This window comes from Ptychodera flava, chromosome 9, assembly GCF_041260155.1.
Source record: "Ptychodera flava strain L36383 chromosome 9, AS_Pfla_20210202, whole genome shotgun sequence".
In the NCBI taxonomy this organism is placed as follows: Eukaryota; Metazoa; Hemichordata; class Enteropneusta; family Ptychoderidae; genus Ptychodera; species Ptychodera flava.
Genome location: NC_091936.1, coordinates 37115381 through 37176530, shown reverse-complemented (window position 1 = coordinate 37176530; position 61150 = coordinate 37115381). Strand labels below are relative to the sequence as shown.

Sequence of the window (61150 nt, the reverse complement as noted above, 5' to 3'; positions counted from 1 at the left end):
TAGAGAAAACTGGAAAACAGTGATGGAGAAATTTACTAACTGCCTTAAGATCTGGAATACTAGAAATCTGTCCTATAAAGGCAGGGCAATAGTAGCTAATATGCTGCATCAAAATTGGTACATAAGGAAATTATTAATGAAGCAAATAATAAATTATGGAATTTTATTTGGAGAGGCAAACGAGAAGTTATAAAAAGGGGCATTTTCATTCAACGATATAATGACTGTGGCAAAAATGTTGTCGACATTGAAGAAAAAAATAATGCACTCAAATTAAGGTGGCTTATGAAATTATTTGAGAAAAATACAGATAAAAGGACCCCTAAATGGGCCAGCTTATCAAAGTATTTCATTGGGAATTTTGACAATAAACTGAAAAGTGACTATCACCATGTCCATCTCAATTTCAAAGTCAACAACAACTGAATCCCAATGGTGTATGGGAATATATTGACAATATTAAGATTGAAAGAAGTGTCCTCTTTCATGAAAAAAAAGTCAAAGAGTGGAATTCCAACAATGGGAAATAATGGCAAAAATTAGAGGAGGTACAAATAGACATGTGCAAGAGGAAATTAATACAGAGTATGAAACACTCCTCAATGCTATTCCAGATTCCTTGAAACAAATCATCACTTCAAACATCCAAAATGAAGAACACTGTGATATTTTAGACTTAGAGAATTATAGTCTGACAAATAGCGATGTCAAAACCAAGTCACCTTATTGGAAATTAGTTGATAAGAAATGGTATACAGTCAAAGGTCAAATTAATGAAAAATGGGCTGAGAATCTAAGTCTCACTGACAGTTACAAATGTACTTTATTCAGTCGTCTTAATTCAACAGGAATTGTCAGCTATTCAGTAAATGATTTAAATTGGAAGATTTTCACAGAGACCTAGTCACAGGAAGCTTGGCAAAAACTTTTAATTTAAGTGATGGGAAATGCCATGTTTGTGGCCGAGAAGAAACACTGGAACACATCTTATTTGAGTGTAAATATGTAAAAGAAATCTGGCAGAAATGTATTTCTTTCTTTGTCAGAAAACACAACTTTGATAACAATATCAATATCAAACATGTCAAAAGATTAGCAATTGCTGGAATCGAAAATGATAATAACGCAACATCTGACATTATTTACTGTATTACTTCCTTTGTAAAATACACAGTTTGGAATATTCTAAATTCTGTTACTCTTGATGGGATTATACTTTCCCTTCAATCCTGTTATACAATTAAAATGCTATCTTTCCTCACGGATGAATACATTATCTTTCACTTATAAGATGATGAACAAAGCTGAGGATTATATCACAAAGTTTTAAAGCCCTGTAAGACTTGAAGGAGAAGAATGCATCCTGAATGCATTTACATGATGATCTTTGTAGTTAAATGACTTAGTTTTTTATTTGTTTAGACAAGTTGCATTTTAATTTTAACGCATTCACAGTTATGTAGATCTGTTTTATTTGCGACTTTGTTGAAATAAATTTATCTTTTCCAAAAAAAAATAACCGGAGCCAGCTTGGCGGTGGTGAACTTTTTTCGACATATGTACAATATTAATATTTCATACCAGTTTTATTGTATAGAATTTATAGAACTTTCTGATATCTCCTTTTTGGATATCTTCTTTTCCCCCATTTTTAAGTCTCTAACAAAAAAGAAAAGACCAAGGTTCATTGACTGTGAGTGCTTTTATCGCACGATTTAAGAACAGACGAATTAGTATGTAATGGTTTTTTTAATGAAATGTGAAAAATGAATAATTTATATCGATGATTATTTTGCTTACCACGTGACCTGCCTCGACAGCTGCCATCAACATCTCGACGGCGAGCACACTCGAGGTACCCGTTTGGATTCCTGTCATGCTCTTCTATGTTAGAACGGTATAAAAACAACAAATTATTTTTCTCTTAAGCATGTGCAGCATATTATCATTCTGAATTCAATAAATTTCATTTTTACAGTTTTACATTAATTATTCTGAGTTCAATTTTATAGCTCTACAGTTCTCTCGACTTTCTGTATTACTTTTCCAGATTCAATTTCACAACTTAACTTTCGGTTTCTCTCGTAACATTCTATTCACACCATTGGAACTAATTTGTGATAATGGGATGGTGAAGTAATATCGGTTTAATCTGCAAATGAAAGCTCATCTCTTTTTCTTTTTAAGTTATACACTTGTTTTTATGAGTAAGTTGTAATATCGCAACATTCAGCTATAGGACACCTAAAACTTTTGAGAAATTTTAAAACTATGAAGATCCAATCATCCCAAATTAGTTCCAACCGTGTTTATTTTACATTCTCCCAGTCAACCTGCTATTTCATCATTTCACATTTCCACAATTAAACATTATATTTCAGAGTTCAACGTTATGGCTCTCCCGTTTCTTCTTCTAAATTTCATTTTACAATTTAGCATAAAAATTCCCATGTTGCTTTTCGAAATGCCGTGATAGACTTGTCATGATGGGTGAATCTGAGGAATGTTGTTGGTTGGTATACAGGAAAAAACCCGAATGTTACTGTTTCTTTGACATCTCCGGTGGATTACACATACCACCAAAGGTCTTAATAAATTTCCATCGCTAAGGAGTCGAAGCTGTCCAGTCACCGCAAGTGAAATGCACACCAAACACAAGTAGGCCTAAACACATAAATCAGGAGAGAATGATTTTCCAGTTCTGCGGCAGGAACATCATTGTCTGTGTCCGTCGACTTTTAAAGCTCTAAACTTTGGGTAAATGAAGATGGCGGTCGCAGTGCACACTTTCAGGCTTCTCTCCAAAATATTTTTGTTCACAGCGCTTCAACATTATTACGGAGTGAGCGTCGTCAACGCCGGATACAGCAATGCTTACGGCCCCCTCACATGCCTTTGTGCGGATCGTAACTTTTACACTTTCGATAGCAGTGTTGTAGTCCGGCAGTTTGGATGTTCCCTGTTTGATTATTGCGAGAAATGCACCGACAACGAACACCAGCCGTGTGTAAGTTGTCCTCCAAATCGTTATGGTCCTAAGTGTGAAAAAGGTAAGTTTAAGTTCCATAGCTCCACGCTTCGGATTTGCTGCGAATACCTCCAATTTCGATAGTCGTAGTCAGAGGACGAAGTCGTAATCAGAAGACACAAGGGACATTAGAGTTTCTTCTTTCAGCAAAGTTGAAGCAATCGGCTCGGCATAGACCCTAAAGTACATTTTCTGTAGTCAATGTTGCCTGCTGAGCTAGGAAAACAGATGATTATAAAATACGCCAATTTGCGTTAATTCTAACATGATATTGTTTGGTAATTTATTTGGCATGAACAGTTTACATTCATCGAAAACTGCTACCTCCATTCTTGTGTTTACAGTGTTCAGTCCGCACTTTATACTAAGTCTTGTAAGGTTGCCGTACTTCATTGCTAGATTGAAGATAAATTGCGGCGAATCTTTAAAACGTTCATTTTGTCGCTTCCAGAATGTGACTGTGGATATCAGCCATGCGATGACGGTATCTATGGTGACGGAGAGTGTCTCTGTTCGACGGAGGACCTAAGGGAAGGAGGTAGATGCGAACAACTTGGTAAGTGTTTGGCACACAGAAAAAATTAAGTTGGATGGATAAACACAGTCTGGTTCTGCTGTGGAATATTATGCTGAATTTTTCTTTATTGATTTACTGTCCCATACGAAAGTTTACAAACAAACAAACAGACAACACATATAAATAAACACGAAAAGTGTACAACGTTAATTCAAATATACATAGGAAACTTAGTAGCAACACTTTCAAAGCTCTGTTAGAAAACGCTTTACGCTTTATGTCTTCGCTCATTGAAATAGCTAATTGTTTCAATGACGCGTATTGTATTGTATATAGACAATTTTCCACTGGCAAGACCAGATTTTTAGCATTCGTGTTTCTGATTTTGATTCCTCCAACAAATAATTCTGACATTCATAAATAATGCAAAATAAAACCAAATACTCTATTCATATTTTCCACATACTCCTAAATATTAATAATACCTATATACACAGTCTCAATATCTGTGTTTGTACGTGCCACATTGTATACATGAATTACACACAGGAGAATGTCTTTTCTTCCATTGATACAGTTTCAAAGCATTTGGTAATCTGTCATTTGGAAATAATAAATTTCCAATAAAATTAATGCAGTTTTGTCTCCGATATCACTCGTATGAGGCATGAGATATAGTCTATGAATGCGTTAGAGGAAATTTACAAGCAGATACCTGAGTATGCATGTATGTGTTCTTGTATTCTGGTTATTTGCAATGTGTTTAAAGGTATACAGTCACCTGTAATCTAAATATGCCCATATATGGTCAAAGGGGCGTTCCTTGGTATTCAAAATATCCATGCGAGGGCCCTGTTTAAAGCGGCCACCCGCTTAAAATCAATGATTGGTTAGATTTCTCTTTCAATGGTAACTGTTGCAAAATTGGAACAGGTGACAGTATACCTTTAATGCATTACTGCTAATCGCGGTGTCAGTGTTTGTCAAATATCATGATCAGTTTAATACATATATGTATGCGAAAGTTTAACATTTTCTCTTGAACCGATTTTATTGCAAAAGAAAGTACTGGTATTATGTCAATGACATATAAGCTTATGTTGTATGTCATTTCGTAACATATTAACGCAGCTGCAACTCAAATCTTGGTAAATAATTTTGTTTAGTTATATCTATTGCACATATGATTGCATTCAGTCTAGTCTTCTGGCACATATGTCGATATTGACTTGGTTTTCAAACAATGGTGGAAATTGTAAAAGATATGACCTCTAACTACTTTTTAACACCCCGACAGGTTAAAAAAATTGCGTATTACTCAATTCAATTCAAATTACTTTATTGTCCATTAATGAAAACACGCACATCCACAATGGAAAATTTTCTTTCGACACCACAAATCTCCTGACTTACAATAAAAACACACACACATATATACACAGTCTTGGGAAAAAACAATGAGTTTAAAACTGCCACAGCTGAAGGTATAAAAGACTTTTTGTACAAGTTTTTACGCGCAAAAGGTACCTTAAGTCGTCGACCTGACGGGAGGATTTTAAATTCAGTGCTGAGTGGGTGTGTTTGATCCTGATGGATCTGAATGGCTTTCCTCTTCAAAGATTGGTAATATATTACTGAAAGTTGCCGTTGTTTTATACCAACAATCTTTCCTGCCAGATTGACAACTTGTGTTAATCTCATTTTGTCCTTAACTGAGAGGTTCCCGTACCAGGATACAATATTAAACGTTAAAATGCTCTCAACAAGCGAACGATACACAGTTACTAAAATATTCTTACTGACATTAAAGCCTCTCAGTTTCCTGAGGAGGAATAAGCGCTGCTGTGCTTTTTTACAAATAAATTCAATGTTGTCTGTAAAACGACATTTCGAATCTAAAATTGTACCAAGATATTTGAAAAGAGACACTCTTTCAATTTGTTTTCCATCTATATTTATCGGTCGAAGTAATATATCATAATCAATGACCATGAAGTAGAACTTTATATTAAAGCAAATCTTTGCTGAATTTAAGAACATCTTACAAAATTTCGCTAATAAATATTTGGATAAATACACACTTTATAATTTTTTTTAAACCTACCGTACTCCAGGGAAAAAGGTAATAAGGCGACTTTGTCCCAATAAAAGCTTCTTCTTTTCAACAATTTTCAATAAATTATAAAACAGCAAATTTCGTGGTACACCAAAGTTTGAACTTTAAGCATTGCCAAGCAGAAAAGCATTTCCTACAGAATATCTTTTTGTGTTTCTGAAAAGCTAAGCTATCCTTAAATCAACACAGCTAATTTTGTCACAACTTACTAGTTGAAGTATTTGAATGTGAACATCTGTCGGAACCAGCAAAGCGAATTTCAAAAGAACCACACTAGGAAGATTTATTACTTACGATTAAGGCAAAATATCATAGGATATTGCAGATAGGCAGAGGTAATATTTGTCATGATTTGTATATAATGAATAATTGAAAAGTGTCAGGATCTGTTTCGTGTAGGCCTGCATGGTGCACCCACATGCTATACACCAGTCCTGGTCATTTCCAAATTTAGTCGGATGTTACACAGTACTGGAGATATCCCATGATTCATTATGATTTATATGTACCACTGGTGATTCCTCAGAGAATTCGAAAATGTCTCCCTTGTGCAGACAGATTCATAGACTAGTTTAAACAATTTTGGAAACATGCTTTTAAGCACACCATTCTTCTCTATTCCTTTTTTGGCATGAATTATGCTTAATTGAGAGTCTCAGAAGAGTGAGTATTTTTGTAAAAATTTTTCACTGACTGTGTCCTCAGCCATACAAAATAATGTGATGGAAAATAGGGAGACTTGGTTGTACCTGCTTTATGACACAAAAGCACATTAATATTTTCAAGGGAAATAACAAAACAAAGTTACTTGATGACTTTTCTGAGAGAATGACCCTCCATTTGTCATAACTTGCTTCCCAAAGGTACCTACAGAATATGTGACCGTGACTGTAATTTAAGGTAGAGACACACGTTAGATGATACTTATTTTAAACTCACTTTTTCACAATAAATTTCACTTTTAGACCCCACAAATTATATATTTTCTGTTAGCCCTATATCTCAACATTATGAAAAATATGTTTATTTTCCGAAATCACAGTGTTTGTGACCATTTCTCTCAAAAATATGCGTTTTTGAGTTTTTTTACCTAAAAAAAATTAGGTGTTACAGGACTATGGCGACTTGAGATCTTTTAACAGAAATCAACAATGGAGTAGTCTGGGGAAAAAACGGTGTCCCAGATTTTTGGTAAAATTGATAGAACAAGAGAAATTCTTGCTGAAGTGAATGAAACCCGGTAATTTATTCAAAAACCCAGAGTTGTTACTTTCACACCTTATTGTGCTGAAACAAAAGGGAATAGAAAAAATCTGGGACACGGTTTTTTCCCCAGACTACTCTATTGTTGATTTCTGTTAAAAGATCTCAAGTCGCCATAGTCCTGTAACACCTAATTTTTTTTAGGTAAAAAAACTCAAAAACGCATATTTTTGAGAGAAATGGTCACAAACACTGTGATTTCGGAAAATAAACATATTTTTCATAATGTTGAGATATAGGGCTAACAGAAAATATATAATGTGTGGGGTCTAAAAGTGAAATTTATTGAGAAAAAGTGAGTTTAAAATAAGTATCATCAAACGTGTGTCTCTACCTTAATGATTACTTTGAATTTTTTACTGAGATATCTAGGCGGACAATTACTAAATATTGTTAAACAAATTTTATATGCTTTCCGTTACTACTTATACGTAGAGTAGGAAAAGTTAAAAGAAAAGCAACCTGCGTTGGTACAAATCAAATAGAATTGTGGGTAATTTATTATGATGCGCGCGTGATAAAATAGTTTGCCAATCAGCGATTTTGTTTTTTAAATTGCTTTCACTCTACTGGACAAAAGATTGTTTCCAAGGTAACCTTTCGGAAAAGGTAACTGTAATTTAAGGATATGTGAAAATATAGGATAGGTGAAAAAATTGTTGTTATACCCATTTCCTCAAGGCTCCAGCTCCCCCAGAAATCAAATGGTCCACCCCTAAACTAGAACATCTGGTACAAACTCTTTATGAAAAAAGCCAGATATATCAAAGCAAGTCTAAACTGAAAATGCCAGTAGCTTCCACAAACATTCTTCGTACAAAGTAAACACGCTTTTGGTAGCAATGTTGAAATGAAAACATCGACATGAAATGACAAGTTGTGTACACTTCCTCAAAAGGGTGAAGTAAACTTCTTCCTCCTGTTTATTGAACAATGATGGATGTTTTTCACTGTGTCTAGGCTTCTAAACACAACAAGCTGATGCTTACATTTAATGGTCAACTTGGTTTAGTTACTTCAAGCAGAGAGTGGCTGGTAATGACAGATTCATTAGTGTTTGCATTATGCAAATAAATTTTAACATCTTGTCATCAATTAAGGTAGAAGGTGCCTCCGGGACAGATAGTCAGACTCTCAAAATTTCTACAATTCTTTTCTGATCTATCACTTGTGGGGGCTCATTTTAAAGCTCTTGGGGAAAGAAAAACTTTCACCGTCTTAGTATTTCGAAAATCCAAAATTTAATTTTCCCACCATAGAGTTAACACAGGAATGGCGGCCATTTTGAATTTCAAATATCGCTAAATGTTGGGTAATTTTTTTTCCCTAGTTCCAAACTTTGCCCTATTTTTATTGTTTTGATAAGAGAATGGTTGGAAGTTTCATTCAGGAAAGTTTGAGCAAATGTTTAAGTCTCTCACTTTCGAGGCGCATACTACCTTAATATATTAATTCAGGAAATACTTTCCAACAGATACCTTTCAGATTGGACAAATTCTAGCAGCAGCTTCTACCATGTCCGTAGTTGAGCTCACAGACATTTTTCCCAGTCAAGCTTCACGACGTTTGAACTGGAAGTGCTTTAACAATCAGAGATGAGCGCAACGATTTTACTGCATTGCTTATGATTATGATAACTTGTTCAAGGGCAGGGGATTTCGGAAGCCATTGAATAAAACACAATTGAACTTTCTAAAATTATGATCCGCTTGCAGAATTGGTTTAAATTTGAAAATGCCAGGTCTCATAATTTGCATCGTAATTTGATTATTTTCGCATGAGTCTGAGAAAGCACGTCAGAATCAGTGTGAAGTTACTGAAACCGGGGGGGGGGGGGGTTAAAAATACATTGCTGAAACTAAGAACAAGATTGATGCTGCCAGCTTAATTTGAATTCTGACTTTGTATTTATGAAAAACGATTCTTTTGCTGGAGTATCAACATAGTGTGAATCTGCTTCTAACTTTAAATTTGTAAAGTTATCTTATAGCATAGTAACCGATGACGTTGTATGAATCCCTAGTGTCCAATCAAAATTTTCTATCTATTGTTATCGGGATGCATAGAAATGATTGGTCACTACATTGTGTTGATATTGACTTCTTAAAATATTCTAACTTTTTGTCCACAAAGTATCTCTCCCGCCTTTTGCCGTTCCAAAATTTGTCCTCTCAAAAATGTATGTTCGAAAACGTGACCACCTCTACACACACGTCTGAAATTTTTTATCAACCCCTCACACCGCCTCTTGGTATTATAAATACGGTCCCCTGCAAATATTGGACTAGTTTGAACTCTGAGGGTCACCACAATCTGAAAACACATGCAGAAATTAGGGACATCGCAATGAGCGGCATAATTTCGGTTCCGACTCTCTGATATCGAGGAAAGGAAACAGCTCAAGTGCAAAGTTTCTGTAGACATGTTTTTACCTTTAATATATGAGATTAGTCTTGTCAGTTTGAGTCAGAAACATTGCATAATATCAAAGATTAGGGGCCTATATCATGTAAACATCTCACTCACCTCTCACAAATAAGTTTACTACGGAGATCAGGCAAGGGTGTGAAGTGATCACTGTGCGTCTGATACGTCTGATAAACATTTACTCTTTAGAGCAAAAGGTGAGAGGAAACAAACAGAAATAAACGAACTCAAAAAATAATAGAAGACATTTAACTTACATTTCCACTTTTACCTCCCTGTTCTCAAAGTCTCATCACAGAGGAAACTGAAAGAAGATGAATATTTTCCCGCACCTCAAGTAAGCGTCGACTCATCGAAAATACTTCTGTCATGGCAACTGTTGTGGTTCCAGTCGAACCCCATAGTGCGTTACGAAGTGCAGTATAAATTTGCTGACAGAGTATCATCGCGGTACGGTAAATGGACACAGCACCAATCAACATCGAGCGCCAACCAAACCTATGAAATCTTTCAATACCAACCAACTGAGACTGACGGATACTACAAGTTTCGAATCAACGGGGTACACAGAAGTGATTATGTCAGGAAAGGGGTCGCAACAAGTGCCGTGAAAGTGCCAGGTGAGACTACAGAATTTGACCAACTTTCATGACTTGTATCCACTGCTTCCGTGAGATACGCACACTCACGCTCTGGAACAAATGACAAAACTAATCCTAACATTACAATAAACAACCCATTTTTTAAATCTTCGCCTTCTGTGCGACCCTAAATTTGGTTTCAACATCACAAAAGAGACATTTTCATGGTTAACATGCGATCGTAATTTGCATAGCGGTTCCTGTATGATTGGCTGATGAGGCGAATTTTACGGAATAATATAGTTGCTGAAGGTAAATCTTCCTGAGCTTGACATAGTTTGTTTGCTCGATTAGGCGATATCATTGTTTTATTTCCCGACGGAGCTGCCATTCTCAATGTATGATCATAGACAGTAGAGGGGGGGGGGGGGGGGCTCTACTGTCAATGGTACGACTACTTAAAGTGTGAAGCCCCTGCCTATCAACCACAAATTCTTCGTCTTTAACATGAAACACGTTTCATGTAATCCAGATTCATCCTGTGTGCATATATCCCTTTTCTTACTATATACATATGTGTGACGTACTTTCCCCTATTCAATCAACGGAGGACGTTTTTTTCGCTGAACTTGTTGTGTCCGCTATGCCACATGTATAAGTTTCAGCAAACCACAATAACACGATAACAACATAGGCGTAACAACATAAGTTAACATGCTTCATTGGTGCCTCACCATGCAGGCACACCTGAGGCTCCCGAGGCAGTGCAAATTGACTCAATAGAGGGCAACACTGTGACAATCAAATGGTCTGATCCCCCTGAAGACTTCGTCCACGGCAACGAAATCACCGGATATATTGTCCAGTACCAACTGTATGGCTTTCTCAGTAGCTGGGTCACCGTCGCCGATGCCAAATTCGAGGAGAACGCCGTCACGATACACGACTTGCAACCTCTCAAAATCTACAGGTTCAGGGTGGCCGCCAGGAATAAGCTGGGGATCGGCAGATGGTCTTCTGAACAGACAATGATGTTACCAAAGTTGGAAGGTAAGTACATTTCTATAAAAATTCATTTTGTACTATATGTGCCTTAGCGGTCTCGCAACGAAGTATGAGTAAGACATAATTTTGTTAAGCGAAGAAATGCGAACAATAATGAACAACGCCCACACCACATTTGTTGGCTTTCGGAACTAACTACTGTTGGGTTGATGAAACTGCGCTAAAACGAGACTGTACCTCTCGTTCCACAAGTTCAAAAAGTCTTTTTGTTCGCGCAATCTTTCAGACCTTCGTGAGTGTTACACCCGTGAGGATGGATCAGACTACCGCGGAAGGATTTCCAAGAGCAAGAGCGGGAACACATGCCTAAGTTGGTCAACTTCGAGATGGACAATTCCGTTCTTCGCGTATGGAAGGCCGTCATATTCTTGGAACCACACTTACTGCCGAAATCCCGAGAGTATGTGGGGTTCTGCCCGGTGTTGGACCGGAAGATACTTTCCAGAAGACTGCAACATTGGGGAACCTCAAGAGCACTGTCCAAAAGGTTGGTCGTATGTATGAGGTGATGTGCGTTATCCGGTTCAGTTTTTTTTTCAAATTGGCTTTCTAATTTTAAATAATGCTATTGAAATCTGATTGGTCGAGACCTAAAAAATGGCACAGTTATATTTGCACTACAAACACACAGATTTGTCTATTTTTGTATTTCAAAGAAATTATTCATAGTTTCCTCATAGACTACAATGTATGGTAGACCAAGCAACATCTCGGTGAAATTCCACAGTCAATTTTTTCCATAACTCCATTCAAGCCTTCGTAAAATTTGACCCCTTCCAATCATTGATTTTAAAATTTGACCCCCTCCAAAAGACGGTTTCGTAAAAGTCGACCCCCTCCCTGTAAAAAACGAATGCTCTCTTACGCGATGAAGTGATACGCGCAGAAACGACGCACGATATTCCAGAACGCGGTAGCGCAATGACAGTGCACGCGACAGAGTAATATGGCCGTTCACAGTTTACGTCACTGTTCTCTAATTAATATGCAAAAATAAATATTTGTCCGCATTTTCAGATAACGCTTTTGAAAATTACGCATGCAAGAACGACGAAAATACATCTCAGTGGGTGACTGCTAGTGTAACAATGAATACTAAAAAACATATTCACGACTCTGAGTATTAGCTGCAAAAACGGCCATGTATGCAACATTGATAAAATTTGTCCGCATTTCAAGCTGCGTGTGCGATGTCGCGCGCGTACAGCTATATTTAGAAACAAACCTGTAACCGTGACAGCGCTATATCAACGTACGTTCGCATGTATGTTAAGGATGTACGATCGGTAAAATTAAAAGTAATGTTATTTCTTTAAATTGTCGATTTTTGGATTCTCCTTTCTAAGTATTATCAAAATGTATGATAAAATATAGGGGTCACCGCGCTCGTTTTTGAGATACATGACCATCAAATTTGCCATTTATGAGAAAAAATGCTGAGTCAGCATTTTTTTACCAATGCATTTTCTATGGACGAAATAATCCAATGCTGTTTATCTCAAAAGTTAGCGCGGTGACCATATCATTTTATTTGATCACTATTATTTGTTTCTCTAGACTGAGCTTTGTGCAAATTCTCATGAAAATGACAATAGTAGAAATTGATTTTCCAGCAAATTTCAATGTAATCCTATGGGAAGTGACAAATTCCACGCGCGCGTACCGTTCGTACATCCTTAAGGCCTGGGTCTGAGACTTAAAATGTTAGAGTAGGCAAGGATCAAGTTAGAGAAAGTTCTAATGGAAATGATTTGAAAGTTGGCAACAACATATTTCTTAGTATGTACAAACGAACGTTTTGCAAATCTTTAGATTTTCAAAGAGTCACGTGACTAACAGCCCATATTTTCCGGCCAAAATCATATATTGGAAATAATGCCATATTTGAACTTCAGACAAAAAATTTATTCAAACCATATTGTAAGTAGGTATGGGGTTGCATGAAAATTCATGTAAGAACTACTTACTAATTCGACACCTAAAAACATCGAGCAATATTTTACATTTCAAGGAAATTTTTAAATATTTATTAGATGTGTAAAATTATTTCATCAGGGTATGGTGTCTGTTGTGTCGCATGATAATTGCTCTTTCAGAATATGCAGAAAAACAGACAAAACTTTTGAGTCTACAAGTTGAAATTTTATCTTTTTTATAATGTATGAATTTTGAAGGGAAAATAGCAATTTTCAGTCATGTGACTATATCTACCAACATTTATCATATGCTGTCTGTTAAAATGTAACAAAACAAAGAAGTTAACCAAATTTCAGTCAATTCTGACAGCATCCCTTGAAATAATACAGCCCGATGTGTATTCTACAGTGACCCCTGCCTTAACGTACTTGCGTGAGTCAGACTCATCGAATCACAGTACCTAAATAATACGTGAGGTGTAATAATTAAGCAATAAAGCACACCCAACGACTGTACACCACTCGATTTTGGCCAGTTCACGGCATTGCTCGTGCATATATGAAGTGAACTGGTCAAAATCGAGTGGTATACCGTCGCTGGGTGTGATTTATTACTATTATATCATAACGGTATATTGAAATTCTAGCGTGGAACGTCAAAAACGGATTTTTGCCAAAGCTGAGAGCTTGCGCGTATGCCAGCCGTGATATCACGAATATACCACTGTTCTTTTCGCGTCTAAACTGATCAGACTGCTGTATTTGCGCCATTAATATACTGGTATGATAAAAACTAATCTAATCTAATCTAATCTAATCTAATCTAATCTAATCTAATCTAATCTAATCTAATCTAATCTAATCTATGCTAATATCTCATAGCGATAAACCACCTCAACGATGGGAGTACCACTCAGTTTTGAGGAAGTCATAATGTATTGGATGCATGCAAATCAACATGAAAAAGAAAAGTCTTACCTTTACATGAAAAAGAAAAGTCTTACCTTAAGTGTATGTATATGTATTTCTGTTTGTCTGTCTCTGTTTCTTTCTCTCTGTCTGTCTTCCTCTCTCTCTCCCTCCCTCCCTCCTCTCTCTGTTTCTCTCTCTGTCTCTGTCTGTCTGTCTGTCTGTCTGTCTGTCTGTCTGTCTGTCTGTCTTTCTCTCTTTCAGTTTGTGCACCTGGTATGGTCATGTCTGATAAAGAGTTATGTGGTAAGTAAACTTAAGGTATTGTCTATGGCGAGCTGGTATCTCTCTTGGTAAGTACTAGTCTCTAAATTATGAACATCTGCAAATTCTAAGACAAAGACGTTGAAGATCCCATGGGATTCACAAACACAAGCAGACATTGTCATTACACAGAAATAGGAATTCCAATAGTAAAGATTCACCGTGATCAAAAAGAAAGCTGACATTTTACATCCCGTTTTACTGTGCAATGGAATAACACAGAAAACACTGAATGAACTTTTGACGTAGTTTTCACATTCCAACTTCATTATTCATGGTATGTTGAGTTTTCAAGAATGTAAACGTCTGGGAAACTAAGCTCATCCCATTTTAGTACATCATCCACTGGCCGTATAGATACATTATGCTTGCAGCTCAACCAAATAAAAGTTCGTCGATGAGTTTTTAACTATTTTTTCCTTTCCAGTTGTGGACGATCAAACTGAATTATACAACAAAGTTCCACTTTTGAACGGCGAGATCTGCACGTGCGCCCTTCAGATCAAAGATGAAACCGAATCGGCAAAGTACATAGAGCCACGTTCATTCGTTGGTTGGACGTACGCATGCGCACATGCTGTTGGCAACGATGAGCGAACATTGATTGATAACATCTACAACATGGATGCCGATGTTTGCTACAAAGAATGTCTAAAAAGGTGAAGTTTCACATTACGAAACTGGACTATAAAATGCGAGTCATTCGACTTCCCTATGAAGTCATGTAGATGGTTTGTTTATTTGGACACCTGTTACCTGGTCATGAGGGTTATAGTACCTGTTTATTACTGCGGATGTGTAGCTGGCTCGGAAGATTATATCTGATTGGTCGATTGTCACTATTTACAGTTTATTCTAAATCAGCCAAATTTATTACTCTGACGGGGCCTTGCATTACCCGGCGATGTGTTCCTTGAAACGCAAGGCCACGAGGAGGTGATAAACAGGCATTTTAGCTTGTAATACGTAAGTAATTAGCTGTGATATCGCAGCGGTACTTGTGGCGTGTATCGAACGCGCTCGGGTCATTGGGGTCATCGCCACAGTCCCGCTGCGAGCCAACGCGTACGCATGGGCTTCGTTGGAAGTTTACTACGACATCGACCGGTGTCATAGATTTAGCTCGCAAAATAATGAACTGTATTAGCTTTTGAATAAATAAACTTGTTTCATCTTTATCATTGACTATCTATGACTCATTCTGTACGCCTGCTAACTACCTTGACGATAAGAACACGTAATTTTGACCATTTTCCCGTGAGCCGTCGACGGTTTCTGCGATGTTGGCCCGATCGCGCGTACAACGCACTGAATACATTGGAGGTCAAAAGTTCAAATTCGAGCAGGCTCAAATTCGAGCAGGAACCTTCGACGGCTCACCGAAAAACCGTCGAAAATACATGTTGTCACAGTCGGGTTCGTTAGCAGGAGTAGAAGATGAGTCGTAGATCGTCAGTGATACAGTAGGTATAATTCGATTTATTCCAAGCTTTATCTGTTTTATTATTTTGCGAGCTAAGGGACTGGACATAAATTACAGGGGGGGTGGGGGGGGGGGCTGGGGGGTGGGTGGGCCGGTGTTTTTTCGAAAAACCGCTGCGTAAAAAATAGTGACCCTTCAAAAGTTCATGCACAAAAATTAGTGACCCTCCCCCTTATCCGTGCATGAAAATAAGTGACCCTCCCCTGTTATTCAATACCCCCCAAAAAACCCCGCAATGTGTTAAAGACCCCCTTCTGACTTGCTATACGAAAGGAAGGCAAAATGTGGCCGATATAACGCGTTGTCCAAAAAATATCAAATCATATGTGTGTTATTCATGTAAATGTACTTTGCTTGAAGTGGCAGGTAAAAAGTGCATGCCTGTACAAAAAAGTAATTTTTAGATTTTATTGATAATGTTGATTCACTATACATGTAGTCGACTATAAGAAAACTACGAATGTGTATTTTCCAGTATAAAACTAGCTATATCTGTTCATATACAGATGTTTAATAACTGATATAGATATACTTGATTAGCATGGGTTGTTTACAAGTGCACATGTTAACAACATATTTGATTTTGGAATTTCTGTCAAAATGTTGATTCACTATACATGGGAGTCTATGAAAAAACTATACATGGGAGTCTATGACAAAACTGTCAAAAGATTTTCAGAATTAAAAATTTGCACTATTTGTGCATATATGGACCCTGAATAATTGACATAATTGTGCTTGATTAGAAGAGGGTGGTAAAATGTGCATCTGTGTACAATAACTTTGTTTTTGGAATTTCGCATAAATGTTGATCCACTATACATGGGAGTCTATGACAAAACTGTAAAAAAAATTTTCAGAATTAAAAATATGCATGCACTATTTGTGTATATATGACCCTGAATAATTGACATAATTTGCTTGATTAGAAGAGGGTGGTAACACATGCATCTGTGTACAATAACTTTGTTTTTGGAATTTCGCTCAGTGAAAAGTGGATCCATTATACATTGTAGTCTATGAAGAAACTATGAATAATTTGTTTTAAATACAAAACTTGGCAAATCTGTGTATTTATGTATGCTTGATTATTGATATTTATGTTCTTGATTAGACTAGAGTGGTTACAAGTCCATGTGTGTGCAAGAAATTTGATTTTGGAATTTCAGTGAAATGTTGATTCACTATACATGGCAGTCTATGGCGAAACCCTATGAATAATGTTTTTCCAATACAAAAATAGGTAAATCTGTGCATCTATGTACACTCAATTATTGGTAATAATGTTCATGATTACACTAGAGTGGTTTCAAGTCAATGGTTGTGCAAAAATTTGATTTTGGCATATCACTTAAATGTCGATTTACTATACATGGCAGTCTATGATGAAACTATGAATAATTTTTTTCCAATACAAAAATAGGAAAATCTGTGCATTTATGTACACTTGATTATTGGTATTAATGTTCATGATTAGACTAGAGTAGTTTCAAGACAATGGGTGTGCAAGAAATTTGATTTTGGAATTTCACTGAAATGTCCATTCACTATACATGGCAGTCTATGATGAAACTATGAATAATTTTTTTCCAATACAAAACTTGGTAAACCTGTGCATTTATGTACACCTAATCATTAGTATTAATATTCATGATTACACTAGAGTGGTTTCAAGTCAATGGTTGTGCAAAAAATTTGATTTTGGCATATCACTTAAATGTCGATTTACTATACATGGCAGTCTATGATGGAACTATGAATAATTTTTTTCCAATACAAAAATAGGAAAATCTGTGCATTTATGTACACTTGATTATTGGTATTAATGTTCATGATTAGACTAGAGTAGTTTCAAGTCAATGGGTGTGCAAGAAATTTGATTTTGGAATTTCACTGAAATGTCCATTCACTATACATGGCAGTCTATGATGAAACTATGAATAATTTTTTTCCAATACAAAACTTGGTAAACCTGTGCATTTATGTACACCTAATCATTAGTATTAATATTCATGATTAGACTAGAGTGGTTTCAAGTCAATGGTTGTGCAAGAAATTTGATTTTGGAATTTCACCAAAATGTTGATTCACTATACATTGTAGGCTATGAGGAAACTGCAAATAACTCATAGGTTATCTGATCCTAAATTGTTATTCAAAAGTTGTTCGACCTGAAGCTTCCAGTTGTTATTGATGACACTATGCACTATTCTGAACAGTTTGTATTCTGTCAATGTCCTCAAAAAATTGAAAAATGTACATACAGCGACATGAACGTTTGACACCGACCTATACCCAATGTATTGTCCATGGGAGAATGATGTCAAATAAGTAATCTCCCAAATTGTTATTGAAAGAGTCATTATAGGGGACAGTTATGCACAATAGTGTTGAATAAGTAGAAATCATGACAACTTAAATCAATGTGGCTGCTTTGATCATCAATACATTGTTTATTATACCTGAAATTTGCGCCTGAAGGGTGCGCCGATATTGGTAATGGCAGAAAATGAAAGTGCCAGGAGGTTTTTTTCTTTTTTCAGTATTCCATAACGTGCACATGCAATTTCAGCTTTGATGCATGAAAAAAGGTGACCCTCCCCCATAGGCTTGCACAAAATTTTATGACCCTTCAAAAATGCTTGCGCGAAAAATGGTGACCCACCCCCAAAAACACCGGCCCACCCCCCCTGTAATTTGTGTCCAGTCCCTAAATCTAGGACACCGGTCGGTCTCATCGTAAACTGTCAACGAAGCCTATGGTTTGGCTCGCAGCGGGACTGTAGCGATGATCCCAATGACCCGAGCGCGTTCGATACACGCCACAAGTACCGGTGCGATATCACAGCTAGTAAGTAATATGCGTTCATAACACTCCACATGCGCATGCTGTTCCATGTCAATTTTGAAATGTGCTTTGATATCTGCACTGCAACAATACATTTTGGAAAGTTTGAAGAGTTCTCCACAGCGGTCATTGTTAGCCAATTTTCTTCACAAAAAGAAGCGACAATGTCCAAAGCATACAGACTGACGTCATTGATTGCACTTGAATATTTGTTGTCAATGAGTTCTTCAAATCTTGCTGTGTTTGTCAAACACTCGTGGTGGCACGCACAAGAAAAGCTGGGTAACCATGCTTGTTGTGCAAAATTTCAAAAAACCCCTAAAACACCTTCATCATGAGAAATACAGGAGAAAAATAAATCAGAACACACCCCGTGATTTATACAACATGGGTGAGATAATGGCAAACGCAGTTACAACCATGTCGATGTTGTATGGAGCAATGAGATTGTCTTGAAACATCAATGTAGTCTATTGTTGTTGTCGGAACCAGCTTACCTCCATTATAGTCCAAAGTAATTAAATTCTTTGTTTGCGTCCAAAACCGCGTAGGTTTTTAAGGTTTTCATGAAAAACACACAATGTATTTGAATAGGAAATTTTAGGACATGACCGCTTAGCTTTTCTTAACTAAAATTTTGTTACAATTTTTTATTTGCTGCAATCAACTTACATTCCCGCTTAGACGCGTACCTTTTCCCATTTAGAGTGGACGCAAAACAAAGAATTTAATTACTTTGGCCCCATTATAGTCTGGAGCAATATGAGAACTTTTGCCAAAAGACGTACATGATGGCGTCCTCACTAAAAATCACATTTTCAATTTATCGCTGACATGGCTGCACATCTAAGAAAATTATTTACCAGATTTCAAAGGGATATTCTAATCCTTTCACCGAGCAGCTTTTGCCGAAAAGTACACCCCCCTTTTCGTGTTTACATTGATCTAGATAATGAACAAAAAATCCCCCTTTTCTGTGATTTTGGTAACACATCGGTACTCATTTTCCCTCAGAGTGCCACCACCACGGGCTCGTCGCTTATCGCTCTCTACCTACGCCCCTTTGTTTCAAAGCCACAGAAGACACTCTGCGCATGGTCACGTGACTAGGCACTTTTTCACGGACTCTTTCCCGAGGATATAGTCTTTCAAAACAAACCTTCTCGAAGGTTTCCCTGACTCCAAAGGTGTCCCAGATTTTCAGTTGAACTTGATTTCCTTGCAGTCTTTTTAAATTTTTATTCATATCTTGGTATGAAGTTTTAGAACTTAGACGTCACCCTTTTCCGTGTTTGCTTTAGATTTAGTCAGTCACTCACGTGACTTGTTCTGGTGAATGGTGACACAAAATTAGCATGTGGAGTGTTATAGATAGGCCTAAATTTCGGTTTTGCTTGTTTAATCAGGGCGGCGTGAAATTCATAGAACATAAACGCTTCTTAATTTTGTCTTGTGATACATCCGACCCCATTTCAGTAAATTAAAGATAAACGGGAAGAGATGAAGTTTTGATGTATCCATTCTCTATACAATGTGCTTACTGCCAAAAGTAAATTTGCTCACATCAAGACTCTATTGGACTACTTGTGGAGACTCATATTGCAGCTCTTGGAATCATTAAATTTTCTCCGGCTCATTTTTGTGAAAATCGAAAATTGATTTTTCCCTAGACCTTAGGTTAACAAAGGGATGGCAGCCATACCTTATAGACACTTTCAGATTTTTACTTGTTTCTCAGTTATAGAAGTCCTAAACCCCAATAAAGTATATATTTCTGAAAGCCCTGATATTGGGAAATCCGACCGTTTACAGTGCATAGTCATTATTTGCATGATAATCATATGACACGCATTTTGCTGAACCACGTGGCGAACCTTCCAAAAACCGATGCCCCCCTTTAGCGAACACGCTGCACGAGACTAAAAATCAGGGGTCACCCATCGTCCGCTCGCACGGGACCGTTACTTCCCACTGGCGGGAGCATCTAACTGCCCGGACAAGAGACCATGGCAAACGAAGATGGGGTCATAGTGCAAAGTTTGGTATTAGATAAACAAATTACCTAACATTGACCGATGTTTGAAATTCAAAATGACCGCCATCCATGTATTAACTCTATGTGGCAAAAATCAAATTTTCGATTTTTGAAAAACTAAGAAAGTCAAAATCTTTATTAAATCAAGAGCTTTAAATGAACACCAACAAGTGGTAGCTCAGAAAATAGTTGTAAAATTTGAGAGTCCGAATGTCTATCATTCTACCTTATTTCGCCAAACTAGAAGTAGACTTGGTTATATCCCCGTCACAGTATTAGAGTCGGTGCTTCTCTATGGGTGCCCTTAATGACGAAGAAACGCAAAACGTGTCCTCCGATGATAATCATGAATGTTACAAGGCTGCACGTGGGTCCAGTGTCCTGCAGTTACTAAACGTCTGGTTCCTTTTTCACGTGCAGTGGATGCAGCGCTTACACATATTCCACGAACGGCTACAACGAGTACGGCAACGAAACAGATATACGGCTCTGCACCCTGTTCACGGACATGTACACGCCAGTGGTCGTGGAGAAACACGCGAATTGGACCAGTTACCTGGAACAGGAGGTTCCTGACGACACGGACTTCATACTTACGTGGGGTTGCTGGGCAGCGTCGGATCCGAGAAACCCAGGTGACAAGTGGCGTAACTTGGGGTTGGAGAATTTTATGGTTTTCAGGAATCCAGGTAATATTGTGCAAAATATATTAAAATATGTCTCATCATCAGCATATCGGAGATATATTTTTAAAACTTATCTGTGAGTTTAATTCCTTTGATGTGTCATTTGGATAATTTTAATTCTCCCATATCAATGCCAAATTGGTTATATTACATCGTACCTGGTAACAGTATGTGACTGGACAGTAGACCAATTAGACGAAATGCCATTGACGTAATACTGTACAAGGGTAATATGCTGTTCTTCCTACCCATTAAAGGGACAAAGTCGCCAATTTTTCATGAATTTTGTTTGATAAGAGATACTACTTATATTGTTTGACATGTTGAAAGATAATGAATGAATGGGTGACCATGCATATATTTGACCCCGGTTTTAGACAAACTAAATGAAACCAACGTGTAAATGAATTAATTGTCATGACCATTAATTCATTTTTGCAATGGTTTCATGTATCGTGTCTAAAACCGGGGTCAAATATATGCATGGTCACCCATTCATTCATTATCTTTCAACATGTCAAACAATATGAGCAGTATCTCGTATCAAACAAAATCCATGAAAAATTGGCGACTTTGTCCCTTTCAGGCAAGAACAATACCGTGAAAAGTTATAACTAATGGTGTTTCTATTACGAAGTATAGTTCTTGAGATTTGAATTCTATCCGTCCTTATAGCGATGCAGTTAAAATCTTACAACTGTACAATTAAAAGAAGGAGACATTGTCATTCTACCCAATGTTAGATTCTGAATGGATTAATTGGTGCAGGACTGGTATAGTGGCGACTTTGGCGTTTGAATTTGTAGTTTGGTGTTCTTCTTCTTGTTTTGTAAGGCTAGGCTTGAGACCTGTCATCACTTATTGCAATGTTTCTGCAGCTGAGAATTGTTTCACGATGAATAAAAACATGGCTAACGCTTGCATGGTCATTTTGCTTTCCAGCATTCAAGAACTACAGTGTAAACATATACATGACAGAAGGGCCAACAAACGGACTGAAAATATCTCTAATGATCAACGGGACTCTGAACACGACCACCCCGATGATTTTCTTCGTCAAGCCGGGAAATCAACAATTCTACGTTATCAACAGAAACGTAGGGTTCGTGACGGCACTGAAGATTGTTGGTCAAATCGGCAATCAAATTACCCTCGAAACGGTCTGTCTTTGGTTCTTACAACTGTTTTACATCACTCTCTCAGTTCATACTTGTGATAGTTGTTGGACATGACGATATGATTGCTTTCCTTACGAAATATGGAAAGAAAGTGTCATAGCTAATAGAAAGCCAACGCCTGTTCTCGAATGCCACTGAAATGAGACACGTAGATCAAACGAAAGAGGCGTTAACGAGAATGGTGTCGATTCATGTGATATCTGTGTAAACCATCTTTACAGGAATCGCGTGGGAACAATGTTGACCTATTTTGCACTTTCTATGAAACGCACAAACCATGTTACCATTACTAATATGTTTTAAAATGTGTCAATAAATTTCTTCCTAGTTAAGATATCAACGAGAAGCCTATGCTCAGCGATGAAATGAACCACTTTTCAAAAATGATATCACCAATCAATTATTTAGAGCTGGGCATGGCAAGGGTCCGATTACAAAGTCATCGCAATTCGGCCATTTTCCCATCGCACATGCCGACATAACTATATATACGGATTTATCATCACGGCTTGCACGTAGGACGAAGGAAAATAAACACGAGATGATTTATATCATCTTCCACAGGTCGAGGTCCAACTTGACAATATCATCACTGAATTCTCGTGCCAATGGTGTGGCGATTCTGACTTTTACAAGATGGACAGGATAAAAGAATGCAGAGCAAAGGGAACACTGGGCGGGCATACGCTGCCTAATACACGTGTTATTATGCCAAGTAAGATGCTTTTTTAACAGAGAATTTATGCCATAATTTGTATCTGTCATTTTCATGCCAAGTCAACTAAGTGTTCATTTTACATGATGTATAAAAATCTGGTCCAAACGCTCATTGTTTGGTTTCCATTATAGTAAATATTTATTCATTTGAAAGACTGCATGAAAGCACACAAGACTCATTTATGAGCAAAACTGTGGTTGTTCGGCGATATGATATATTGGCACATTTATTTCGAGATCACAAAATCATATTTATTACATTCAAAAGAACAGATAAATAAAGCAAACAGATCCTGGGAAACTACCGCGAGGGACATTTTTGTGGTTAATTTCTTTGCAAAAAGTGAAAACACAAACTGCTGTAGAAGTTTTGGCCTTCTGCTGCAAAATAAAGGTGACCATACAAATTGTAGTTTTCACTGAATTCAGAATTATAGAACTCCCTAACTACTCATCGTACAGAGTATATAAAGGGTTTGTACGAGACAACTCCGATGGGCGACTGCATCAGGTGTATACAATTATATTGCGATAAATTTGTTCTCATCAAACTTAACCTTACAGGTAGAATGCGTCTCGCGGATAGATTTTCATACACTCAAATTTACACAATACTTTTCTGGCCGGCTGGTTGTGTAGGCTCATTTAACCCGTGATGTAAAAAAAATTCACAGTAATACGTTTTAGTAAAGTCGAAAATTCATTTTGTCCATACAGAGCTGACCTTGTGACAGTATACATCACCCATTTTAAATTTCAAATGTCGGTACAGCTTAACTAATTTGATTTTCGAATCCCATGCAAATTTGCATGGCAACCCCGTGAGTTTCATTCGTGATCATATAGTTTGAAGTTTCCACGGGAGAAAAGTTTAGCCAAAGTTTAAAACTCTCTGCCTCAAAGTAGGTGCGGCGTATCTTTGTCAAAGACAAATAACAGTTTATTTGAACATTGTTAATACAACTAAGCAGAGCTATGTGTTATCCTTCTATACCAATCAGACGCTTCAGTAACTATCATCCAATGACTGTGGACTATAATCTCCAGCCAAAAAATGTTTCTCCTTTGGTTTTCTGTTCCGTTCGTTGCATGCGCTTTTGCGCGTTTATATGTGATTGCTACGGCTGTGCTACAGTTGGCACCTATTTCCCAAGGTGCGTTCAGCAATAACCTCGTGTGTTCAAAGCATGAACTCATATCTTCCGTAGTCCTATGTAAAAGTCAGTCAAGAACCTTGATCATAAAACCCCATCACGACAATCTTCATTGTTAAACGTAGATGTGTTTATTGAGAATTTGTTCCAGGTTAGACTTATTTTAGAACTACTCTTTCCATCTTTAGCTACGACCACAATCTTGTCGGAATACCACGGCTTTGCGTGTACATCGATGGCCTATTCTACAGCATACAACGAAGCTTTCTTCGGCTGGTGTCCACTGCCACCAAAGTTGGTCTCGATCGGTGTGCCAGCCAAAGACCGAAGGCCCCCCTTCTTGTTGGAAGTTGGCGAAAGTGAAGATATATATCGTCGACGAAAACGTGACACTGAAGGTTGGCTTTCGAATTTGAAATAAGTTGATTCTCAAAGTGTTATAGGGCCAATACCTTTTTGCAACTTACGAACGATTTTAGAAATATTGCGTGATGGAAGTACCAGACTTGCATCATTTATAATGTTCTTTATTTAACTAGAGATTGCTAAGCATTCACTTTTTCATACACTTTTCATACTTATCATGAACAATAGTCCTGGGCTTTTTAATTGGCTCTGTCGGACAAAATGTCCTTTTTTTTTCTTTTTTTCTTTAAAATGAAACTAACGGAAACAAGTCCCATTTATAAGGTCTATAAAACATAAATAAAACTAGCGAAATGCAAATGACAATAAAACAAGAAACAAATACTATCTACAAATAAATGGCATAAAAATTAAATAAAGGTATTTACAACTTTAAGCGAGACATCCCGACCTGGCGTCTGAAAATGTCCACATCACAAAGGACAGTAATATTTCAACTTTTCACATAACTCTCTTTCCGTACCATTCAGAGAAGGACGGGACGTATCTTATAATAGAAGACAAAACATTCACTTGGCAGGAGGCTGTTGATGCTTGCCTCCAAATGGGGAAAATGATCGTCAAGGTTTTCGACGATGATATCCTCCAAGGAGTTCAGAATGCAATATCTAAGCAGGGCTTTACGGGCGAGGATTTCTGGATCAACGGTTACAACGAAGGCATTGGCGCGACACTTTGGAGAACTCATGATAAGCATGCCCTGTCTGTGAAAGATGAACTCTGGGCAGAAGGTCAGCCCGATCTCTCTGGGAAATGTCTGCAGGTCAGGTATGTTTACTGTAATTCCTCCGAGTTTGACAGTAAACAGATTTGGTATTCATAACAGACTTTCACAAATCACTGAAAATGCAAACAGGGAAGATCACCGACTCGTGAACTATGACACAATCATTAATTACACGAGTTCTATGTACATGTATACGTATAGGGTATGTCTGTGTGTGTGTATATAGCATTGTTAGTCATCGTCTCTGTTCACGGTTCTTTATGCCCGGCAGGTATCGAGATGATGTCCAAGGTTACAAGCTGGACGGTACTCTGTGTAACATCAGGAAACGTGCAATATGTGAAAGACAGTGTGAGTATACATACATATATATATATATATATATATATATATATATATATATATATATATATATATATATATATATATATATATATATATATATATATATGAATTTGAATATAAGTATAAGCAGTCTGCGTATCGTCGAAAGTGAAAATTCAAATTCATATATATATATATATATATATATATATATATATATATATATATATATATATATATATATATATATATATATATATATATATATATATATGAATTTGAATATAAGTGAATTTTCACTTTCGACGATACGCAGACTGCTTATTGTACTTGGGCCTCAGCCCAAGTACATTTGTTTTCATTCCGTGGGAAAAAACTCTGTAAGGTATAACCATTTCTGGCTGAAACCAGGTAGGGCAAAATGTCTTGGCTTCATCTTTCTTGGCATAATAAATGGCGTAACGATGTTAACTGAATGGAAGTGCTGCTCTCAGCCAGTCTTGAATAAGTGAGATGTGAATATTAATGCTTCTCTATCTGAGTTTTTGCCACAAAATCTTCTGAATATAATCAAAATGTGCATCGAAATGCAACAATTAATGCACCCTCCGTTTCCTAGGCGATGGCACGACCCTTGCTACACCCACTGGACGAGCCAAAGTGGGAGGGGTAATTTCAGTTTGGTCGAACAAGAGGGCTCGAGACCAGAATTTAACATTTAAACTTGAAACATGTTTAATCGCTGACAAGATGTGACTAGTGTTAATCAAAGTAAAAGTGTGAAAAGGAAAGGTTTTATATCCCGGACACAATGAAAAACATTACGACTGGAAACTGTACCCCCAGTTGAGAATAGTAATGCCCACAGCGATGGAGAACACTTATCCTTGAGCTGAGAAAACCAGACCATCATTTCAAAATAGAGCTGCAGATTCGAGAAGCTCGTTCAAAATAGCTAGGTACACGCCATATAAAGGGATGGTTTCGAGTTTTGAGGGCAAATTTCGCCTCCTTCATATAGAAATCGTACGTTTGTTTTTCCAGGAGAACACACCATTTGACACAAAATTTGCATGTAAAGGGGTCGCCAGTAAGCACGTGGTCAAATCTGGCATAAGAAACAATATGAAATGTTGGGTAAAGCCAGTCCAAAATAAATTGATTTGAACTTTTGTGTTTTGTAATTTATACCACTGCAGTAACATTACCTTTTTTGACAACATCACACAATATAATACGTTTTGAAACTGAATACTCCGACGAATTCTGTGTCTCCTTTGCTAAAAAATACGGTATGTCGATTACCATGTAAGGAGATGATGACGTCAAGACAGATTTGTAGTGCGTTTGGTCCTGGATGGTGCACGAAGTTTTGTCGAGGTAGCTTGTGTATTTATTTCCTAAACGGGAGAGATTAGGGTCGATCTAAACGAAGGCCGAAGAATGTTATGATACTCTAAGCGATCTGAACTCTAACGCGAATGGTTGGATAATTTGGAGGATGTCTAGAATGATCTCGTCTCATTAAGATTATTTGGCGGTCAGTATTGAATCCCAACTGCGTCACAAGTTTGCGAAATGAGTATTCCGTCGAACGGTCAACGAACGATATTTTAGAAATCTGGAGACATGGCACATCGCATTTTTATTTTAGTATTTTATATTTTACAAAAGATTTAAGAAGCAATGATTTTGTCGAAAATTCTGAAAAAAATATAGGAGGATTTGATCGCGAACACATTTCCACTTGGTGTCAACTAGCCCTGCGTACGATGCTGTGTGTTCCGCTACAGCTAATCGCCCCGCTCACCACAGCCCTGCAAAGACCCGTACGTGCTGAGGGTCGGTGACTTCAAATCCATTTTGGGACTTGACGTAAAAAGCCAAATTACTGCCGAAATTCAGCGTTCTTGGGCCCAAGTCGTATCCCAGCCTACCTCAACTACTCGATCGCTTCCAAAATGACAGTCTTTTATTCACTTCTCGTAAATAACCGTCGATGTTGGCAACTCTCTCGCTAGCCCTACGTACGATGCTGTGTGTTAGCTGTAGCACATAGCATCGTACGCAGGGCTAGGGGTCAACATGGGGTCGCAGCCATGTTGCCTCAAAACTTATTACTGTCTGCACTCAAAACTCAAAAATGGAGGATATGAACCTGAAAATCGATGCAATTTTGTCAAACTTCGGCGAAATTTCAACCTATCGACAAAATTTCATCTAGGTAAGGTAAATTTACTGAAATTTGATCGACAAATAATCCTGAGCTTGAAAGTGACAGCTCGCCTTCTCCGGGAAGTCAAGCATCCAGCTGCCCATACACAGTTGCCCATATGGCCAGGTTTAGGGACTGGTCAGTTTCTTCGGCCTGGGGGGGGGGGGGCGGTGGATTATTTTTTGCCGACGTCAAAAAGTGGCTGACCCCCCCTATTCCAAATTTTGAAAACAGGGTGACCCCCCCCCCCCATTCCAAATTTCGAAAACAGGGTGACCTCCCCGGCGCGCGACATAGGTAAAAGAAAGGTGGACATAAATTATATATATATATATATATAATATATATATATTTTACATACATTTATATTTTAACTGTTATTCTATGTTTTAATGAAATTGTTAACATGTCAGTTGTAAGATAGGAATTTCAAAGTGTAAATCTTAAAGTTTGAATACAGAACATTTTGAATGAGCTGTGAATGTATTTCACACTTTCTATGTTTAACCAGATGTCCTGAACTGTTGTACAGAAATGGATGCTAATCATTAATATCAAAGAGGAAAAGCAGTGAATCAAAAACTTTGATGGTGTTAAGACTTGCCAACCATCCAATTAAATCTCCTGAGGAGCCATAGAGAGCTTTTTTAGCCAAATCTGATGTGTACAGTGTCTCAGAGGACCTTTTCTTGTAACATTGAAACCATAAAAGCACAGCTAATAATGACAAAAACTGCCTTCTTTAAATGTTATTTTGTTCATAAAAAAGCATTTTTCTACAGAAAACCTGTGACACACAGGAAAATAATTGCATCAATGAGAAGGAAAGATATCTTGTCATTTTTCTATCTCTAAAATAAGTCACTGTATCAAATATATATAGTGAAATATTTGTGCATGTTGCTTTCTCATACTGAATTCTCATAGAGAGAACAGAAAAGTATCAGGAATTTGTCATCCTTTTCATATGAAATGCATATTTCATAATGTACACTTTCACTTTGCAAACATCAAGATATCTCTGATTTATTAAAGTATGGCGCCCGAAGGGCGCGCCGAAAAATATGAAACATCCTGATATCTCTGATATATATGCCTTGTATATTAAAGTCATGCACCAGGGCATGCTGAAAAATGTCTGATATATTAAAGTAATGAGCTTGAAGAGCACGCTGAAAAATATTGAACATACAGATATCTCTGATGTATGTATGCTTGATATGTTAAAGTTGGGCGTGCCAAATATATGACTAATTATTAAAGTTACGCGCCCGAAGGGCGCGCCGAAAAATACAACTGAATGATGAAATTTGTGGCTGACACGATGCATTTTAGGCAATGATGAGCCTGTGTCAAAATTCAAAAACACACTGACCCCCCTATTGGGTATTTCAAAAACATGGTGACCCCCCCTATCACCAAAGTCAAAACAGGGTGACCCCCCCATGAATCCACCGGCCCCCCCCCCAGGCTGAAGAAACTGACCAGTCCCTTATGAGATTGTTTTCAAGCGACGGCGGCAGACCGTACGGGGCTCTGGATATGAACCTACCGCGGGTGTAGCTGTAATAACTGTTGCGTTGTTTTTAGTGCCAACGGACGAAGTCCTTGGGGAGTGATAGGCTGGTCATGTCAGTCCGTCCGTCCGTCCGTTCACGCAGATATCTCAGACATGCCCTGGTCAATTTCTTTCAAACTTTGCACAAGAATAGCACCCAACCCCATACAGATGCACGTCGATTTGTTTCGAATTTGGCCGTGTTAGAGGACCTTCTAGTTTACACCTCCATATACTCCCATGTATAGGGCAGTTCTCCATAGACTCCCATGTATAAGGCCAAGAAAAATAATTTTCTCATTGTATTCATATTGCCTAAAGGATGCTGTGACACAGTTTTTTGTCCCCACGGATAAAGTCCAGGGGGCTTATAGATTGGGTCATATCCGTCCGTGAGTCCATCAGTGAGTCCATCGGTTCACGCAGATATCTCAGACATTTTGACAAAATATCATGTGACCTTGGTGACCTTTGACCTCAAATATACATTATTGTCCATAACTCAGTAACCAAAAGTGCTAAACCTTTCATATTTGGTATGATGGGACACCTTATGACGCCACATATTGTACCTCATTAATTATGCGCATATCTAATTTTGAGCGAGCCAATAGAGCTAGAGGTCTGATTTTTGGTATATAGGGATAAGTTAACAATATAATTTGTTTGACAAAACGTCACGTGACCTCAATGACCTTTGACCTCAAATATACATATTTGTCCACAACTCAGTAACCACAAGTGCTACACCCTTCATATTTGGTATGATAGAACACCTTATGACACCATATATTGTACCTCATTAATTATGCGCATATCTTATTTTGAGCGAGCCAATAGAGCTAGAGGTCTGATTTTTGGTATATAGGAATAACTTAGCAATACAATTATTATGACAAAATGTGACGTGACCTCAATGACCTTTGACCTCAAATATATATATTTGTCCACAACTCAGTGACAAGAAGTGCTACATCCTAAATATTTGGTATGATAAGACACCTTATGACACCACATATTTTACCTCATAATTATGCGCATATCTAATTTTGAGCGAGCCAATAGAGCTAGAGGTCTGATTTTTGGTATATAGGAATAACTTAGCAATACAATTATTTTGACAAATGTCACGTGACCTCAATGACCTTTGACCTCAAATATATATATTTGTCCACAACTCAGTAACAAGAAGTGCTACACCCTTCATATTTGGTATGATGGGACACCTCATGACAACACATATTTTACCTCATTAATTATGCGCATATCTAATTCTGAGCAAGAGCCGGATGTCCGATTTTTTGCATATAGGGATAATTATAAGGTAGAAATCTAATATGCCCATCTAAATATTAGACATCTACCATCGAGAACAAAAGAAATTTGCTGTAATTTGAATATTTAAGGAGTTTAAGCAATTTCCACTATAAATAAAGAACCCCTGCCTCAAACTCCACAAAAGTTGCTAGACATTTTTGCCGGTTGTCATGCCATTGCTTCGTTCAATAACCAGTTAATCAAATGCCTAATTGACAGGAGGAAATTCAAGACCATATTTGAATAGTAGTATATGTTGTCCTCAAAATTACTCTATCACAGCCCAAGTACTCATTGCCTTCAGCAATACTGCTTATTTTTATTATTTTAATTACAAAAAACTTTCATTAATGTGAATAAAAAGGTTTATATATGTTAATTAATTAATTGTTTATTTATTTCATGGTAATTAACCCCTAGCCGCTGCGAGATCGTCTGACTGTAAAGCCAACAATGATATCTTTGCCAACACAGAGTGCGTTGCCATGCTCAATTTCCAAGTGAACAGTCTAAGAAATGAGAATTTGGAGGACATGTCGGTGATAGTGGAAAGCACAAAACTGTCAATCTCTTTCCGGGGAGAGAGACATATTCGCTACTTGGCCCTGGAGGCAATCAGTGATCCTTGGACGAGGATATCCGTGTCCAACACAAGCATTCCGAGAAGTGTTCTGATAGACACTATTGATACACATACAACTAGTAAATTGCAGATTTCCATTGAATCTGAAAGACTCAGAAAATTAATCGAGGTAATGTATATCGTTATGATACTATGATTTTGCCTCACATTCTGAATGTAGGATTAAAGGTAAAGTACACGCTTTATTACATGCCACGATGTGAATGCGAATCAGTGGATTGGTTTGAATAGGAACATCCGGGGAGTTAGCGGGCTGTGTGAACGATGTACTGACCAGTTTCCTTAGTTAGTCGGTCCGGTGTGTAACCTCCACAAATGTAATAATCTCCACAAATGTAATATCAGCCACAATTGTAATAAAATCAACCACAAATGTAATAAAACGGTCAAACATTAATGTAACAACCTGCAACCACAAATGTAATAAACAAATTAACCATAAATGTAATAAAACTCAACCATAAATGTAATAAACTTGAACTTGCATATGTGATCATTTGTTTATCAATGCCCAAAGTAAATAATAACTTTAATGAGACTAGTGTAATGTTATTGCATACTTTCTTGAAACTAGGTTTTCTTTCCGAAACACAGAATAGAATACTTTGAGAATACTATCAGAAAACGGCGAGGTACCGATCAAAGCGTTAGATAATGGAAGAGGAACAACAGTTCTAGACACTGATAATTACATAATAAGGAAGCGTCAAAATAACTTGTCAACCAGTGATACCACACAAAGTTTATGACAGATGACTCAGAGCAAATAACAGAGAAATATGCAACCTTATGACAGAAACTTACGACACAAAACAAGTTGACGAGAACATGTATCCATGTTTAAATCTAGTAAAAAACAATTCGAACACTACCTTGAACACAGTAGAACAAAATAAGACATCCTAACATCCCCAGTGAAGGAAAAAACATCAAGTGGGACAACATAGGAATACAGAAAATCTATCGATTATTCCACACAATTTATGCATATAAGATGAATTTGAGGCGACTGATTAAGAAAGTACGGCAAATTTCGATAAAAAGGCGTTAAAGGATCGTAGTGTTATACAGTCTCCTCCACTGTGGAGTAGAGACTGTACTGACGTTCAGATTACAGCTGTGTCTCGCCATGGCCACTCAGTTTTGTACCGAAATAGGGAAACGTAAAATACACTTTACATGTACAAAACACACGAAACGCAAACAATTAAGATAATGAATAATGTGTGGAGTTGCTTTCTTTGTTACAAAGATTAATATTTAAGGGCTAATTCCTCAATTGCAACGACAAAATAGATTTATTACATTTATGGTTGACAAGTATTACATTTATGGGTGATTTTTTTTATTACATTTATGGTTACCATTTATTACAATTGTGGTTGGTGTTTTATTACATGTATGGTTGATTTTTGTTACATTTATGGGTGATATTACATTTATGGGTGCACTTTATTACAATTATGGTTGATATTACATTTATGGAGATTATTACATTTGTGGAGGTTACACGGTGAAGCCCTTCGACGTTTCCGACGTCAAAGTAGACGCTTAACGCTAGATGTACAATAATCCATGCACGCACTGCTATTTGACTTAAAATCTGTTTGATGCTTGTCAATAATGATAAAATTGTTTTAGAATGCCCTGCAAGTAACTAAATATCATATGGCGTTAACTGAGAAGAAGCATGTAATGCAAATATTATTGCCTGAATACATGGGTTTATGTACCCTCGCGGTAGGAGACAATTTGCCCCCTGGCGTCGGGGAAATTGTCACCTGCTCTCGGGTACATAAACCCATGTATTTAGGCAATAATATATAATACCTGCCCTCTTGAAATACATCACCATGATACTTTTTAATTTCGCTTTGTTCAGTAGTAAGGCTAACACTTTCACGTCACTGACCAGTGAACCTATTGTAAACTAAGAGATGACTTTACAGGAATTGCTGAACGGTAAATTCGTCACCGGACGTTATGGGTTCATGCTTCGGCCACTTAAAGACCAACAGCAGGCTGGCTTCGATGACATCATAGTTTGGAAACAGTCCAGCTTGAGACCAACGCTGAAACTTCAAATAAAAACTATCTACTGTTGATTGACCAATCACAGTGCTCAATTCAGGGTGCTTTATCTACTCGTAAAGCCTTGGTCACCAAATTCCAGAAATGAATGACAGCTCCATAGTAAAGTACTGTCCAATCAAAAGTGAACATGTCATATTCTGTAGACATCTGGTACGTTTTAATATTCAAATTTGGTAAAACAGCGGAAACCAGCTGCAAAACAAATCTGCTGTGCCCTAGGGCATTTATCTAATGTGCCCTAGGGCATTTATAGGATGTTCCATAACATTGGAAGGCTATTTCACAAATAAAAGTTTTAATTCATATCCTAAACATGTTACATTGACAAAGGGACGGTTGACGTAAACACATTGAAAACAAAAATATATCAGTTAGGGGTGATAGTTTTTAAGTCGGATAAAACCCTCGTACTCGGGCTCTTCTGGTATATAAGTCCAACCCTACGATAAAATGTCTCGGCCTGCGGCCTCGACATTTTATCGTTGGGTTGGACTTTATATACCAGAAGAGCCCTTGTATTCGGGCATTATCCTATACATAAAGCGTGAGTAAAACCTATGGCATTGTGACTGTCATTGAAAATATATCTCCCTTGTAGTAAATAATCGACTGTAGGTCAAATCTGTACTTATTCAACCAAGGCAGAGTAAACTCGTCAAAAGAAAATGGAGATATAGGGAGCGTCATGATATGCAGTACGGTTATTTGCGATTTGATGTTTTAATGTTTTGGAAAGTGATAAGCTGAGCTCGTGTAACCTCGTTCGCTTTCTTGACAGAGATAGGTCAACATCTTAAACTCGGATAAGTTACACTGTACTTTGTAGAGCCTTTACTAAACATCGTTATATATCATGAAATCATTTAGAAAGATAAAGTGTTTTCGCTTCCCAGCTGTGCCACTAGGGTTCTTGACAGTTTGAAATGCTAAAGGCCGTGTGAAACGGTCAATATTTAATTTACAGTTTGGCGGAATCAATGATTGTGTGCAAAGTTCCAAAGCTTTATTAGTTTGGCGTACAGTCTACATAAGAATAAATAATCAAAGCGTATAAATGAAGCAACGCAATAAAATTATACAAACTATTTTTCTTTCCAACATACCGTTTTTATGAACGCCCATATCGACAAAAAGATGGATTGTAACCCCATTTTCAGTGTGTAGCCTAAGATTGTGACTGATTGCGAAGTAAACTGCTCCTATTTTACAATTTAATGCAGTATTCAAGTGGTTAGTAGGGCCGTGGAGCAGCTGTGAACAAAATGGATGCCTCGGAGGAATACAAACACGAGAACTACAGTGTGTCGCTGCATTGAACAATTTACCAACTGACGAAAAGTTTTGCAAGTACAAACTGCGCCCTCACACAAACCAGTCGTGCGTGTATCACTATATCGCAAGGTATGTTAAGAAATAGACTTGTTGACCGCCCAATTATCACGCCGCAACTTTCACCGTACAATACGAGTGTATACAAGCATTGGTACTGTTTCATACGAGTTGATCTTTTACACAATAGCCTGATTCAAATCATAAATCTTTTGATAAAATTTAGCAGTACTGTATGTTGAATGCACCGAAGCTATAACCTTTTATGATGCCTCTTCGAATACAGTTTGAATGAATACTATTGGTCATCAATGCAGCCAAATACAGCATTTCTTTTCAACAGCATAGCTTGTATGTTTTGTATGATGGTCGAGTAAATACACAGACAACACGTGAATGACGTTGCTTACTTTTTTAATCCATCTTGACTGAACTGCAACGTATGAACAACGTAATACATAACAAAAGAACAATCGGTAATGTCCGACTGAGGGCGCTGCCCAATGAGGATTAACAGTGTCAATGCTTGTTTCTGCATAGAGCATATAGTACAGAGTTCAACTTAAACATATTTCGTCACACTCCTTCTTCCAGCAGGCTTCCTCTGAATGCTGCTGGTCGTCACAATGTAGTCTTTGTGCCATGCTGTTGGCTTGCTGTTCCACTGCGATGATCGCAACCCTCTGCTGGATTGAGAGCGTTGGTTGGTGGCTCTCTCAGCTGGTTGTTCTGTGTATTTTGCTGATGTATCAGCTGATTCTGAGAGAGCAGATTTGATGTTTGGATAATTGGACTGATTGTTGTCTTCTGAGCAGCTTTGTTGAGCATCTGCTTGTTGCGACGCATCACTCGCCCTTTGCTGGTTGTGACTACATAGCTTCTGGGTGTAGAATATCTCTTGTTGACAACAGCTGTTATCCACTCTCTGTCATCTGGGTCCATTTTGACATGTACTGATTCTCCTTCTTTGAAGTGAGGTCTGTCTATCTTACACTGTATCTTACCCCTATTGTAGTATCTGGCTTGGTTCTCCTGTCTTTCCATCAACTGTTGATTGGAGTCTGATGTCAGTATGGGCTTGAGGAGGATTTGCATCACAAGTATGTCATCTCTGAGTCTGGAGCTGAATAACATCTGTGCCGGACTATATGATAATCCATTTAAAGGTGTGTTCCTATAGCGTAGTAGAGCTAGATTTAGGTCAGTGGAATCTTTTCGACATTTGCGAAGCATCATTTTCACAGTGCCAACGTACTTCTCAGCTTCATCATTACTCTGTGGGTATGTGGGACTGGAAATGATCAGTTGGAATCGCCACCGTTTTGAGAATTCTCTGAATTCCACTGCTCCAAATGGTATGTTGTCAGCTATGATGGTTTCTAGAATTCCATGGCGAGCAAAGATGATCTTCATTGCTTGTATTACTGAACTGGCTGTTTTTCTTTAGAGCCTAGCTATTTCTGGATACTTGGAAAAGTAATCGACCAGGATAACATAGTCCTTTCCAGCAAATGTGAAGATGTCTGCACCTAGTTTCTGCCATGGTCCATCAGGACGTCATGCTGTTGAATGGGTTCTCCTTTGTTTCTGCGCTGAAATTTCTGACAGACTTTGTAACTGGATATGGCGTCTTCAATGTCCTTGCTTATTCTTGGCCAGTACATTATCTCTCTCGCCAAACTCTTTGATTTCTCTATTCCTTGGTGCCCAGCATGCAGTCTCTCTAGTGCAAATTGACACTCTCCTTCTGGAATGATCAATCGGTTTGACAGGAAAAGTACATCATCTTCATATATCATCTCTTAGATCATAGTATGGAGCTTTGATGTCTTGTCTTGCATGGTTGTTGCTTTATACTCGTCAATGTTTGGAGAAGCTGGTTAGAATGTCATCACTGAATGCACATGCATGTCTAGTGATTCACCCTGTTGTGGCTTATCAATGATGTACGCTCTGCTTAATGTGTCAGCAATGTGCATCTGATTTCCTGGTTTATATGTGATGTTGAGTTTATATCTCAACAATTTCAGCAGCATAAGTTGCAATCTGGGAGAGACTTTGTGTAGTTCTTTCTTCTGGATTGCCTCAGGGGGTCGATGATCAGAGTGTACTGTGCCGTAAATGTAGTGATGAAACTTTGTCGTCGCAAAGACAATTGCAAGCAGCTCTTTTTCAATCTGTGCATAGCGCTGCTTCATTTCAGTGAGTGGTCTAGACGTGTATGAAATTGGTCGGCCATCTTGAAGAAGGCATGCTCCCATACCACTCTGGCTTGCATCTGCTTGAATCGTAAGGAGCTTGTGTTCATCATAGAATTTCAGCACTACGTGGGAACTGAGGATTTTCTTTATCCTTGCTACTGCTTTCTCTTGTTGTTTTCCCCATAGCCATGGCACTCCATTCTTTTACAAGCTGTCATAGTGACTCTGTCAGCTGAGCTTTTTTTGGGTGAAGGTTGACAGGTAATTGATCATACCCAGGAATCGCTGCAGCTCTTGTTTGTTTTGTGGTTCAGGCATATCTTCTATGGCTCTGATCTTACTTTGATCAGCTTGTATTCCACTTGCAGATATTGTCATGCCATGGTACACCACTTCATTCTTATTGAACTGTATCTTTCCAGCGTTGAACTTCATACCATTTTCCTGAGCTCGCCCTAGTACTTTGATGAGTGCAACATCATGTTCTTCCTCCGTTTCTGTCACTATTAGTGTGTCATCAGCAATTATGTCGACATTTTCGATGTTATCGAATACCTGGAAACCTTTGTTTCTGCAGGACTTCAGTTGCACTGGAAATATCGAAGGGCATTCTCTTGAATCGGTATCTGCCATAGGGTGTCTGAAACGTGGTCAAATCTCTCGAATCTTCATCGAGATGAACCTGCCAGAAGGCCTATGACTGATCGAAAATAGTGAAAAACTTTGCTTGCCAAGCTTGGCAATTATTTCTTGGAAGGTTTGTATTATATAATGCTCGCGTTTTATGTATTTGCTCAATTGTCTGGGATCCAGACACAGTCTTAAGCTACGATTCTTCTTTTCTGTACACGCCATACTGTTTACCCAGTCTGGGGGGTGGTCAACATCTTACCCTTTCATCTCTGCTAGCTTTTTCTCTAGTTGACCTTTCATTTTGTGAGGTATTCGCCTTGAGCATTTTGGTTCAGCATCATCAGTTAGTCTGATTTTGTACTGTCTAGGATATTTACCAAGTTTTCCATCGAAAACCTATCTGTAATCACGTTTTATTTGTTCCTTGGTGATTGTTTTGTAATCTCCCGACAAGATCTGGTTGACGAGTAGGCTTGAGGTTTAACCTCAGTGAGCCAAACCTAAGCCTGTAGCTGTATGTAGACCAAGTAATGGGCCATTTCGTTGCTTGGTGACAAGGATCTCTGCTCCAGATTGCATGTCCTTGACCTTGAATGTGATCCGTACACTGCCATAGTGTTTAACTTGCCTCCATCGAGTGTTTGCAGTGTGACCTTGGATTTTGTCAGCTTTGGTCGGCTGGCAACTTTCTTCCATGCTTTATACAAAATCAGATTGGTTTCAGCACTGGTGTTTACCTTAAAGTTGAATTGCGTATCTGCGACATCGACTGCTTCAAACCAGGCTTGTCTGGTCTTTTCTATGTTGCTTACTGTGAGAACGCCGCCCATCTCATAGACACTGTCTTGACTGGATGAGTCGTAATGTGTTGTATGTAGAGCCTTTTATTGAGTTCCACGCCTACACATTTTGGCATAGTGGTTTTTCTTTTGGCATGAATGGCATTCCTTCCCATAGGCAGGACATTTCTTTTGTGGGTGTCTGGTACCACAGTTACCACACTAGTGTTTTGGGTTGCTGTTCTTCATGGGTTTTTATTGAGGACCTCCCCTTGCAATCTTTTTACCATGTCTTCTGATAACATCAATATTTTTTGTCCTCAGCTGTACCTGTTACAATTTGTTTCACTTCTTTGCTGGTAGTCTCTGCTGCGATGCATTTGTAACGCACGTTGTCTAATGTTGTGTCATCAATACTCAGGAGATTCTCTTTCAGCTCATTATCATTCAGAAAGAATATTATTTTATTACGTATCATGTTGTCTTTCTTTGAGAATTCACACTGTGCCGCCAGTTTCTGTAGTGTTGTGAAATAATCAATGAACTCAATTCCTTCTTTCCAATCAACACTCCAGAATTTGTATCGGTTTAATACTATTATCTTCTTACCTTGGCAATGAGTATCGAACTTGCTAAGCACAACTTCGTACTTAGTTGTCTTCATCTTCTCCCCACGTAAACTGGTTATATCGTTCTTGTGCATCTGGTCCTATTATGTTCAACAATCTGGCTATCATCGCTGCATCTGGTTTGATATTAGCTTCCTGTGCGGACAGTAAAATTTTAAAATCTTGTCTGAATTGCCGCCAATTTTCTGCAATGCTGCCTTGCAGGGATAATGGACCAGGCAATCTGAAATCCTGAGGGTGCTGTCAAATGAGGATTAACAGTGTCAATGCTTGTTTCTGCATAGAGCATATAGAACAGAGTTCAACTTAAACATATTTCATGATGATCACATTTTGTGATCACAAAGCTATGCCATTATATCGAAAATTTTCTGTTTAGTTTCTACAATGTCAATGGCTTATGCGACCAAGTAAGAAATTGAACATTCAAGTAGGGTCTTTTTATCGAATACGTCGAATAATGTGCAAATCTGGGCCGTTCAACTGAATTGCCAGAGTATATGGCTCATTTTTGTCACTTTAGCAACATTCAAAATTACAATGATAGTATTATTAATGGAGCTCTTTGCTGTAATATCATGCCTTGGAGAAAAGAAATGTCGAATTATTTATATTGATGAATATTACCCCATCCCATCCCCCTCCCTCCCTCCCACTCTCTCTCTCTCTCTCTCTCTCTCTCTCTCTCTCTCTCTCTCTCTCTCTCTCCTGGCGTCAATTTACATAGCTGCTACCAGTGGAAGTATCGTCCTCGAGCAGGGTCATCGTGTGCTGGTGCAAACAAGTGCGGGAGGGGAACGGTGCCTGCTAAGTTGTTGTGTGAAAACAAGGAGACCGAAAGGAGTGTTCCTGAGTATTACTGCAGCTACGATAAACCCGATGAAAGCGAGGTCAAGAATTTCCCGTAGGTTATACTTGTACTAGCCAGCAGTATGTCTGAATGTGTGTATAGATACCTGTCTGACCACAGGGGCTTATGGATGGCAAATTAAACGATGACAAAGACTAATGCTATCTTAACCTAGTCCAATGTACGAACCTGTTTCCCTTGTTGTCTTCTCTCGCCCTATGTATCCTCACTCTATGAGTCATGACAGTTCAGTGTCAATTTTGTAAATGGTATGCAGTGTGCCCTTTCTTTGTGAACTTTTCGTGTATGATTTCTGTGTTGACCTCTCTACTTGCCATAAGGCTATTGTATAGCATGCCACAATTTCATCAATCGAGGGCACACTGCAAACTGCTTGTACGCAAAACTAGATATAGGCCTAATAGTACCATTCTTTATTATCCTTTAAATGGCCATTCACTAGCCCCTGTGGTCTGACAGTTAACAAGACACCTTTGCTGACTAACACGATTGTATTAATTGACTGGAAGGTTGAATCTTCGTTCATCTCTAGGCACTTGCAGGCCTGAGCGGTTGTTTATCAGTCTATACCTTGTTTTCTTCTGACACTGGCCTTTGATCAACAGTTATTTAGTTGAGATTTAAGGTAGAATGCGCCTCGGGATCAGATATTTGGACTCTCAAACTTTTTCTATTCTTCTCTGACCCACCTCTTGTGGGGGTTCATTTTGGAGCTCTTTGAGTAAGACAAACTTTAACTGTCTTAGTTTTTTGAAGATATGAAATTTTCTTTTTCTCCATAGAGATAACATGGGGATGGCGGCCTTTTGAATTTCAAATATTAGTAAATCTGAGTTATTTTTTCTCTAGTATCGAAATTTGCACGGTAATCCCCGATTTTTTTCTTGATTTTGAAAGTCAATGGCTTAAAGATTCCTTGAGGAAAATTTGAGCGAAAGTTTAAGTCTTTTACTTTTGAGGCGCGTACTACCTTAATATAAGACGCGGGGAAAAATAAATTGCCACATGATATTTTGAAGCCTAGTTAGCACTTTTCTTTAACCAAATATTCATGAGCTATTTCTGCAAATGTTATCATTATTTCGCTGCTATTGTATTTTTCAGATGTTCTGATTTTACTGAATGTAGTTATAGCTGGCGTACTTCAGGATGGAGTGGTTGCTCTGATCATTGTGGTGATGGCATCCTTTCAAGGTAGGGATGCTTCTCTCTTTACACAGCTAGTCTCGTTATCTCGTGATATTATTAAGATGGTTTTATACTTAGTGTATCATGAAAGTTACTGCAAGTTGTCACTGTCTGTTTCTATGGAAATGCTTGCACTATTTTTATTTCACCATGGGTAACTTTAATTTTCACAGAAAATAGCTACAGGTCTCTTTCCTTGGTCGCATTCACCGTTGAAAGCCAAAGCAACTAAAATTTGGGTGTCTGAGGTGCACTATATTTCGTTGCAGTCATCACATTTTATTTGATGGTAATCTATGCCAGAGGCACATGCATGTTGTGCTGATATTTTTCCAAAGGGTAAATGTTCAACCAATAGTTAAATACTTGCTGGAGATGCCATGGTATTATGGGATGAAGTTGCACAATGGTCCAGCAAGGAAAAGAACTATCAGTAATCTGAGAAATCGCTAAACCGCCTGCCAAGAAAGTGCTTGAAAACTGCTTTCAAATTTTTGCAAGCAGCTCTGCTTGTTGCCTCTGAGGTCCCTGGATTGGATCATTCAATGTATGTAGAAGTCGCCCCGTACTTTACCTATTATTTCCTTTCTAAGAAACATATCGAAACTGCCAGAGGTCGACACGAGCACTTTATGCATTTGTTGATTAATTTTCCTTGTTGTAATGTTCGTGTGTTCCTACCCAGGTCCACTTACTGTATTGCTAGTAATGGCTCGTATGTTAGCGAAAGCATGTGTCCACCATCTGAGAAGCCATTGGCGACAGAAAAGTGTCAAGACTATTCGGGTGAGGCTATGAGGCACTTGCTAGTTTTTTGATTGACATTTGTACGCATGGTGCAGAGTATGTGCGCATCAGATGCTTGAAACAAGTATGGATTTGTAAACTATTCCAATATAACTTGGTATTTTGGTTTTAACATGCTTACCACCAAGTTCCTGCTGCAATGGGAAATTTATGATACTGTCTTTTCACAGATTGTAACGTCTGGCAGTCTCTTCAACTGCTCCGTCAAGACCAGATATACAGTGAGCGGTCTCTGATTCACCGGCAGATAAACCTCACTCTACCGAGCGTACAGGCTGAAGCAGATTTTATTGGTGCAAAACACGACATTGCTGAAAAGGAACTCGGATTTAACCTCCAGGTAACATACTTGTCCAAATCATTCAAGACCGCTATCCTGTACGAGTAGCATCTTGTTTGCCTTTAAAATACAAATGAACGTCCATTTTTCTGGCTTTGCAACTTGTTCAAAACTATTCATACGGCCGGAAAATGAGACAGAACTGGCCTCTTTGTAAACATGTATATGCTCTTTCAACAGCAAAAAGGATCAAATCTTTGGAGGCTAACGACTTTCCATGTTTGTATCCTGACCAAACATTCTATGATCTAATTTACGGGTGCATTCAACGAACAGGAGCAGAGTCAACATATTGTTGTCATGAATCAATTTTCCATAAGCTAGTGCAGCGATGGATTTGCGACAACAAAATGCTGTTGTCAAATTTTTCGACACATTTTTCCCCTTTTCCCTACCAGAGAATCCGGGCAAACCTATCAGTACCTGAGCAAGTGGCCAAGGCAGAGCTCCTTGAAGCAAAGGCGCGCCAATCACTTGCGAAAAACACGATCGAAGTGCCAGCCGACGGCAAGACTTCTTTTCCAAATATCGGGTACCTCGGACGAGGATACGACATCTTTTATGGTAACCCGAGGAACGACGATGGTTCCGTAGATCCCGGATTTCGCCAAGCTGTGATAGGATTAACATATAACAAGGTCAGACTCTCGTCAGACAGACTGTTTCTGATGCCAGACCAGGCTGACGTCATCCGTGAGATGGGAAGTCACTTCAGCTCGAGGACGACAATCATCACGTCTGAGAGAAGTTACAGAAACTCCCTCGACTTCGATGTTAGCGTGGGAGCCAGCGTAGGTATCGACATTTTTAGTGGAGGTTTCAGCGCCAGTACCTCGTATCATACCATGACACAGTCGACAGTTAACATGGAAAACGTGTACGTTGATGTAACTGGCAGAGTCATCGTCTATGACGCTCGCCTGACACCCTTCAACACAGACATCAGCAACGAGTTCAGGGATGCCGTGAGAAATTTACCAGCGATCGCATGTTGCACCTACAGCGTGAGATGTCATGCAGACTGTGGTTTCTATGACGATTTCATCGCTGGTTTCGGAACGCACTATGCAACCAGGGTTCTAATGGGAGGGAAAGCAACACAAAGATATCAGATGACAGGAGAAGCTATGGAAAAAATGCAAGACAATGAATTTGGCTTTTCTTTTTCAGTTTCAGCTGGAGTCGAGGGTATGGAAGAATTAGTAACCATTTCGATGTTTTCTGGCGCTGCTTTCTTTCTGAAACTGATCATCGCACACTAAGTGTGGAAGATTATCATCAATCTTACGTTAAACAATTACACCATGAGAAACTTAAAGATTTATTCCTTGTCATTTACATTTGAGTTCAGAGATAGGGCTGGGGTAGCAAAGCTTCTAAAACCTAATTCCTACATCAGCTCCGTCAGGCTGCCCCACCTGCAGGGGCTATGCAGTTACACCGCAACTCAGCTTGCACCAAGGGCTATGTCACTTCCATAAGGGTTACACCAGCAGGTGCACTTCAGTTGCTTTATGTATCTCTACATATTACCGTCATACCTATTGCTGTTGTATATATTAATATATTCGACAACCATAAATGTTTTTCAGAGTAATATTTTTCTGCCTGAGAAAACTTTTTGACAGAAACGGCTTCAGTCATGCAACTGCTAGTTTGAAACATCTGTTTAGAGATGGTTTTCTAAACCCTGTCTTGAGTATTGTTTGTAATGCCATGGCATAAACAACAGTCAATCGAGCTAAGAACGCTCGGTCATAAAACATGTTTGCTATCGTTGTTTGAGTCCACCATCATGCTATATTATTCTGAAAAGAAAAGATTAATCCGACTTATCCCACATTATTATAAATTGCATGAGCCTGCTAACTTAGTCTTTGCTTGTGCTGACGTTGTTGATGCTGATGATGATGGGAGTGGACCTAGAGGGCAAACCTGGCACGTAAAGAAATATAAAGCAAGAATGGTTAAACCAATGACTGTAACACTGAGAATTATATAACTATTATCGTACCATTTATCAGACAAGTCTATACCTGTTCTGTCCCTGACAGAGTCTGTGACTGCTACGTTTGCGGCAGCTTCTGCAATTTTTCTTGGCGATTGTACTCTGGCAATCTCTTCCCAGTCACATTTTGACCCATCAGATCTTGATTCCTTCTTTAGTAAGGTAATTGAACAAAAGTTGAAAAATATAATAATGAAACTACGAAAAATAGTGTCTGGCTGGTTGTGCCTGTGCTGGCACCTCTGCTGCTTAAGGTGTAGTTCTACTAATCTTGTTCACATAAGCAACCTCCATAATTTTCGTAGTATCTGTAGTCATCTTATTTCGAGGTAATCAAACTCTAGTTTAATCATCTTATTTGAAGGTCACCAAGCTCTAGTTTCAACGCTATTCCTTGTCCATCAAGCTACTGCTTGCCATCTACATTAATGGAAAATAAGTTTTTATGACGGTAAATTAAAATGTAACCTAGTAGATGTGCCATAGGCGTGCAAAGTAAATAGAGCTGTGTCATCACTAACATAGCCCCTGTGGATGAAATGGCCTGACACAGTTGACGCAGTTGCACATTTTTGAACCTGTTGTGTACCCCCGTTTACCCTGACTGAGGCATAACCCTCAACTAGAATCAGTTTCACATGATCAGCTACCCTTGATTAAATGGCGGGCATGTGATCAGCCATTCAAGACAAGGGCATTCAACACAACTGGCCCTCGACACCGTACATATAAAACAATGAATGTCCACATCTCGGACCAAATCTTGCATCCTATTGTTTTTGAAATAACTTCTAAGTATCAGAAATAGATAAACTGGTAAGAGGTTTCACAGTAGGAGCTTGGGTGTCCTAGCCCTATTCTTTGGTCAGTCTTATCCCTCTACTCATTTGTCAAAATAATGGAGTGATTTTCTTTTGTTATTTTGTTTTCCGAGTTAGATTTGCATGAGACTAGTCCCTAGACATTAAAATTGTTCTGAAATTTGTTCATTCTTTTGCATCATATATATGAATATGATTTCTTTTCCTTTCAGGAATAGCCAGTTTTAGTTCGGGTATGAGCTCTAAAATTGCGAACTCCATGCGACAATCTTTATCTCAATCAGACCAATCTAGCGTTGAGTTTTTCCTCGGAGGAGAAGCTGGTGTCGGCCAAATTTCAGAAGGCAATAGTGACTCGATGAAGGAATGGGCTAGCACTGTCTTTGACAATCCTGTCCCAATACAGTACACCTTGGGAGCTGTCGTGGACCTCCTTACACAGGAAAACTTCCCAAACGACAAGAAAATTGAAACAAAGCAGTCGGTGAGATGCCCCAGCTTTATGGTCGTAATGTTGAATGATACCACAATTTTAATTTTACAGCTGCAGTATTCTGTAGACTTCCGCTTATATTTTGCTTTTATTACCAATTTGTTATTATTTTCCTAATTTACTTCATTTCGAGAAACATCAGGTAGCCCATTTTGGACCTGTAGTGGTTCCCCTCTTTACAGGACTTAATGTCATGCTTAGGTAAGGTAAAGCATAGAGTCTTATTGTGCAATATCTTAAAAATTGAAATATTTGGTACTTAGTGGTGAACGTTTGCCCTCAAATTCATGTTCACCATTAAGCGTATTTTATTTTAGGTACTTCGTGCCAGGTATCAAGGTTACTGCAATCGCATTCCAGACGCCCGCTGCTCGGACTTTAGTAAACGTACCAGAGATGCGAATGGCAATAGCGTGCATTTTGGAGATATTGTGCATATCACTATGAACAGCTGTGAAGGGAAAATGTATTTCCTAAAAGACAGTAACGAGGGAATTCATGCAGTGGCTAGCGATTTCAAAGGTAAACTGCCTGTTGCCAATTTATTGTGTTTTTAAAGTTATGGTCTGGATAATTAGACCTAATATGGCCGAGAGAGTTCTTTGAAACTAAAATGGGGCTTGAGCATGCATGTGTTTTTATATGGCAAAGCATTTCAGCACGTTTCCTTGTACAGGCTTGACAAAAAACTTTCTTAAGCAAATGTCACAATCTAAGAAAAATGATCACGGGTTACCAAAGATGGCTATCTACGGCAATGTTACATTGGAATTTTCTAGTTCCTAACCTCTACACTTGGGGCTCCAACATGCAATACGAAGTTCTTAGGCTAGAGTAAATTATTTTCGTATCCTGCGGTAAATACCAATTTATTTTTCAACTGTAAACCTAATGAACCTAAGTGGGTGAGATGCATTAGTCTTACTTAAACCACGCCAATTAACTTTTCCAAATGTTGCTGTTTTTAATTTCTAAGAACTTTCTAGGCAACAGTCAGAAACTTGCGTTACTTTTTTTTCAGTATGAAGTATATTTCTTGCTGTACTTTAGATCCATATAAAGAAGCCCTGAGTAGAGACGAACAGTATAACGCCTAGTTCAGGTCACAAATACCGTGAGATTAGTGCTCTCGATAGTTACCTCCCACTTTACTACCGTGGCCAAAATGTTGCAGCTTAAAACCTTTGTTTTGATAGCAATCAGATTTGATTCATGATTATTACTTTTATTTGTGTGTTATTGACGTTTCCTTGGTATAAGTATTTCAATATCGAAGATTAGGGGAGGAAAATTCGTACTCTGGGATAACAAACTTTTTTGGAACCATTTCCGGCCACAATGAACCACTTTTCAATAGGTCAAATGTCAAGTACAACTGCACTGTAGTGCAAGTTGAGTTAGTTATACTAGTGATCCTAGTTATGTCCATCGCTATGTGAAATACCACTGCAATGCTTGCACTGCTGTGCCACAGCTGCGCTTGCAATATGAGAGGTTGCTATGGAGTCACACCATAATAAGTCTTCAAGAAAAATCTTTCCCATTATATAAATGCCAAGTAATCATTGTATAGGAGTAGCAATTACTTCGAGTTGCTTTGAATCTAGAGTGTGATGATCTGTCAGATTTAAAGTTAATAAGGGCACGAAGACTAGCGAGAACAATAGTGAAGATTTACATATTACAATTTAAACATTCTGAAGGATGTTTTTCCTAAACCAGCTCCAGTTTGACAACATGGACGTCCTGTAGAAACCCAATCTCCCACACAGAGATTGAAGCGCAGTGGGGGCAGCAGGGCGACGTGGATAATTCGAACCAAGCTAGAGGGTCTCCGAGTCGTTGACCGCGCGCCCCACCAATCTCTGCTGCAGGCAAATTTAAATATTCCAAACTCGGACTCCTTTCAGTCCTGCGCGCGCCCAACTGGCTAAATAAACGTAGCAGAAATAGTAAACTGATAGGAGCAATCCAGCTAGAGATCGCACTTTCCGAACACTGGTAAAAATAATACATTAATACACTAATAAAACTAATAAATAATCTGCTAAAACTTTGGCAATCGCATCTGCAAAGCTGACAGCCGTTGGGGCATACATTTTGAATCATCAATTTACATCCCTGTAACCTAGAGCAAGGTCTATGTTTTGCAAGTGTTCACGGAATCGAGGATCGATATTGAAACTACTGTACTATTCATTTATCTAATTTTATTATTGGTTCGAAGTATTATATATAAAAAAGACAGAAAATGTATATCATGGAAAACGCGCAATACCCAAAAAGTTGGTGAAAACCGTCGCCTGTGGCAGAGATTAGTGCGGCTACTGCTGAGACTCCCCAGCTAGGTTATAATTTTCCACGGTGCTACAATCTCTGTACGGAGATTGGTAGAAACCCTGAGTGAGATATAAGATGTTGACACAGTCACCATAACGACGACAATAGCGAGAAATGGTGCAACTCCCTTTTGGTTTTACCTCATATTATTCGTTGCAATTTACCAGAGCTGTTAGATATATTTTCCCGACCCTTGGATGCAGCTGGGGTGGCACAGGTTCAATATGTGCTATTCGTTAACACAGGATTTATGTAACATGCTTCCGCAAATGAACCCCAATGTAAAGTTTCTCAGAAATCCGCTGGGTCTGAAAACAACACCACTCATGGCCATAATGAAAACAGCTGACAAGATGAAAGGTGGATTGGCAGTGACGAATTATGATGAAGATACGGTTTTCACACCAGCAAATCTGTAAGTTCTGGCCTTTTTGGTGACTTGATAAAATACCTTAGTCTCAAAGCTGACAATGAACACGCCGAACTTCCTATTAATGTTATTCTTGCTTTGACTTGTGTTCACCTCAGAATAAGTCCTGACTCCACCTGCATATGTAATGACCGCCTCTCTTTTCCCTAACACCCTAGATGGAGCTGGTTCTCGTTCTGAGTTGATGAGGAGTTTGATGCAGACATTACTTGTAGAAGTCACTCTCAAAAGAAGACATTCACATCCTGTTCAATAACAATTCGGGTACTTTGAGCACCGTTTTGAATGCTTGTGGTAGGTCATGCCCTGACTTTTCACTGAGGGGGAATGTTTTCCCTTCTTTTCATAGGAACACTGCTTAACCTCAGGCAGAAGCTTTCTTGTCAACACAGAGTGCTGTGCTAGGGATGGGGTCACTGACAGAGCTGATCGTTATAACCTATGGAGGCCCTGAGGAAGTTTACAAACAGGACCTTTCATCTGAAACGTATGTGGTGCATTCATTGATGTGCTCGAGTTCATCTAGTGTAGTCGGTCAGGACAGTTCATCTATGAATTCACTGGAACTTTTGTTAATAAATCCATCATTCAATCACAGGATGAATACCCATAACCCACTACACAATGAGGCAATGAGGAGTAAAGTGCCTTGCTCAAGGGCACAGCACTGAGTTAGAGTCTCGAAATTACCACCCTCAAACAGTGAGTCCATTACTCTGGACTTACTGGGTCTCGAACTGGAACTAGTACCCTAACCACAGCTCCACGGCCTCCCCAGAACTTGAATCAAACGTCTTTTTATGTGGAAAGACTGACAATGTGTTGCAACTTTCAGTAATTTCAAAAAAAGGACATTTATTGTACTAGAATATTTCACCAGTGGGAAAGACCTAAAGGAACGTGGTGATCAGCTGGTAAATTACATTTCCTGACAAGTCCCGGGGGGGGGGGGGAGTTGTCTAAGTTTAAGTCATGTCTGAAATGCACAGTTGCTGAAAGGACTGTTTCTTTTCTCTTTGAGACCATAAAGATAGCCATAACAAAACACCCTTGATTTAATTTTGTTATCATTATACCAGAAAAACACATTAATGGGAAAACCTGACTCAGAGACAAACAGTTTCTCTATTAGATGCGTAAATAATGATGGAAAAAATTGTCGACGTTTTTCCTTTGTAATATATGTGACTGTATTAATGTAGTATGTAATATTAGTTCATGTTTTTCATACAGAGTTCGCATAGGGAAAACAGTCAAAGATCAAGTTTTTGTCATTACTTGTATATAAATAATCGCAGATTTCAGCATGATGAGCATGATAAGTACACTTTGCGAACAGATTTTGAATTTCAAGATATCTCCGATGAATATACCTGATATGCTATAATAAAGTACCCGAAGGGTACGCCTTAAATTGCAGCACAATAAGGCAATTATTATTCCAAAATCTCCTGATGTATTGAGATGTGCACTGTAGGTATGGTCGCGGCAGTTGGTATGACCTACTTATATGTAGTGCTTAGTGCATAAAACATCTACAAAAAGATCAATTCTTAGAAAAAAATGTCAGGTGAAATTGATGGGATGAAATAGGAAAGAGAAATGCATAAGAGAACCTTAGGATAAAATAACGTAGTAAGTAGAGGTTTTGTGAGCAACAGCAAATGATTTATATACGTCTTCGTTCTTCAAGCACTATCATCAACACTGCATCTTCCTTTGATGACTCCAACGTACGTAAATGCCTAGATGCATTGCATAATAGAAATGTTGTTGTACCTGCAGACAAGGATTCGAATAACATAATTTTTGTCTGCAACCAATACTACATTCAGTGTTTGATGAATGAACTGAAAAATAATTCAGGTGAGAGTATACCATCTACTGTCTCAACCTTACCTGAAGAGGACATATTTCAGAATCATTCATTTGGCATCAAGCTGACGAATGACGACAAGGTTTATCCTCGACCATATTGGATTCCTAAATCCACAAGAATCCCTTAAACAAAGTTTCATAGCTGACAACGTATTTATCACGATTGCTGGAATAACATTCAGGCAAACTGTAGGCATTCCTGTGGAGGCAAACTGTGCACCACTTCTTGCTGACTTATTCTTATGTTCATATGAAGCTGAGTTCATGCAGTCTCTTCATGGTTCTGGGTCTAAAAGATTGCAAAGTGTTTTAATAACACCCATGGATATATCAATGATCTGGTTAGTTTGAACAATCCTCGTATTTCTAATTACCTTCATCACGTCTATCACGATGAATTAGAAATAAAAGAAACAACAGAAAGTGTGAGCTTGGCGTAATGTCTTGATCGGTTATTGAAATTAGACGAAATAATTGCAAACTAAGCTGTATGACAAAAGGGACGACTTTAATTTTGAAGTCATTCATTTTCCCAACTTAAGCAGTGATGTTCCGTCTTGTCCAGCTTATAGTGTGGCCATTTCACAACTCCTGAGATACTCTAGAGGTTGTGATTCATATGCAGACTTTCAAGGGAGACACAGCTTTTTAGTCTTAAAACTAGTGAGAAAGGGGTTTTCACAAAGACGGTTGGCTAGATAATATAAAAAAGATTTTTGGTAGATATGAAGATCTTATATCCAAATATGTCAAATCTATTAGTTAGATGATGAGAGGCAGTATTCATGGCTTTGACTCACAACAGTAATTTGGTAGCTAGCTGAATTACCGTACAATTACTTTGTCACTTTAATTCAATCTTTACGGGTGTAGCCTGCCAGCAGGGCACGCTTACCGATTACGGACACCTGGTACCGACACTTTACTAGTGGTTCGAGATTGCACTATTAATTTTGTCAGTGGCATTTTTGTTTGTTTGTTTTTTTGTATTGTTTCTTGGACCTGGTGATTTACGTGCCTTGAATGATACAGATTGCTACAATTGATTTGATGTCATATTTGATTGAAAAGAAAGAGATTTAGCTCTGCACCGGTGGCTGTGAGTCTCAGATAACTAAGTTAAACAGATGATGATCTATAGCTTTATGGGAAAGTCCACAAAAGTGAAGAAAGTTATACTAGTGACCTCGCAAGCCAATCTAGGGCCTGCTAATGGCAAAGCCGAATTTTTTGTAGGTTATTTACCCCTTCTTCAAATACAAAGAAATTGGTGTACTTAATATAGGTGAAATGGGATTGATGAAATATAAAAGACTACCTACAGACAAAGATGATGTTTGGTGAGAAGAATTCATCAAAGTTTGTGAAAAAGCAAGGCAACAATTTTTATTTTTACATCAGATTCGAGTGATGCGGATTAGGAAGATGGAGAGGCGTGCCAGTGAGGAAAATCTAGGGCAATAGTTGCACGCCAATATTGCCTACTTCAATATTCTTGTTTTGACCGAGAATGCAGACAGGTAAATTTTTTTAAAGTTGAGTTTTTGCTCTGCTAGGAATGGAAACTATGAGGATCATGTTCAACACTTGCAGTAATATCGCATGGATTGATAGTCTACAAAACAAAAAAGATGTATCTTCTCGAAAATAGAAAAAAGCTATGTTAAAATGTTACTTTTAGTGACCCATTATGGTCATGACATAGACTTAGCAGAGATTTGGCGTAGTGTCGCAAGAATAGTAGTGGCCGTTTCACATAGTGGTGGACATAACAACAATAATTAGGGTATCTAACGTTACTGGCGTAGCCTTTACTGGCATTGATGGACTTACACGTGACCTTTGACCCAGTTCAAACTGGTAAGCTGTCCTAGCGTAGGAATTTTTCGTCAACTAAGATGTAATTTTCTTCGGTTTATAAGAATCATCAACGACTACAAAAGCTTCTATAATGGCGCTTCCAAACCAACTGTGTACATGGGTCCAGCAGGTATCAAGTGGGCCAAACAATCCGTTCGGCAAAGACTGGGTGAAATTTATGAAACACGTTCACAGTGAAATTTCCTCAAAGTGTGTCTATTATGAAGGTACGTTCCACAATTTCAGTTAAACTCTAGCAGAAGCAATTTCCTTTTGATTTTGACTTTCCAAATATCATCAACATAAACAGAATGAGTATGATTGAATACAGCTTTGTGAATGAACCAAAAGTTGGGAGATATTGTGTGATCAACTTATATTAACAAAAAGTCAAAATGAAAATGCGCATTATCCTAGAAAATCTTCACTATTCATGAAAATATACTCCTGTTTTATCGCCAACATCATAATTTATAGTTAACATTGAGAGGAATAAACATGAAAAGCATATTAAACCAATGTAAGTAAATACCGTTTGGTCGACCAATACACCGGATTATTACAGAATGTTAATAAGTAGAGATTTTGTATGTTAATTGACTCCCCATAGGTCTATCAAAGGATGAATGTGAAGACTACTGCAAACAAATGGATGGATGCCAGGCGGGGACATACACGGCATCTGACAACGGATTCTGTATGCTCTTCACTTCGTATGAGCGGGAAGAAAATAAGGCGTATTATGAAAAGACTGTCTTTGTAAGTATTGACAATCACATAAACATGATTTTTCAGACGACATTTTCGAAGATCAATAAAAGCAAATGCTATAAAAATATCTATGTCCAAGCTCATGTTTTGCAATAAAAATAAAGCAGATAAAGCAAACATGAATTGATGTTTGGACATAAGGAAGTCATCATAAGGAAGTCATCATTATTTACGGCCTGATGGGACGTTCTAACAGTTTTACTTATTAAAAAAGCAAATTGAAAACTCCTCTAAGATTGCATCAGGCTACAGCACTGCACACATCAATTTCTCAAAATTTTCCACGCAAGAGGGTACACCCCTTCTGACACTTTTCCCTCAGCCTCTCACATGTTCTCCCCTATACCTTCAAATTCTGCCCGGATATCCTAGTGAAGACCGTGTCATGATACCCATCCAAATTAAACAATACTATATGGTTATACTATAGAGCGAGATTTTGTATTTACATGTTGTGAATTTGAATTTCATTTCGCTGTTTTCCAATTTTTCAACCATCATGAGATAACCGATGATAATCTAGCAGGGTACACATGTTTTTGCAAGGTCTTTACCACTGCTGTATTTTTGTAAATTGATTTACAATTGATGTAAAATTGATTTAACTTTTCTAAGTTGGGGGTCAGTCAAAATTTCTGTGTTAGAGAGGGGTTACTCAAATTCATCATGGTTGGCAGGGGTACTTAAACTTTAGAGTTTCAAATGAAATTCCTCCGAGCCCAGGCTCTAAATAATGACAGATACCTAATATTCTTACATTGACATTCAGCTCGTGTTTTCGATGAAGTTAGTTAGTTAGTTAGTTAGTTAGTTAGTTTTTTGATATGAATGTATAGGCTGCATAAGGATGAATCGATATCATTTCATTAGAAAAATCAAATGATGTTGCCTCAATGATTGACCGTTTAACATGGGATGTGTTTCTCATCAGAAAGCCGACTACCTTTCGATGAACATACTCTCTGTTTCATGCTGCGCTACTTTCTATAAGTCAAGGGCGGCAAGTTTGTACACTATATATTATATTCAGTTTCCTCAAACAATTAAGTCATTAAGGTATATCTGAAATGCTACCAATGGTCTTCCCTCAGAATACTTTACTGAACTTATAATATATTAGGGTTTCTGTGTTCAAGAAATACACTCCACTCACAAAGCTTAACTCTTAGTCAATCAGTTATTCTCATACACCTCTACTATCCTGCCCACTCACATTTGTGATGCAGTGAATGTGTATATTTTTAAACGTTTACGAAAGGCATGCTTAGGGAGCACTTACAGATGAGGATCGCTACACTTTTCTATGCGTCATTTAACATAAATGATGGAAACAATGCACATTTCAGTTGTGTACCGTATCGTATATCAGCAAACCTTTGAGCAGTAATAGTTTGTATCTCTATTGTAAAACGTAAACGACCTTAGAAATTCACATATCAAAGATATCAAGTACTGTCATGACAAAGTGCAAGAATAATTTTTTTCTTATTGACAATTTTGAAAATTTGTCGACAGACGAGACTTTTACGAAAATAAACAACTCTCCTTCTCCGCTAACGATGTCTTTAATTTGTCCGCCATTTCTCACTAAATTGGTTCCTCGAAGCGATTTTTGTTCTTCAAGTTTACGAAGAGGACAGCGCACGACTACACGTATCACTGGTCCTGTTACACGGATCGTGACAGGGAATATTTCGGCAATGTTTGGGACGAACTGCAACTGAAGAGTTTTAGACCCCACTTCCGTGTCATTAATAGTAAGTACATACTAAACGAATTTTAGGGTCGTCATTTGAATCTTAGAATATCAAAGGGAAGCCAAGTTGGCTTGCCTCGGCGCAATGTATGAGCATGTTCTGAACACCTTAAGAAGTTGCAACATCCATAAAGTGGACGACATGATAAGAGATTTTTCTTAGTGCAAAGCATAGGAACTCATGACAGAATGTTCCTAGGTAACACATCAAACTTTGTCGGAATTTTTATATTATATCTGTATTGCTCTGAAAGGCCACCAACCCAATATGCAGCTTTACAGTGCAAGTAGTGAAATATTAATTACAAGAGACAGAGTACATAAGACAGTTAGAAAAACTCTTTCCTCAGTTTATCTGCTTTGTGAAATTTTTATGAAGCCAGTTAAATAGGTGATATTTTTACCATCTGGTTTATGTTAAAGTCGCAAAAATAATATTCCTTATAAAGTTATCTGTTCAGAATTTGCTCAATACTGCGGAGAAACCTGCACGATGAGACTACATGCTGCGCTTTCTCTCCGCTTTTCTGTCAGGCGAACAGAGTAAATTGTTCACGATTATCTCACCCGTGGCAATCATGAACGTCGAGAGGGAAGAACTGCATTATGGCGATCCGTTCAGTCTGGTGGCAGCATCTGGCATCGTCACACGAGAAGAAGGTACAAATGAATATCAAGCAAAAAACCCTGAAGAAAAATCGGGCCTCCTAAGATTTCGTGTCGTGAATGACCATAAGCCTAATGGGATGCCTGTTAAGTTGGGTGACATTGTAAGGTTCCAAGAAGCCAATCGATTTCAGGAAACCCTGCTTATGCAGAACTTACCGTATTATTTGACCATCCCGGCTGGAGGTAAGTGTGTGTTCATTAGCAATTATTCCATTGAATGTAAGACCACCATTACTCCTTGTTCACGATGAGACTGTGCAGCAGATATCTTCCATGTTTTCATTATTTGTTTGTTTATCATCTACTGTTACCTTCAGGCTCTCAGAAAAGCTGTAGCGGTATATGGCCTTTCCAAGTGTGCACGAAGGAGCAGAAATTACTTGTCAGGAATGAACTTCTGGGTGACTGTGAGCACAACACATTCACATGGAACATCAGTCGCGCCGAAGTCAAGAGTATGATACCGGAATTCGATGTGCCGACACTATCTGGATTAGATAGGGTGGAATACCGAGTTCAGGAAGACAGAATGGGTGTGGAAGCTGATGTGTTCTTGACAAGGCCAGTGAGACGGAAAAATGCAATACCTGGAACTGTTGTTGACGAGGTATGCATGCGTGTTTATTTTCAAAAGTTTTATCCATGCCTACGGGTAAACAAACTGCCTCTTATCGCTCTGATTTTCATGTAAGAATCCACTTTTTTCTATTTTTCCTATAATTTAGGAAAGCATTTGTATTTGCAGAACATTTTTAAGATAAGGTTATGGATATACAGAAAGTACTTGGAAAGTATACATCGAGTCCCTTCGTATACAGTAAGCAGTCTATCATTGGTGTAAGACCTTCAGGAACGTCAACTTGATTCACTTTTTTGGACTCTTAAAACCATGGATTTCTTGGTGTAAAATAGTCGTTTCCTGTCCGCTGTTGGCACCGGACTGATGTATTTTGAGGAAGATCGCTTGTGCCGAGAGGTAGTCGGAGCTCTAACTGCAGCCTATCAGAATATGCAATCACATACAGCTGCCTGGTGGCCAAATTCTTACCATTCCTTTTCGTATCTTGAACTGAGTGAAATAATTTAGATGAGTACAAAGAAATTTTACAAGGTATTACAAAGGCACGGTTTTCGTGGTACGATCTAGTTGGCTTCAGAGCGGTCAATTTGTTGCTCACGTTTTTGTAGGCGGTTATTTGTACCTATGAAATGTGAAGGCCAACAACCCGTCTCACTTTTAAACTACGTCAGCCGTTTCCTAATAACTGATAAAGGCCAACCATCAACTGACTCTGTGTCATCCATCGACGATGATTCCGATGGTGAACTTTGAAGATATACTTTATTAAAATATAAGGGAATCAGTACTGGTTATTACGACTTTAAACCACCTTATATCCTTTATAATGTTTCAGGTATCAAGTGTTACGTTATTACCTGGGTATGATGGCCATAACATCATCAGCAGTGACTTTCAGGTTGAATTGAAGAGAGGTAACTCAACCATCATGAATCCGTCAAGACAGCGATTTCTCTTCCAGGGGAGGGACTTGACAGAGTATCGCTTGGGCATATATTTCCAGGACACCTTAAAGGACGGGGATATTCTCACATTGAAACTATCCGACCAGGTTAGTAATTCAGGAAAAGTGCAATCTTAGGTACCCCATAACTTTCTCATTTCTTAACTATTGCGAGATCTGTCTACAGGACGAATGCAATATACTAATACATAATTGAGACTCAAATGTGGCAGAAGTTACCATCTTGGATCTGCACGTGGATTTTTTGGTCTGAACATTAAGGGAGAAATCATTTTTTTTTCAAGAGAGCTCCCCATAATAAGTTTTTTCCCGCAACGTTTCCGCTGTTTCGTTGAATCAGTTTCCCCGATTGAAAAATCAGAACGAGTTCCGTATAAGCAGAGTGTTCAATGCCTAAGGTTCCAAGACAAGAAATTGACCTTTTCAAGCTAACAATTCTCTAGTGATTAATCAGTTCAGAATCCCCGTAAATTATATATTTTCAAAAAGCCTAGATATAAGGGAACATTTTGGTTACCATATTGTCACCATTGTTTACATAACTATCACGTGACAGGTAATTTGCATAACCTTTCAAAAATCAGTTTTCCCTGTGTTTTGTCTCAATGCTTTGAGATATAAGGCTGAAATTAGTGTAGGTGCAAGCTGTCCAAAAGATCTTCCAAAGTGTGTCTCAGAATTTTTTAAATCTTCTAAAACAATTTTTATGCCAGAAAAACTTCCAGAGCGGTGAATTTAATCCAAGTTGATTTCTTTAAAATTGTGCTCCAAAAACACTAAGCAAGATATAAAAAATCTGAGACACTTTTGAAGAGCGTTGTAACAGCTTGCATTCGAGAAAGTTTGAGTCAGATATTTTAAAGAATTGACACAAAACATAGAGAACACCGATTTCTGAAAGGTTATGCAAATTACCTGTCACGTGATAGTTATGTAAACAATGGTAACACTGTTGTTACCAAAATGTCCCCCTATGTCTAGGCTTTCAGAAAATGTACAATTTACAGGGGTTTTGAGCTTCTTAACCACCAGAGAATTGTCAGATTAAAACAATTCTTGTCTTGGAACCTTAACACAATGTCGTTTTCCGAATTTTCCGAAGTCATTCTGCTTTCTGACAAACTTTTTGATGCTGAAGTTTAATGTATGGTATCTCCTTGTCAAACTGTTGCTAGATAACTTCTCATGAATATTTCATCAATGCACTAGATCGTTAGTGAAGAAGAGGACGCACTTGGAGGTCAAAAAATTTCCCGTTATCATGTGTATATGGAACCAACCTACACTGCGAATGTGTCAGACGCGACGTCACTTCTCACCGGAGAGGATGCCGGTAAAGAAACTATAACAGTGAGGGTGACCTTTGACAAGCCCGTTGTGAATGCTGAAAGGGAAGTTCCGGACATATATGACTTTGAAATCGCTGACATGAGAAACGAGACGATGACTGATGTCATCTTGAGAGTTGCGCGCGTGAACGGCAGGCGTGACTGCGAGAACTTGACCCAGTGCTCAAAGGAGTTTGATGTCATTATCAAGGCTGACTTTCTGAAAGGGCAGACGCATTTTTATTTTGATGTCACTTCCGGTAGATTGAAATCGGCCAAAGACTACCTGTTTGTGCGTGAGAAACAGATTCGTCTTGATCTACATTGAAAACCGGCTCACATGTAAAATCCCAACGCCAGCCTTAACAAGAATAAGGAACTTCCTCCTGAGACTTTCAAAAAAGTAGAATCTTTGAATTCGTCTGTAGGACTACCTAACCAAATCGACTGGACATATGCAGTCACTATGCTAAATAATAAAAAGTGGTTAAATGTTAAAAAGCATAGAAAATAACATTTGTTGGTCAGCTGATTAGTAAATCAGTGTTGAAATATGACCTTTATCCTTTGTTTTCTTATTAATTAATACCGTATGATGCGAAAAGTAATGATTTATAGTATAATTAAAGCATATCCATTTATAGCAGCTCTCTAGCCTTAGCTTTTAAGCAAAGTTTGGGAAGTGGCGATTGTGGAACAAAGAAATCAAGCAATATACTACACGGTACTTAATCCTAGGATATCAGGATATCAGACAACCAATGTATAACAGTTCAATTCCGACCCAGCACTCATATGCGTCTTGAAAGTTATTTTTTGTACACGTAAATAAAATTATACGCATCTATTGTCAGTTCTTTAAAGAAAACGTTAATTTTGTAATGATTTTTTTTATAAACCTTTTTTATTCTGTATATTACACCTTTGAATGTAGCTGTAATGACCGAAAACGACTCTTGACTTTTACCCGTAATCCAAACAAGAAGTTCTCTGGTTCATGACAATGCGACTTGTGATGACTATTTTTACTATGTGACTATTACCCACGCTCTGTTTCTGTACGTTAGTGCTTGAAAATAAGTAAAGATTTAATTAGTTTGTATACCAGACGAGATTTTACTTCTTTTTAGGTATTGTGAAATCTGGTCTTTTCATGACAGGGAGAGAGAGAGAGAGAGAGAGAGAGAGAGAGAGAGAGAGAGAGAGAGAGAGAGAGAGAGAGAGAGAGACTCCGATAATGCTTGGAAAATTTACTCCTACAAAATTTTGCATTGATCGTCAATCGATGCATCTGAACAAGAACTTATCTGAAACTCAAAGGCATAGCTCTAGGTAAGACGTTCGTTATTAGCTTCATTCGGTAGACCCGTCGTTAATTCAATACGTTTGTTTGCACGTATTGTCATCGCGTATCATGGTAATGCTCCCTCCAGGAGCATTATTATTACAAACAAATCATCTGTTCTCCACAGATAACAACATTTGGCAGTCTTATTCTCTCGGTCATCATATAACTTACGGGTAGAATACGACGTGGCTGGGTAGTATTTGATTATGTCGCTATCGGAAACCTTTCGATCGCGAGGGGAGCAGTATGAGGCAAAGAAAGGCAATGGGAATGTAATGGAGGGGAGAGTGCAGTGATATTTTTTCAATGGATAGAGGGAAAACAGGGAGCTTTACTGGTGAGAAGGGAAAAACTAATAAATTGGGATGGGACGGGAGATTTTTGAGTCTAGGCGGGAGGGCAGTTAGAAACAGTTATTATTTTCCTTCGAAAATTATATTTATTGAATATGTTAGACAACATTTTTATATGTGATAAGACGTCCGATTACAATTTCCTAAAAACGCCTAGTTGGTTGCCGTTTGTACTGGTATGTAACTCGTCGAAGGGTCTGAACAGAATGAAGAGAGAGGGAGGCCGGATGCAATTTTAGGTAGGGTCACTTTTTTCATACAAATATTTGGGAGGAGGGCCTTTACAATTTTTGTCTGCATTGAGGGAGGGCCACCACTTTTCGTGCGACAATTCTAGGAAGAAATATGATTCAGATTCCAAAATATGCCTTCAAATTACAAAAATTCAAGACTTTTCCTAAAATTTCATGTTGACAAGATATCGTCAAGATGGTCCAAAATAATTAATTTCTGTCGGCCACCATAAGTATATACCAAAATACAACATAATCCTCAAATTTCTTATGCCTGCACTAAAGATCTTATAATACGATTGTTTAAAATTATCTCGACTTTCGCATTTATAACACGAACCAAAGTAAAGTGATGTTGGGAAAACATTTTTACGTATTAAAATGTCAACAATTCAGTCTTTTATACAGACATCTTAAAAGAACATCACTACATCGGGGATTTAGACTTTTTCTTCTTCTGTTATAAAAAATGACATTTTCTATTTATTTCAAAGCAATTTTGGCTGTGTTTATAGCCAACATGTTAATCGTTTTGTTACGTTTGTCAGGCACTTGGCCGGTACAATGTCTAAAAAGTTCACCCAAAATGTCACAAAACGACACCATTTTAACAGCTTAATTTTTCAAAACTTTCTCCAACGGGAGGGGAAACCCTTTTAACTCCCCACCAAACACTACCTTTTTGTCAAAATATCCCCTTTCTCCAGTTGCATTAAAGTAAATGTTGTACTTTCATATTCATGGCTGGCACGTCTCCAAATTTACCCAAAATGGCACAAATGACATCATTTTAATAGCTGAATTTTCACGTTTCTGCATTATGATGGAGACTCCCCTTGTGACCTTCCCAAATGTGAACACTGTGTGGTTTCTTTGCGCAACTATGTGTCACAAAATATCCCTCTTTCATCATGGCACACGTCTAAAAATTCACCGAAAATGTCACAAAATGACACAATTTCAATAATTGAATTTTCAATTTGTATAACA

At 38.2% G+C, this 61150-nt stretch overlaps 2 protein-coding genes across 2 annotated transcripts; both read left to right on the top strand.

Annotated features, from left to right (window-relative positions):
• Positions 1 to 2767: 2767 nt before the first annotated feature.
• On the top strand, positions 2768 to 33562 carry LOC139141306 (uncharacterized). Its single transcript, XM_070710931.1, has 15 exons — positions 2768 to 3050; positions 3480 to 3584; positions 9639 to 9971; positions 10674 to 10982; positions 11224 to 11484; positions 14087 to 14128; positions 14574 to 14805; positions 20933 to 21201; positions 22141 to 22358; positions 22941 to 23091; positions 24436 to 24645; positions 25144 to 25441; positions 25672 to 25751; positions 31235 to 31566; positions 33407 to 33562. Exons 1-15 carry the CDS (start codon positions 2768 to 2770, stop codon positions 33560 to 33562), a joined length of 3279 nt encoding a protein of 1092 aa, XP_070567032.1.
• A 1215-nt stretch (positions 33563 to 34777) lies between these two features.
• LOC139140872 (uncharacterized) lies at positions 34778 to 59333 on the top strand. The gene is made up of 15 exons (XM_070710342.1): positions 34778 to 34952; positions 39850 to 40026; positions 41098 to 41187; positions 41867 to 41967; positions 42159 to 42328; positions 42727 to 43516; positions 45370 to 45641; positions 45968 to 46172; positions 52221 to 52385; positions 52769 to 52917; positions 54536 to 54686; positions 55220 to 55537; positions 55672 to 55961; positions 56770 to 56985; positions 58108 to 59333. The coding sequence occupies exons 4-15, from the start codon at positions 41913 to 41915 to the stop codon at positions 58552 to 58554; spliced, it is 3228 nt and encodes a 1075-aa protein (XP_070566443.1). The 5' UTR covers positions 34778 to 34952; positions 39850 to 40026; positions 41098 to 41187; positions 41867 to 41912; the 3' UTR covers positions 58555 to 59333.
• Positions 59334 to 61150: the final 1817 nt, after the last annotated feature.

What these genes read in the sequence shown, in the direction of transcription:
- LOC139140872 (XM_070710342.1), top strand. Translation starts at nt 41,913, where the DNA reads ATGTGTCCACCATCTGAGAAGCCATTGGCGACAGAAAAGTGTCAAGAC. An exon ending in AGTGGCTAGCGATTTCAAAG is followed by an intron (nt 46,173 to 52,220) that starts GTAAACTGCCTG and finishes TCGGTTTATAAG; the next exon opens with AATCATCAACGACTACAAAA. An exon ending in TTTGACCATCCCGGCTGGAG is followed by an intron (nt 55,538 to 55,671) that starts GTAAGTGTGTGT and finishes TGTTACCTTCAG; the next exon opens with GCTCTCAGAAAAGCTGTAGC.
- LOC139141306 (XM_070710931.1), top strand. Translation starts at nt 2,768, where the DNA reads ATGGCGGTCGCAGTGCACACTTTCAGGCTTCTCTCCAAAATATTTTTG. An exon ending in TACAAAGAATGTCTAAAAAG is followed by an intron (nt 14,806 to 20,932) that starts GTGAAGTTTCAC and finishes TTTCACGTGCAG; the next exon opens with TGGATGCAGCGCTTACACAT. An exon ending in ATCAAATTACCCTCGAAACG is followed by an intron (nt 22,359 to 22,940) that starts GTCTGTCTTTGG and finishes CATCTTCCACAG; the next exon opens with GTCGAGGTCCAACTTGACAA.